The sequence below is a fragment of the Amblyomma maculatum genome, chromosome 5 (assembly GCF_055883805.1).
Source record: "Amblyomma maculatum isolate TAMU_Amacu chromosome 5, ASM5588380v1, whole genome shotgun sequence".
NCBI lineage: Eukaryota > Metazoa > Arthropoda > Arachnida > Ixodida > Ixodidae > Amblyomma > Amblyomma maculatum.
In genome coordinates this window covers 52,938,590-53,010,678 of record NC_139348.1, presented here as the reverse complement: position 1 = coordinate 53,010,678, position 72,089 = coordinate 52,938,590, and the positions used below count along the sequence as shown (strand labels likewise).

The 72,089-nt window shown below is 44.5% G+C and overlaps 1 long non-coding RNA gene across 1 annotated transcript; it reads left to right on the top strand.

Annotated features, from left to right (window-relative positions):
• The first annotated feature begins 35,791 nt into the window (after nt 1-35,791).
• On the top strand, nt 35,792-48,392 carry LOC146188310 (uncharacterized). The gene is made up of 3 exons (XR_014707187.1): nt 35,792-35,833; nt 44,118-44,207; nt 48,339-48,392. It is a non-coding gene; the product is annotated as an uncharacterized LOC146188310 (long non-coding RNA).
• The last annotated feature ends 23,697 nt before the right edge of the window (nt 48,393-72,089 follow it).

Sequence of the window (72,089 nt, the reverse complement as noted above, 5' to 3'; positions counted from 1 at the left end):
AACATCTTTTCATTCTTTTTCCGGTACCGTTTTGTTTGAGGAAGGAAAACATGTTTGAGATCACCATGGTACCCGCATTGGGGGAATTATTGAGCCATGACCTACAACGTAATATGAAACGCCACCCGCCGTAGATGCAAGGCGTCACTTCAACGAAGACATACAAATGTGCCCGCGTGAAATCCTAGGTTCTTAAAGACCCATTTCCATTTCCCTTCTCTCCACAAAATTATAAAAGCGCCGCTTGAGTTGCACCTCCAGCCGACTTGGCCATATGTTATTTTACGGCTCACACAACTCTCCGGGGGACCAGTGTAAAAGATGGCGCATGCGTTTCGGTCAGCCATTCATAGCCACCTCCCATAGGAATTATCGTCGTTAATCGCTCAGAATTCTAAAACCCACAAATCAGAGCTTTTAGTTTATTAGTAGACGATCAAGAGATGCACTGCAACCAGAGGGAATCGACAGTACAATTACGTGAAGGGTTATCATAAATCGGGGATTGTGGAAACTAGTCTTCGCGTCAAGTTGGCTGAATTCCTTCGTGTCTGACAATTGTGCTTGTATGTCTTCCCTACGCGGCATACTCTCAAACTCTTCACACTCTCTTTTATGCAAGCGTTATTCGTTCGGGAATCCATTCAGATTCTTAGATTTCCGTATTATATTTGCCATTCAGTAGATGGCTCACCCAGTTCACCGTTTCGTTGACCTCGATTATGATGCCAGCCTCCACATTTGTTGCAGCTCTTCGCACACTGGTTTCCCCGGCGCCAAGCGTAGAGTAAATGTCGAGCAGCTTTATGGTAAGGACGGAGCTTTCCCGGAGCACCACCTTGTACTGGCGTCGGACGCGGCCTTTGCGCTGAAAAATTGTCACTTTTTATTGAATATACCGGAGCTGATCATTATAGCCAATTATGTTTTCACTGACACCAACCCTATAGCCAATTTCTTTACCTTGAAGGGTAAATAGTGCTTGCTATCTTTTCTTCACAACGAAAAATTTAGTCACAGCATTCGTCGCCAATGGTGATTCGGTGGTTGATAACACCCGACTGCTTAATTTTATCTCCTTTTCAAGGCTGTAGGGTAGATCGGCTGTGACTTGGCGGCGTTTTAGGAATGATGTTTTAAGTCCAAATCATTATTTGGCCTAAGGCTGGCCAGTGTCTCCGGTCACACTTCGGTTACATCTCAGTTGTCAGCAAAACTCATGGGTTCTGTCCAACCTTTAACAATCATTCTTCATCGGGAGTCGAACCCTACGCCTCTGATTACCTTCCGAGTGTGTTAACAGACTATGCCATGTGGCGGCCGCTCTTCGTTGGAGGCAAAAAGCAAGACGCAACCAAGGGCCCTAACCTTGCAAATCTCTAAAGCAAATCTCGGAGTGCAACTAATGGCTCTAACCATGGTAACCGGTCCGGGGCGCATGTTTGAGATTTAAATACTTCAATAAGCTTGAGAATACTTTCACAAACGTACATCAATGCAGGCTGCGCATCCATATCACAGTAAAGCTCGGCCATTCGGCAGCAGCACTTACAATGGAAACCCCATGGGCATAACTAAATCGAAAAGACAACCATCTTCATTGCCTGTAGACTAATATCTAATTGTATACTTGGGGAGCAGTAAGTCTTTCTCAATAGTGCTTTCTAGCACGGCCCAGAAGACAACCCCTTCCCAACAGCGAAAAAATACGTCATCTATTGTTTCAGGTCCTCTAAAGGTGAGGTAGTTTGATCCCCATGGTAGAAAAAAACTTTTTCTTTGAGTCATTTTTAGACCAATTTTAGGTGCGCAGGTTGAAAAAGAAATATTTTGTTGCCGGTGGGATCTGCATCTTATTAATCCTGTTCAAACGAATACTACCTGGACCTCCAGAGTGCCTGGGTTTCAAGGATTACCCAAGCAATGTTAAGTGGCAAACATTGTACACCGACATATGCGACACTTTCCGGAACCCATGAACAGACTAAGCCACGCCGGACACGTAAGAAACATATCTTAGTTCACCTCATCCCGCGCCATATCAAAGCTGTTGCCATGAAGACCGCCACTGATGCCACCGCTGACGTCATGGCACATCCTAGCATGGAAGAGGGTGGCGGCGCGATTACGCCACGGGGACAGAGCGGTGGCATCCTGGTAAAAACCAAGAAAGTTCGTGCGAGTCGAATCCGGCTCAGGCGCTTCCTGTTTCTGTGAAGATGTCACGTGGCCATGAGAATACCACGCGAAAGGAGCGACGCCGTACCGCCAATCCTACACTTGAATGAGCACTGCCACGAAGGCGCGCCAAGGAACGCCAAGGCGAAACCCTTTATACTCTTATCAGTGTGCGTCTGCGCGTCCGTTCTTCCGCAGAAAGTGCCACATACACGAATAAACGTCATAACCCTCTAATGTCTGACTTTATCAAATCATTTAACAGGTGCTAAAGAGTCCGTAAACAGTGAGCCACAGTTCAATAAGGATCGTGCAAAAGACTCTGAACCACCAAGCTATAAATGATTTTACCTTATTGCACTTCAGTGGTCCAAAGTGCTCTCTCGAATTTTGTAGACAGGGTATGGCAGTAGGTTCGCTCGAGATCTCGTAACAACCTTCAGGAAAAGAGCCGCATTGCCAACGTTGGCCTTAGCAATCCAGTGCTGTCAGCTTCCCTCGTCACGGACATCAAATATATCAAAGCAAACATCATAATCCCTCCGCTCATCGACATGCTTTGAGTTCCTGCAGCATGCTGCAAAGTGATGCTTTCCATGGCAGGCTCAAGATCCCCCCAAAGGCACAGAAGTTGTGTGGCTTTTGTTGTCTGCCACGCATGCAGTCTGTGAAGCATATTTTTGGTTTGTAGTCTTTTATTTCATTTGGTCATCGTTACAGAATCGACAGTTATAAACATGTGCTCACACTTCATTCTGAAGAGCTGCTTTGCACATTTCTTCAGCTTTGGCCGGCGTGAGTCAATTACCACGGAGATGGTTTGCCCTAAGAACGTCATTACCAATGCCAATTGCTATATGGTCGTGGATCATGGTGTCTGTTAGCCCTTGAAAATTGCACGCCATACCTATTTTCTCCAGACAGCGAGTACAGCTCGAAGGATTTACCTGCCTCTTGCATTCCGTGCACAAGTATTGTTTGTACACTTCATTCTTTTGGACGTAGGAGAAGGTGGAGGTTTTCTTTTCCTTTCGTATTCGCTGAAAGGGAAACATTTAAGGCATCAGTAAAGAAAAAAGAATTCAAATCTTTACAGCATCGCTAAATGTCTTGTAAACTGGTTATAATATGGTCAGGTTGAGCTTGGGCTTCTGATTAACTAGCTGCGAATTTTCTAAATATAAGCTGGGGTGCCAAAAGTGTCTGTCTACTCGAAGGTACGTCTTTGCAGCTTTCTGAAGCCTTCCGTTTGCTGGGTCTTGTTGAGCTGGGCGGTCGCTTCTGACACCATGCATCTTCACTCTGTTGGCGAAGTACTGACAGGCCGACATCAGCAAGATATTTGCCTGACCCTTTATTCCTTGCTTAGTTATATACTCCTGACCGGCCAGACTTGCGAGGGAAAGCGATAAGGGGGCACGCCTTGTGTCGGACACTAGTGACCCACCTTAGACAGGCGTTGTTTTATTGCCATGTGATACAAATGTCATCCAGATTTCTTTACATAATTTGGGTCATCCTGAATAAGGGAAGTCTGAAATTGTTTAGTACTGATGTATATCTTCAAAGAGCAAAATATACCTCATTGCGATCAGTTCAAGTTTAGTTACATAATAATTTTACATGAATATATGAGTACATTTTACATGAGAATTTTACATGATTTTGGAGGCGATGACAGCAGAACTGACATTTCAAGAGTGCCCATAACAACAAAGACACCCTAGAGAGCTTGCAAAGAGTATTTATCAAGGTTGCTTTTCCGAACTACAGTACTGGTTGACAGTTTTTATTAACTGGTAATATCCCACTCTGCTTCAATTTTTAAGTGTTTTAAATTTTCATTGTGTTATGTGACATGTTGCTTTTAGTTATTGGTCATTTTATGGCTTCCTACCTTACAAATAGTATGCACATTGCAGTGCAGTACATCTGTTCACACCGCACTTGCATAGTTTTCACGGCATGTCGCTAATATTCGATATTGAATAGGGCGCTCCCCTATATTATTCAGGAGTTTGAAAAAATGAAAAAAAAATATTAGCGCCTCTGATACTGCACTAGCCTGGAAAGCTCCGTAACGAAAAAAAGACGAAATTATTAGTTTAACTAAATGTTCTACTGTAACGCGTGATTTGGAGAAAAAACTATAGAAGACACAGGAAGCACAATGGTGAACAAATCATGAAGAAACTTTACCGTCAAACTAAAGGCAATGCGAGATGTGGAGGAACATAGGTGCTTTTAACTATATCGGTGGGGTGTAGTCAGTCCGGGATAAGAAAATTTCCACCACACTCTTTCGATTGGAATCGTTAATTAGCGGTAACAAAGCTGTAAAAAGCAAAATAAAAAAGAATGCTTTACCTCATTATTTTCGCTAAAGTATCATGCGCGATTTCATTAAATAATAACTGAAGTACACTTACATCTATTTCACTAATAATGATAGTGCACTTATTACTGTCACATTATAGGAATAAGGTCACTTCTGCAAGCAATCATTATTATGTGTCAGCTTTGTACAGCAATAAACCAAATAAAAGAACAAAGGAATCTCTCAAGTAAGCAAGCACGGGAGCATATTTCCTACCAATTAGTTCTAGTGACCCTTTTTGGTGCTCCAAATGCCAGCTACAAAGGAAATAAAGAGGTGTCTGTCAAAATGCGAATATATATGTAAGGTGACGTAGATGCACACAAGGAAAGAGTGGATGTATTCTACAGATATTTACAGAGGAGTAACTGACGAACAAATTCAGGCCAGCGGCGCCCAGCACGAACTACACACACTTCGTCGTCTTCACGTTCCACACGTTCTACACCCGAGTACAGCACTTGCTCCTCGTCGTTGCCCTTCACAATATTCAGTGCCGCATTGATAAAAGAGCTTTTTACTTTTAGTACACAGCTGAAACATTTCATCCCATATTGACGTGCTTTATGCGTGCTCAAGTCGGCGTAAGTTGCTGTTAGGTTATGTTGGAATTGGAGCGAAAGTCCAAGTATTGAACTGAACCTTAAAAGATCTCAATCAGTGTTTTGCTGAAACACCTCATGTCTACATTTATAACCTGAAGACATTATCCCAATTTAAATATCTCGGTCTGTATTTCACTAGTGTCATGTCTTGGTACTGTCTTCTCGATTTTGTACTATCAGAGATTGTCGAGTTTTGGGCTTCCTGCGACACAACGCAAAACATTATCCCCGCTAGACGAGGAAACTATTGTTTATGTCCAACGTTCGAACCATACTTGAGTATGCTTGTAGTCTGGGCCCGAAATCAGCAAGTGACTTTCAGAAATTACAAAGCGTTCAGAGTGTGGCGGTCCGTTTCAGTTTTAATAACTATAAAAGGTATTTTAGGTTCCAAATGAGATGGAAACCTTAGGCTGGAACACACTCCAGAAAGGCACAAAAATTCAGCACCCAAAGGGTTCCAAAATATTTTCCATTCAATATTTTCCATTCGAATTGACAGTACTAAATACATATTTAACCCCAATTATGTTTCTTTACGAAGAGCTTATCCATTCCAGATAAAAACATACAAGTGCGGAACTGATCTCGGTTTTATCTGCTTTCCTGTGGCTCCTCTGTGCAGGCGCCGGTTTTGATGCGTGGATGATTTGAGCGCATGTTTTGCAAAGTGTAGGTCATATGAACCATAGTGTCTCTGCTGCGCATAACAATATAGCAAACAGTTAGGTAGGCACCCCTAATTTAGCTAGAACAGATAACGCAGTAAATCTGGCTAGCCCAATTGTCATTGCCTAATCCTTGCTTGCTTCCACTTGCTCCTGCATGCAGCTCTGTGACTACTGGCTGAGCAGTGGGGGCACAATGTTCGGACTGGCCATCTATGATGTCGAGTATGACGCAGAGCCTGGTTCGTGCTACCAGTTCAACCTTACTGGCGGCGCCTTCAGTCGTGTTAAGCTAATCAAAAATATCAACGACTACCACAGGCGCCTCGGGACAGCTATCAAAAATGATAGTCACGAGTGCTTGTTGGCAGCGTATATGTGATATCGGCTGCATTGATCACAGGTATCTTTGATGTCTGTGGGAACGCTAATATTCGTGTTTCTATTGAAATAAACATGACAAATCCGGGCCTTCTTTCGATGCAAAATATTGTTGCATTCACGCAATTATTTCCTCTATTTTGCTATATTTCTAATTATTTTATTACCAGTCCACTCGATTTATATTTTCAAGAACGGATAAAATGGGCATAGGTCGGTAAATCAGACATTGGGCAACAAATTCTACCAACACTTTTTAGATTTGTTATGTCACTAAGGCATATTGCAGGGCGTGTCGAGATACGCAGTATGCACCAAGAGCCGTCTAAAATTAGGGCTTGTTTAGCCCGCGCGTAATTTTAGGACAATTTTTATAACGGCTTAGCCGATATCAGAACAACACCAGGAAAAATTGCTCATTGTTTCATTTCTTAGAAACGGAGTGGTTGATATTGGGAGAGCACGACACAAAACTGTTCACTTAGGACAGTGTTTTAAAACACAAATGCCGAAAAGGTCGAAATGAAGACAAATCGGTCGAAAGTAACCAGTTGATAAAAACGGCTATCCCGATATCAATAAAACACAGGACTGGTTGGTCCTATGAAACCAGGTTCTTGAACAACGACACACCATACATTAGCAGGACATTAGACATCTTAGCACATTTACAAAACAATTTTTTACAAATAAAAAAATACAATTGTTATTCAACATCTCAAGGAGGTTCGGAGCATGAAAAAAAGCTTGAAGAAGGCTAGCCTGAGGCTGCACAGCAGTACATGGCAAGCAAAAAAAATGAATGGTTGGAGAAAACACTTCAAAAGTATGAACATTTTTTAAGCAAAATTTTCAGCTTTATGTTTAAGTGGTAGTTCCATAAAAGAGCGGCAGGTAAAGCGGCACGTGATAGGAGAGCACATACACACACTAAAAACACATCAGCAATACGAGCAAATAAATTTCTCTCTACTGAAAATATCAGTCTAACTTAGTGAAATATACACAATTTCATAAATGCATGTAGCATGATTCAAATACAGTTACAGAAAATCTAATGCACAAAATAACGCCGGTTGTTCTTAAAAAAATCGGCGATATTTATGTTCTGTAGGTATTATTGTGCAGGATCTTCAGTATAGATAGGCTTAGTGTCTACATTTCTGTGCCTCGCGAAATCATTCAACAACATTGGCACTCTAAATCTTAATAAAATTACATCGATATCATCGGTAAGACATTGAAAGCATTACAGGGTTAAACGCTGGCAATGCTTGACAATTGTTGGACAACAGTCTGTGGATGTATTTCCAATATTAGCACTGTTTCTGGTTCTTTCCAGATTCTCTAAACTGCCTTCACACAGATGTGCCTGAAAGAATCGGGTATTGTGGTATCCCAGATAGCACAAGAGCATTGGACCAGGACCGGCTCAGCATTGGAAAACAATTGGCACAAATGTTGTACCTTTATTGGCTTGCGGTCCAACTGCAACCCGAGAAAATATGTAGCCGGGCGAAAACAGATGTATTACCTATATTTAGCCATTGAAAAAGCCAGCATACCAACAATGCACTTTTTTCAGTTTGAAAACAATAAATATATATGTTCTTTTCCACTGGCTGTACTATATTGGTAACCCGACCGTATTTGTCAGCTATCGTAATATTTGCCATCAGATTTTCTTCAGTGGCTTCCTAATATTTTCATGCCCTCAAATTCATTGGCACCGCAATATTCGTAAGCCAAGCCTACCCACTGGCATGCATAATGTTAGTATCGGGATTTATATATTGGTTTCATGATTTGTTTGCCAATGCGCTGCTTGGAGCCATTCACATACATAGAGCTGTTTGTGCAACCCATTGGGAAAATTAACTGTTCTAAAACCACAAATATGCATTGTGAATCAGATTTCTTTATTTGGTAATAAGAGCGCGCATGTGGCCCAGAGGTTTGGGTAAGAATGAGTGCGGAAGTTTCTACCAGTGACAGGCTCACCGGAAAGCCTGGAGCGATGTAGGGGACGCAGCATCTGTATTTAGGTCGCTGGTGAAATTTCCGAAAGATGGCTCTGGTATTGTACAAGAGCATATCAAGGGACTAAATGTGGTCAATTCTGTATGCCGCCTGGTAAAGCTCAACCAGATGTCTCCATCTCCCGCGATCACTTGCTCTGGGAAACCATCTCATCATGAACACCTGTATTTCAGCGATGTCGATGCCGTCCTTGTAATAGATATGACATCTGCGGAAGCCGAGAAAATTAAAACAAATATACTATTAGCGCGGCTCTCCACGCGCAGTAATCGTGTGTCATAGCTCCGTCAGGATGATCTCAGCAGCAGTCTACCTGCCACAACCTTGCAGGTGCTATATATTCAGTTCAGTTCAGTTTAGTCGTTCAGTCGTGTTAGACGCTTCGTGACCCTATGGACCATGTCACGCCACGCTTTCCGGTCTCTCACTATCTTCCTAACATCACATAACTTCATCTGCAGTGCCTCGAGGATGCCATCTAACCAACGCGTTCGCTGCCTACCCCTTCTCCGGCGACCCTCAACCTTTCCCAACATCAAATCTTTCTCCAGCGACTCCTCTCTTCTCATCAGATGACCAAAGTAGCTGAGCTTTAACTTTAAAATTTGACCCTCCAATGAGCAGTCAGGGTTTATGGTCGACAATATCGACTAATTTGATCTTCTGGCAGTCCAAGGAACTCTCAAGAGTCTTCGCCAGCACCACAATTCAAACGCGGCAATTCTTCGGCGGTCAACCTTTTTCACAGTCCAACTCTCACATCCATACATCACAACTGGAAAGACCATAGCACGAGTTATACGGATCTTGGTTGGCAGACTAATGTCTCTGCTCCTTACTAGGCGGTCAAAGCTAACCATTGCTCTCTTTCCCAGAAGCAGGCGTCTCCTAATTTCATGGCTGCAGTCTCCTTCCGAGATAATCTTGGAGCCCAAGAAGAGAAAATCTGTCACAGCTTCAACTTCTTGTCCCTTGATGCTCCAGGACCTGATAGGGCGAGACGCCATGATCTTTGTCTTTTTAATGTTCAGTTTAAGCCCAAACTTCTCACTCTCTTCTTGTACGCGGATCAGAAGTCTCTTGAGTTCCACTTCACTTTCTGCCATTAAAGTGGTATCATCCGCATATCTAAGGTTGTTGATACGTTTTCCAGCAATCTTCACTCCAGCTGAAGACTCGTCCAGACCGGCCTTCCTCATGATGCACTCTGCATATAGGTTAAATAGGCAGGGCGACAGTATGCAGCCTTGCCTCACTCCTTTCTCGATCGGAAACCAATCAGTAAGACCATGCTCAGTTCTGACTGTGGCCTCTTGCCCTTCATACAGGTTCCTGAGGAGACAGATGAGGTGAATTGGAACTCCCATCTCTTGGAGAGCTTGCCACAATCTGCTGTGATCTACGCAGTCAAATGCTTTCGCATAATCAATAAAGCAGAAGTAGATGGGTTTCTGGAACTCTCTTGCTTTTTCCATGATCCAGCGAAGGTTAGCAATTTGGTCTCTAGTTCCTCTGCCCTTTCGAAACCCAGCTTGCACGTCCGGAAGCTCCCGATCCACATACTGCTGCAGCCTACCTTGTAGGATTTTCAACATCACCTTGCTAGCATGCGAAATAAGCGCGATCGTGCGGTAGTTGGAACAATCTTTGGCACTGCCTTTCTTTGGAATGGGGATATAAACTGACCTCCTCCAATCCTGTGGCCACTGCAGGGTTGTCCAAATCTTCTGACATAATGTATGCAGAATTTTAACAGCGTCATGGTTGAGGTTTTGAAGCAACTCAGCTGGAATGTCATCAATTCCGCTAGCTTTGTTCTTAGCAAGGCTGGCTAAGGCCCATTCAACTTCACTCTTCAGGATGCCCGGCTTGAGATCAGTAATCACAACCGTCTTATGTTGGGTTTGCACATTCGGGTCCTTCCTGTACAGTTCTTCTGTGTATTCCTGCCACCTGTTCTTTATCTCTGAGGCTTCAGTGAGGTCCTTGCCTTGTTTGTCCTTTATCACGCCTAGCTTAGCACAGAAGCGTCCTTTGATATCTTTGATTGTCTTATACAGAGCTCCAGTGTTCCTTAATTGGCTGTTGTCTTCAACTGCTTGGCACTGTATGTTCAGGAAGGCATTCTTATCTCTCCTTGCTATTTTCTGAAAATCCGCATTGAGAACCATGTATCTTTCTCTTTCCCCCATAACCTTTGCCATATTCCTTTCCTCAGCTATTTGCAAAGCCTCTTCAGATAACCAGTTTGCTTTCTTGCATTTCTTTTGCTTTGGAACTACCTTAGTAGCAACTTCTTGTATTATATCACGAACATCAGTCCACATCTCTTCGGGCTCTCTGTCTTCCAGATCTAATTCTTGAAATCGATTCCTCACTTCCACAGCATATTCTAATGGAATTTGATCCAGATCAAATTCCATATAATATATGCTTAATCATTTTCGTTTGCAGCAAAGGTTTCAAGTTTATAGTCACACTACTAGAGATTTCTTTTTTTTTTGCGTTTCGACGCTATAAGCCAGCCCTGCATGGAACAATGATCGAGATATAGGAAGCTCGTAGTACAGTAGGCATCCAGGAAAGCTCTTTTCTTGCAAAAACTGGCCTCTTGGGCTGCATATTACTCATGCACGAATTTAGTAAACATGTGACAGGTTACATTCCTGCTTTATGTCTGCTAATCAAAACGCCGAATGCAATCCTACTCGAGAGCGAGGCATTTTAAACGTCGTGCCACCACACACAATGATATGGAACCAAAGGCAGGACACCCTGGTGTAATTTCTTTCAGGTGCATGGCACATTTTGTGTGCAGCAACGGAATGTACGGCCGTGAGACTCAGGAACAGGTCCATGGAGAAATAATTATTACGTAGTTTCAAGAAAAAGAAATACACTGAGACGGCTGGACTGCTAAGAGGCATTGGACACCTGTTATGCCTAAAAGAAAAAAGGGCTAATGGAAAGTACTAAGCGCTGACCAATAAAAAAAGCAAGACTGTCATAAGCTGAAGTGAAGTATGACTAGCTTATATAAAGCATTACCTGCTGCCGCTCCACACAGCTTCCAAGTGCCTAAATTGTAGTCGCTGGAGAGATGGACAGCGTAATTTCAAATGGTGCTGACCCCGAAAGCATAGTTCAAGACCATATTCGCCCCCCCCCCCATTGCAAGCAAAAACAAATAAAACTTTCCTGCAGAAACGGGTCAGTCTCAATATTTCTGGTCGTAAAAAATGTAAGTTGGGACTAACAGCATTCTATGCGTGCATCAAATATTGATTAATCAAGAGTGCGAAGCAGTAACACATCACTGTGTATCCCAGGCAGCATCAACCATCGGCCCAATATTGGGGATTGATTGGGGATTACTGGCCCACAAGTGGCCCAATGATGCCAATGAGCTACCAATAATGCGCCGCCATGCTATAACATAAGTATTATTGTCCCAGTGAACTGCACCCATATCCATTATTGGCAATCAACCGACTAACAGCGGTCAATAATGACCACGCATATTGAACCGCTCGCCATTATTGTATACACATAGAGACAACCTGGTCATTATTGGCCAACCAGCTACAATGGTATGCCAGTATCTTCCACACCATGGTATAACCTGGTAAATATTCTCCGGTCAATAACAACGGCTTCTCAATATTGAATATACCTTGGCATACAGTGGTCAATAATGTCCAAACAACTTTGGCGGCTTCCTAACATTGTAATATCTTGGTTTCTACTGGTCGATATTGTCTAATGAGCCTTGATGGCTGGCCAGCATTGCACATATCATGGCATAGGTTGGGCAATAATGTTTTGCCATTATGGCTGTCTTGTCAACATTGAATATATATTGGCATGCATTGGTCAATATTGTTCTGACAATCATGGTGGCCTGCCAACAATGTATACAGATCGGCTTATAGGGGTCAATATTGTTTGATGGACTGTGATGGCTAACCAGCATTGGACATATCATGGCATAGCTTGGTTAATATTGTCCGGCCATTATGCTTGTCTTAATAACATTGAATATATCTTGGCATGCATTGGTCAATATTGCCGCACCAGCTTTCGTGGCATACCAACATTGCATATATCTTGGTTTATAGTGGTCAATATTGTCTTATGATTAATTGTTATGTAAAATTCTGTATATAATATCTTCGAGACAATTCCTGCAGACTAGAGGGCCGGATGTCGATCACACGTGGACGTAGCTAACACAGTGTTCCAAACTTTAGCCAAGTGTTGAAAAACTGACAACACGTGGAATCTACACTGCAGGAATTTGCGAAGGCGAGATTAATGATGCTGCATACGGTGCATCACGTATCATTATCGTTATCAACTAAACGCAGCGTCATTACCATTGATACTGTCATCATTGTCATTACCACTAATTGCGGCGTCATTCTCGTCGCTATCCTCACGGTAGACAAGAAGAATTATATATGCTGCTTCTTTCGCGGTCCAGGGTTTAGCGCAGTTGGTTAAAGCGCTAGCTAGGCAAGGAGTTCGATACCCGGTGGAGACGACTTGTTTTTCTGATCTCGTCAAACCAGGATGATTGAAAGTGATAGACACATCAGTGCACAGATCCTGAACACATCTCGGCAACAACTCTCGCGCATGAAATTTCGTTCCATGGGCCTATATGTACACATACGAGTGCACAAGCATACACACACTCGAGCACACATCTGACAAGCAAAAGTTTAATAGATGCGTGTCCGCGAAAAAACTCCTGCGCAGTCAAGAAACGCAAGGTACTCAACCGCAAAGAACGTAGCAGAGCGTGTGAGTCGCTTGAACAAACACCAGTGGCTACGTTTGGATACTAAACGCAGAAACGATCGAATATATCCGGTGAGTCCACATCCTGTAAACGTTTGTCTATGATTGGAAACACGCACGCGTAGCATCATTATTTCCGCCTTTTTTACGCGATAGAAAGAAACCCTACATATGTTCAAGCGATAGCAGAGGTGGGAGAGATTGATCGTGCTAGCCAATCAAACACTCACTGCATGATTCGCCATTATGCTAGCTGTTTCCAGCATTCAGCATCAGCACCGACTATACCACGCCTCTGTACTAGCTGTTCTTATAGACAGATATGTTGGGCTGCTTTCAAGGCCTTCGAGTTCTAATATCTACTAAACACAAATCTGCATCTTATTCCTCTACTCTTTAGCGCTCTGCTGTGGGCTTCAGCAACAGACAGATAAAGACTGAACGACTTTAGCCATCGGTGTAGCAGCGCGTAAAATATTTCAGCTCAAAGAAAAATACAAGCAAGATATATTTTACGCTATGTCTAGCTAATTCACTTCACAATAAAATAAATCTGAACTGTAGTGGAATGGTTCGTATTCTAATGCGACGTAAATCGCACACTGCCGAAACGTTGTGTGCATGTGGAAGATAATAAAAAAAATCAACATCATTTCATGTGGCAAGGCAACCGAAAAAAAAATAAAATATTAAAACAATTACCTACAGTGCAATGAATGCGCGCTCATGTGTCGCTAGCATATATGGTAACACAATTGAAATTGCATAATAACGATGCTCTCTATGGAAGTTATTTTTGTTCAAAAGCTGCAATACATGGCTCGCAATGATGCATTTGACTACAGCTTTTGACAGCGTTCTCCTCAGCACTGATCAGAAACTATTCTTCAGGCATTCTATGCCTTATTATCCAACCATATAATCACCGCACCGAAGGCGTTTCCCTCCAGAGAACTAAACGATTCTATCCTATCGTGTAAACCAGGTAGCTAATGCAATTCATATATATTAAAAGTAATGCGAGTGTGGTATTTAGGCAGTTTTGGGGTATTTTAAAAGAACACCACTCTCGAAGAATTTAACACATGATTGAGAATTAGGTTTCTTCTCTGTAATATTCTGCCGCTTTGACAAGCGCAGCTTCCGCGGGCTGAAAGATGATTTTACCGCGCTTCTTTCTGAGGACTACACCTTGTCCCAAGTTCGTAGATATATAGTTTCAATGTTGACCCTTGCTTTCTTTCTAATCTCTCTTTACTGTCAATTTAGTTCTTCAGATCTTAGCTTGTCGAGTATTTTGTATTTCTTGCTGCTTTATATGCCCATGCTTAGTTCTATGCGGATTTTTTCTTGCTCTAAATGTCGACCTGATTTGAAAAAAAATTAATAACATGGGAATTTTAACATTCAAGTACCCGTAGTTTAGTCGTTTTCGCTTTTCTTTTCCTTAATAGGAATACAGCAAGTATACGGACTTCTGCATCGCTCAGTTGCGCGTCATGACGTTTCAAGAGCACTCCGTCATGAACCTGTGTGTCATCTTTAGTAAAAAAGTATGTCCATTTGTTCGAACCGAGAACGATTCCGTGAAAGCTGAAGATTGTTTTACGTATGTGATTATTACTGACACACATAGGTAAAACGCATTTTGCATTACCAAAAAAAATGTAGCGAAATTATCGTGCCACTGAAAACGTTACCGAGCCAACAGTCGAGGCGGCCAAAGAGCTCCGAACGCACTTCTCGTTGTTTTAGGGAAGCCGAAGGCAAAACTCTGCGCCTTCCTCCTCGCAAGCTTGGCGCAAAGTACATATGGTTTCCATTATCTCGTGCTTTCGACGCCTCTCCGCCCGAGGGCCTTGACTAAAGCAATTTTCCAAACCGCTTTCAACTTCACATCTAGTAGCCTTTTCTCCCCGTGAAGCAGTCATCGCAGAAAGGCAGCGACTTTCACTGCCCTTTCTTCCCGGCTAGGCATGCGTTGCTCACAATGCCCCCCACTCTACTCCCCCGCAATCTTCCCTTCCTTCCCGCCTACTTCTTCTTCTAGGATCTGTGGGATATTCTTGAGGGGGGGGGGGGAGGGGGGGTTACTGGACGCAGGTTATGCCGGCCTAATGTCGCGGCGGCACTCTTGGCATCCGGGGGAAGGGGAGATGGGAAGTGGGGAGGGGTGGGAGGGAGCCAACTTTCTTGGCCGGCAGCCTTCTGGGCTCGCGCGGTCCTACGAGACCTCTTTCATTTCTTTCACCGCCTTTCGAGCTTTATGCCTGCTCTTTCGACAGATCTCAAGCAAAAGAGAGAGAGAGTGAAAACACAACGACTCTTCTGCCCCCTTCCAACCGTGCCTCGAAACTCGACACAAGCGGCTGATTCAGAGGCGTCCGGCCGGCCACACAATCCCCACCCGCTCGAGCTGCTCGAGATCCCGCAGCTTTGGACAGCACAACCGAAAAACCAAGCATTATGAAAGTTCCAATTCGTTTTAATGACCATGCCTGAAAGAGGATATCTGTGAGTACCACCAGCATTTTAAGTTGTTTGTACATAACTGAGCTTTCTGAGATTATTTCTTGCTTTGTCTCGTCGTAAGATCGCTACTTTTTCTTACCAGGTGTAATAAAGCATCGGATCACTGGGATGTACTTTGCGTGGCAACATTCATTTTGGGTTGTTGCAACTGAGGCCTGGGAACCTGCGCTAGCCGTACGGTAAGATACCTTTTTTTGCATGATTTGGTGCTGTATGTTGCAAGCCTTGATCATCATGTCAATAACCGATATGCTTGCGAGAACGGAAAGCCATTTATTTCGACCGCACCACGCCAGTCAATTCTGAACTGTATTTTCAGCGCACTATCTTGTATGCATAAACTCTGTTCACAAAGACAAGATTTACGGCGCAGAGGTGGCCAATTTGTATTGCAAAAGAAAAATGTGGCCCTGTAAAACATGATGCGTGTTTTGTGTAATTTTCAGTTTACAACTTCATCGCGCGTGTTGTGTGTCTGAAGTAATCAATTTCTTTTATATACTATATTCAAAACTCATGGTTAAGTTGAGCTTTCTGGAACATGATTTTTAGTTGCAAGCGAATATTTAATATTGTAATTTGCCGTTATGAATGCGCGTTTGGAATTGTCTAAACGACGTGTAGCTTATTCACGTGTTTGATCTTTCTCCTGCACTAATCCCGAGTAGTAGAAGTGTCATAAAATAGTCAGCAGGTGAAGTTTTACTATCAATTGTAGAAAACTAAAAGCGTCCGGAAAGACCTGCCGACGCACTTATTCTTACTGATAAATTTGATTATTTGCGGAAATAATAAAAAAAACTTTTCGTTCAAAAATGCACTTATCCACAATAATAGATTGCTATATCGCGCAGAAAAAAGGGGCTTGCCTGAAACATGACACTTTATCTTCTACGTGCAAGAGCTTCTACTTTCCGCGCGAAGGACTCTATGAAAAAAAAAAAATCTGAAAAGGGGATTCTTACTTACAGTTGCTATCATAGTTCTTATACTTTACACACGTACAAACTTGTTCCCACAACAAACGTGAGGCTAAGCTACGGATTTCTTTATTTTTTCAATTTCAGTATATCATATAAACCCCAAAGCATCTGTGTCGTGCGTTGTTTTGGCTGCAGCTTTGACACATTTTATAATGTTCTGTTTGCAGTAATGATGCGATGTACACTAATTTTAGCAGCCGCGGTCGGAGTGCGACTGCCTTTTTTGCGTCTCTTTTTTCTTTTGTAGTTTCTTTTAGTTCTTGCGGCAATCTATCCTAACGAAAACTATTCAAAGAAAAGCTATTGAATTGAAGCATGCAGTTATGACGACGTCTTTCTTCTACAGGTGTTCGATCACAAAGGCACTACAAGAAGGGGGCAAGCACTGACTACCGTTTAACGAATAGATAATGGCAAATGCATTTTGTTTTATGTTTCCAGCGTCAACAACATATTCACATGGGAAGCCATGCACTGCCACATGTCGCAACCAATGTAACCAAGGTAATATGGCCGGCCTCACCGAGTATGCAGCTTATTTCAACCTGAGTAAACCAGACAACAAAGTTGTCTGAGGGCCAATAGGTGGTGCTTTATTTTCCATTTTTACTCCACGCTCTAGCTGTACTTCCACTTTCCAAAAGTTTCCTCTCTTAATGGGATTTATGAATGTTGCTTTTATTTCCGGGTGCCATCTGCGAAAGGAAATACATTGTTATACATGCTGCTCAAGTCCATATCTTTAAAGGCTGCATGGAGCTGCTGCCCCTACAACCGATCACAAAAGAAGCTGCGATGAACTCAGCGCCTTCCTCCAACCTGGGACCTGAGAACACCTTGCCAAAGGACGCAAAAACAGGGGGAGCACTGAAGTCTAAGAGTTCTGCCTAAATTTTTCGATGCCCTGTAACCCATGCACACCTAATAAATCACCATGCAATGTGCCTTTCAGCTGTATTATTTTCTGTGCATGGATATTCTCAGCATGCTTTATTTCAATAAAAAGCTACATTAAAATATCAGCACTGCATACGTATGGGATGGTTTTGTGGTTGCCTATTAGCCATAGCACGAAATAGCAACTAGCCATAGTACTAATTATTGAAACATTCAGCACTATAATGTGCCGGATTACCAATTGCTCTGGCTGGATGCCAATAATGCAAAACCACTGAGCAAGATTGGATTGGAAATATTGGGTAGCCAATAAATCTGGCTGGATGCCAGTTGTGAATATCCAGTGAATAAGCATGGATACAAGATATTGGATGCCCAGTGAGCTCGGCGGGATAGCCGTGATATAACAATCAGTGAGTGAGCTTGGGTGGACGATATTGAGTAGTCATCGAGTGCCATTATATACCAGTAAACAAGGTAGTATGCCAATACTGGTTTTGATAGGAGAGCCAATCAAATTGGTTGGCATATATCTTGGCTCTTTGAGCGCCCAAATCAGACGCCAATAATGACCAATATTGGGACCAATATATCCCAATGTTGGACCAGTGGCGGTCCATTGATGGCGTGCTGTTTGGGTATGTGTAAGTCCGAGTCTGATTAGAATAGTAAGAGTAATTTTCTGCTGCGAAGCAAGCGTAAAAACAAAAGTCGCACAGAACAGCCGTGAGGCTGGAAAATTCTCGCCATACTATTTTATTCCAGAAAATCATAATGTTCACTCAGTAATATCTGTGTAATTTTGGAGCGAATTGCATCTGTCAAGCACAGAAATTATAACAACAATACTACTGTGTACAGCAAATGGAGACCTAATTTTGGCATCAAAAGGGAAATACTCCGAACTTAAGTCGGCTGAGGCTGACAGAAATGCAACTCGGTCGATCATCGTTAGCGACTACTTTCACGGTAAGGGCGCAAAAAAGAAAAACTGTTTCATGTTAGCTTACGATCACTTGCTTTTGTATGCGGCCCCTCAGGCATAGTGTACAAGAGCGTGTAGCACAAACGTTTAGTAGAAGCAAGTATATAGGAGGGTCTTCCCGGGAAAATTTAGCTATTTCAGCTTGACAGCATATCTACGCGTACATGCAAAAAAAGGTTACGATATGCTCAGGATCTAAAAAAATAATATAGGAACCTGTTTCAAACAGACAAACAGCTTGATGAAAAGCAGAATTAAATAATTAGGAATGAGAGTTTCAGCTGCTGAAATAATAAGCGACCTTTTGGGTAGTCTGGGGGACTAAGCAGGAATAAAGTATTTTGATTGCATTCTGCAACTCGCAAAACTTCAGTGCATAAATGTGCGTACAAAATATAACTTTTAAAACAGAACCAACAAATAAAAATATTTGTTGTGGTTTAACTCTGGTTGACCTTAGTTGAATTCAATAGCAACAACGGAAGCTGCTTTTTCCTGCTACATTATTCCCCTATCACGCCCTATCAGTGTAAGGTGCTACATTATTGAGGACACTTAAGCTCATCCTTTAAGAGTACGACGCGAGAGCGTAAGTTCCCAGTCTCCTTCCTCTTTTTCTTCTTCTTATTCTCCTTTCTTCTTCTTCTCCTACTTTTTCTTCTTCTTTTTCTGTTCCTATTCCGTTTTCTTTGTCTTCTTCTTCCAATTCTTTTTCTTTTTTTCTTTGTCTCCTTCTGCTGCTGCTCCTCCTCCTCGGCTCTTCAAGGTCAAGCGTGCTTCGCCGTGACCAAGCGACGGCTCGAAACCTTGCGCAGTATTGATATCGCAATAATACTCATTTGGCAGCTAGTGCAGATAAGCGTATTGGTGTATAATGTAAAAATTTGGTTGCGCTCAGGGTGGAAAGTCTTGGGTTGAAAAGGCACGTCCCTGTTCCATCGTCAAATTTTTCGTTCGGCCGTGGTGTGCACGAGTGCTGGCACGGGGCATAGAGGGAGCGCACCGCGTGGGAAACGTTCGTAGAAGATAGGGATGAAAGGAGCAAAGAATGCAGCAAGGGACAGTAAACAGTCGAACCAGGCAAGCGCGTTCCGTGAGCAGCAACTTGGACGAAGGAAGAGGGTTTCGAGGAGCCAGTAATGCTGTCAGGTGTCTTCATTGCTTCAACATTCAACACCTTTAGGTTGCAAGAGGGGGGGGGGGGTGAGAAGAAGGAGTTGTCCATCGCGCGTTGGCGTCGAGTGCATTGTTTGCACCCAATCCTTTCCAAGAATTCACAAGACTTTTCATGTCGCTTTCAAGTGCATACGTCTTGGAGGATATAGCCTCTGCTGGAGATGACTAGCACAGAGCGCCCGGAACCAGGCAAGCTTCTTGTTTCAATTATGCGTGATAATAAGAAAATATATTTAGCAGAATATATGGAGACTTTGTGAGGCTGTTATGTCCCCGCTGTAGAGCGCATTCAGGTAACTTAGAAAACTTTGGGCTCAGATATAACTTCCACAAACTTGGGAGGCTTAAATATAAACTAATGGGAAAAACAATTTCCGCTAAGATGTAACTTCTGCGAACTTGTGAAAAATAGGCTAGAGCACGGTTTAGTGTACTTTATCTTTTCATTATACATACACCAATCTGCTAACAAAACACGGGAATAAAATTCTCTGACATAATTCTCGTCAATGGGCGTAACGGTATCTGCACTCTAGTTGAAGAAATGAGCAATAAGAAAATTAGATGCCTATCAATTTAAACAACTTTGCTGTATTTTTATCAGGTGTCCAGCCCAGCTTTATGTATATAGCTAGCAATGTTTATAACCCGTATTGCTAGCAAGCTAAAGAAAAAAGAAAAGCGGGAGATCGCACATCCAAATGTGCCCAGAGAAAACCGGGGCGTCGCTTCTCTTTATGAGATGCAGCTGAAATGCAACTGGTAAATTTTATCAGAGTGACGTGACATGTGAGCCTGTTCGAGACGAACTGGCCGCGTGACTCACGCCGACGTGTTCTCCTACTACATAAATCAAAGCACGGAGATAGTAGTATTTCCTACCTAATTTATTGTCACAAATTTCCAATTATGGTGTTTGTCCTAATCTTGAATAATGTCACTTTCCCATTGTCATTTTTCCGTCTGTTTAAATATGTCCATTGTTAGTTTTTCCGTGTGTAGTACAGCGCCACTCTTGTAACGTGCGTCGTCAAATGCAAGCTGCTGTGGTTTATCCGAATGAAAAATATGCAAATCAATCAGTAAAATAGCTTGGCTCGGCTCATCTACATAGTTTGCAGATTTTTAACAATATATAATCACAAGTGCATCAAAGCTGTCTCGTAGGTTGCGGATAGGCGGACAGGAAGAAAAGTTATTGCTGTTGTCAGCTCCTATTTAAATAAGGCGCAGTAATAAAGCCTCCTATATTATTACTCTGTAAATTTGGAGACGGACACATTTCTAGAGAAATCAAATTTGTAGTATTTTTCTAAACCTCATGTGTTACCAGAGATTCAGCTCTAAATATTCAATTTAGGTTCTGCGTAAGAGTCACGATGGCTGCCTAAACGACATCAGCTGTGATGAGAGGTTTCACGACACTCCCATTGGCATACTAGGCAGGTTTTTACATTTCGGATTTGAAATCCGAAGTGGAAGAAACGTTAGGATGAGAAACTAACCGCGTCAAGGATATTTTTCTTGGACTGATATTGCATGAATGTTCTTGATCCGCTATTGGATATAATGGACGAGAATTATTTATGCGATTTGTGTACGCCTCGTTGCATAGCCTACACACACGACAAGTTGAATGTTCTATTTATTGTTTACCTAAAAGTGTAATGACTAATTTGAAACACTGAAGATCGTAGAAGGAGGCCTCATTCTTAAAAGCCATATCTGAAATAATGGAACAGTGCTCTCGACAAGTGCATGCCAAAATACATGAGATGTCAGTCTAAGTGGAAAATGTTGACCAACGCTCGCTAGCAGTCTGGCTAAATAACCAGGTAATGTTGATCAATATATTGTAAGATGTTCCTCATTTTGGCAGCGCGATCTTAATAAGCGAACAATATTAGCCAGCATATACAAACGTATATCAGATGTTCGCAGTCATACCTAGATGAGCGAACAATATTAGCAAATCTTCGCATTCCAATCTAAACGAGCGACAAAAATTTCCCAACGAACACAAAGGTATATGCAATGTTGGAAGACCGATCAATCTCATGGACGATGTTGCCGGGCTGACACCACATATGCGAATTATCGGCGAGCCAGCCGTATAGCTGGAGAATGTTTACCACTGGTTTCGAGCCATATTACCAATGCCACCAAGCAGTGGCATACCTGGCGCGCTGTTACCAGCTAATAAAATGGCATAACCAATATCAGAAACATGCTGGTAACAATGTGCCGCCCTTGGGCTGTGTTTTGCCAGCACATTTCCAATATCAGGATGGTTAACTGTGCTATCTGGGTTATTTGCAAAGATGGAATTCTCTTTTGGAACGTGCTGCAGACATATACAAATATGTTTCTAGATTCGTCCAGTCTGCAATTTTTTTGTTACTCCACCTAAATACGAGTCCTGGCACATGGCTCTGCTCACTGGACTTCATAGCTCTCGGAAGACTCGCATGTTTAATCGTAACACAGAACCTTAGCACCCCGTAAAATTATTTAAGCCGATTGAAGCATAAACTGAAGAACAAATACAAGAAAGACGATCAACCAGCCGGGCTTTTCCTGTCGACGCGGTGTTTATCTTTGCCAAAATTTTACATCTAAATTTTGCGAAAATAGTGCAGCTCAGCAATGTCTAAGCCTCTTAGACAGGCTGTGTAGCACCCTTTATGTACAGTCGTGAGCATTGCAGGCGGATTTTGCGAAAACGGCATTTCGACGCAAGTTAGCATTAATTATGTTGAATCGAAACACTCACGGTGGTGCTCCAATTTGTCGACATTATGGTACGCTCTTACTCACCCTGTCGCGGCCGCTAATAGCACTTACATGCACTTTTCCTAGTTCCATCCCCGGCATAATGTTGTATGCTAATTTTTCTCATGAGTGTGCATACCAGCAAGTAATTTATACCATATCTGAGAAAAAAGCCACCAAGGAGTAGCTATTAGCGTGATCATGTGGACCGGGTGGAATTTGGTTTGATCTTCGGCTAGCGAAAAAGCCGTTTTGTGTTTTGATTGTTTTTTTTTATGCTCAGTAGGGTTAATTTATTGTTCTGCACATTTTGTCGGCAGAGTCCGCTTGCCTCGCCCGAAGAAAAGACGACTGGCCACACAGACAATTCCGAAAACATTGTCGAGCCTTTACATCAAACCCGTGTACCGAATGCGTTATGAAATTGATGCAGAAAGTTTCAAAAGAACTAACAAAACTTTAGAATTAGAAAACATGCTATTTACTATAAAGCATTTGGTGCCTTAAACTCATATTTAGGTTAAGTTCAATAATATGGATGAAGTTTTTCAGTTAACGGAGTGAAGGCTAATTTTCCCGCGTATCAAACTAAATAAGAGGAATTACGTAGTGTACGGCTTTGTAGAAATACACTCCGGTGCTGAATGTTATCTTGAGATTTGTGTCCATTATATCAGTGTATATTTTCAGGTGGATTCCAGAAGAAAGCGAATGTGGCTTTTTTCAAAATAGAAATTTTCTAAAACTTGTCAACTTTGAAGGCTTAATGCTCACACGAATATGATTTCATTCAATGAGCGGGTGTAGCTTCCATAGAGGGTAGTGCATCGTTTGACAGTGTATGTTCGACCGACACCCTCTTCGTACGAATACATTGATGTAAAAAACAAAAACGCTTGAAAACATTTAACGAACTTAGATTAGGTGGAAGCGTGATCTATATAATAATGCTTATTGAAAATAAATCACTAACCACCCATAGTATTGCACAGATACTGCTGGAAATTAGGTGTATACGTCTTTAACATAGAATTGTATCTGGAAGAGTAAATGTTTAATGTCCATTTTTCCACCATATTGAAGAGGCCACAATAAATTTTCAACTACATTGCACTTCTAGGAGCTCTATTCTTTCTGCGGGTGTATGATTTGGCTGCATAAATTATGTATAAACACAACTGATAATATTCACCTGTGGTCGTAAGTTGGCCTTAGAAATATGCAACAGAATTTTGTGGCGTGGATCTGTCCCATGACACATGTTAGTATTGAGCGACAAGCAAAATTCTGTACAGTGTTACGTGACAGAGTCGTGTCGCGGTTTCTGTCGCACGGAAATATTGATTTTAATGGGTTCTATCGCAAGAAAGGAATCTTTCCTGTTTTTTTTCCGTGCGACATACTTTTTCCTTGTCCTCAGTCGTTCGACGTAGATGACTGTCGCGGGTTGTGTCCCACAACAGATATTTCTGCCATGGGAACAATCGTGCGACAAATTTCTTTTGTGGGATGTTATTGCGCGACAGATTTCTGTCGCTGGATATATGTGTCGTGCGAGAAATTTGTTTCGCAAAATAATTTAACTGAGCGTTCCGGAACAGGCGCTGTCAGTCTCAGGTGTTAATTGTACATTCAGAAGCATTTTACCGTTATGTGCCCAGGTTAACGAAACATTACATTCCCCACCGTTCGAAAATCTCGCACACAGTTAAAATCCACAATTTTATTCTTCTCGCGGCTCGGCTGCAGCTCCTTCTAATTGGTTCAAAGTAAAGAAAAGAAATCTTTATTTCGACTTTCACTACATTGTATATCAGGCCCCTTGTTTGTTATATTAAGAAAGTCGCTATTAATTATTATCACGTGTTTGTATATATATATATATATATCTACGGCACCTTTTCATGAGTCACTGCTCCGCAGAGCGCCGCTGTTTTGTTGGAGGTGACGGTGTACTTGTTCCCACTGAGTTTTCTGCCATATTTTACTTTTACTTCTGTGCCTTGTCGGCATTCGCTTTTGCGCTGATCCTAGCAAGCATTTTTTACTAACAACCGTGAATCCGTCGTCATCTCAAGTGTTTCTGCAGCGTCTTTGTATGCCGTAGGAGGCAGCGGGGAGTATGTCGAACGGTAATCCTTTCTCCACCTCTGTATGCACTCAAGTAGCGCTTCTTTGCAAAGGTCTCCCCGTTGTGACTTCGGTTCTTTATATTTGTCATGAGCAAATCAGTAATGATGAATATTACATAAAGAAGTGCGCTAACGTGACCAAATCAGTAAATGGGATAAAAACATAAACGATACGAAACACAGCGCACACTTCAAACTGAATTTTATACTCAAAGGCGCGCATACTTATGCACACCTTATCGTCACACAAACACACACAAAAACACACAACAAAAAACATTTCATGAAAGCAAGATAGCGAAGAGAAACGTGGGGTTCTGTGCACAGAAGTCGTACTTAGCTACCTTTTAGTCAATAAAAACATTCTTTCTTTTGAAGTTATATCTACCTATGGTTCACTGATATACCCGGCGCCCTCCGTGGCCGAGGCCATGGTAAACGCTTCGTAGATCTCTCTTGTGATGTGTGACCTGAGCAACACTCAAGTACTCTCCAACAAGGGCGTGCATTTGGGTATGGCGCAATGCGCTGCTCAGTTGCCAGGTCCGGTGACAAGAGAGTTGTTATTATTCTGCTCACGCAGCCTCTCAATCATATATCTACCCGTCCGGACTACGTAAGCCGTACCACAAGAAAGTCGTATAATTTATATACCACGCCCTCGGCACACGCCACAAACTTGTTCTGGTGCCTCACAGCGCAAAACCATTCCTTCGGTCCTTCTTTTTTCTTGCAGTTTACCATGGCGCACAGGTTCCCAAGCTTCTGAGGTGCATAAAATTGAAGCGGAACCTCGCCCGTTTCTAATACATTCTTCAGCTTGAGTGACAGCGCATAAATGTAGGGAAAACAATAGGTGTTTTATCCCTTTCCTTCAATTTTGTCGGAAGCCCTTTGACGTCAGTCTTGAAAACCTTATCAGCCAACAACAGCAACACTGGGTTCGAATAGCCCACTAAATTAGGCCGAGCAGCGTGAACATTTACAGCATAGTGTACCTTATGATGGCACGACTTTTTAACGCATGAGCTCTGTTTTGTTCAATCAACTTACAATGTGCTCAATCGAAGGGAAGCAGATCCTTTTCGCTTCTTGTTTTGTGGTACCAGCAGGCAGGTTTGATGCAGCAGTTCATGTGTGAATAAGAGTCCTGGATGAGCTCGCTGAAATTCAACCGCACTTTTTGTCACAACCTCGTCCATTTCCTCGTCACTGCGAAGAAAGACAGTGTCTATGTTATGCGCTGGAGCATCTAGATGGATGTCCATGACTGAAATTAAGATCCTAGGCCCTGGCCACGGCGATCGTCTGCAGTGAAGGCCTCCCAGGCATTGATCCGCTTTATGAAAACCACAGGACTGATCGAAAGGCTATGATATTTGATGTTACGTGATATGACTGTGATGTCATGGGATGTGACATGTCTGTGATGTGACTGTACTGTGTTCACCCATCCCTCCCTGTCGAAAAAAAACCTGCAGAACTGTGCCAAAAATACGACAAAATATCCTGTAGTTCTGTTGTAACCAACGGAGGTTTCTGTAGTTCTGTAGTACTTTTCTGTAGTCCTGTAGTTTTTTTTTGAGCAGAATGTTATATTTGGCAAGTTGGTAGACGTTCATAATTATAAAACAGCGCGAACATTGGTAGATTAGCGCTCGTCCTGTGTCTTTCTCGTTCTTGTCTACCGTTGTTCGCGCTGTTTTAAAATTATGTAGTTTTTCTGTAGTATATTTCTGTTGTCAGTGGTCTGTAGCACCTTTCTCTTGTAACTACGGAAATTTCTGATGTTAATACAGAATGTTCTGTTGTCATCACAGGTTTCCCGTCAAAAACCGCACAGAAATTATGTCGTAACATCAGAAAATTTTCTGTAGTTTTTCCGACTCAGCTCTCTCACCCACAACTTTAACACCCACCTACCCCTCTCCTCCAGTGCAGGGTAGCAAATCAGTTCCTTTACCGGTTAACCTCCATATCTTTCCTCTTCATTTTCCTCCTCCTCGTACATTGCACAGTCCACATCGACACACACAAGAAAATCCTCAACATACGTAAAGCATGCGCTAATGCCTATTTGTCGTATTCCCTTTTGTAACACTCGCTTACAATGCAAGGAAATCAATGAAAGTGAATATTCAGACTCCTATTATATTATTTGTGTCAGAACAAGATTGCTGTACAAGATCTGGAATAAAGCTAGCAAACTGTTTTAATGAAATTTTGTTTCCATGGCGTGAAGCGCACATGATGGTCGATCCTTCAAATACCTTCAATATCAAAACCCCCATCCTGCGTTTGCATCGCCTACAGACAAGCACTAAATTGAACTTTGCTTTTCAGCCCTTCGCAATAGATTGGTCACGTGGTGTAGATGATTTCCAGATATTACCTTTCGAATATGCCCTTGATCTCATCAGTCCTAAATTAGAATGCATTTTGAATAGCTGTCTAGAAAAAGGAGTCTTTCCCAAACGCATGCAAATGGCTTGATTAATTATCCCAAAAGGTGGCGTCAGAAATAACTTTGTAAATTATCGTCCCGCATCTATTTTTCACGTCTTTTCAAAATGCTTAGAGAAATTAACACTTGAACGAATGCCTGACTTTTGTGAAAAACAATAACCTAATAAATTCATTCCAACATAGTTTTGGGAAAGAAAGATCGACCGAGAGCGCCTTTTTTCAAGAGAAGACTAATTTTAGAATCGTTTAAAAAAAGACACCTAATTGTGGCTATATCTATGCATTCTTCTAAAAAATTTGACCGGGTAAATTATGACACCTTGCTAAACAACTCCATATCTATGGTTTTCGGGGTGTTTTCCTACAACTCACATCGTTTTACATGACCTTCCGCTGTCAACAGGTAAATGTAGGTAAACAATTTACTGATTTGAAATCTGTGCAAGCTGGTGTCCCACAAGGCAGCATACCGGGTCCATTGTTCAACCTTCACATAAATGGTATTGTGACATATATGCACTGCATTGCTGGACGTTGAAGAAGACAACGACCAGCAGCAGTGACACAGAAGACAAAGTGGTAGCAACGTTTGGGGCTTGAAGAAGGTTGATGTTGTTATGCTTCTGTGTTTTGTGTGCTGTGCCATCCTGTACTAACCTTTGTGGACTAACCTTGCTACGTATCATCTTGGTGGAGGTGACTAAAGATCCCCGTATGCACACATAAATTCATTTCAGCAGCCGAAAGCTGGATTTACGCAGTGGCCGCCACATACCTGTGTACACAATGTCAATGGCGGCCACTATGACCTCTGAGGCAGCTCCTACCACCGCAACAACAACAGCGCAGCCTCTCGTCCTCACAAATATCCGTTACCCTCCCATCTTCAAAGGCGAAGACAAGACAGATGTTGATGACTGGCTGGATGAATACGAGCGATGCAGCAGGAACAATCACTGGGACGCGACCATCATGCTGGCCAATCTGATATTCTATTTGGCGGGAACCGCTCGCATGTGGTTCAAAATCACGAGAACGAGCTTTTTTCTCTTAATGTTTTGTCTACGTTTTACAATTCTTTCTCATCCCCTCCTTCTTGTCTGTTGTGTCGGCACTTTCTCTATTTTTGTTTTTGTTTGATTATTTTGCTCTTTAATTTAGTGTTTTTTCTCTCTTTGTGAATTTGTAGACCCAAGGATACAATGCCGTAGGAAACTGCAATTCTCTATTATTCACCCGAACTGTCCTGTTTACTATTCTACCTGTCTCCCGTTTTTCTTATGTTTTTGGGTTTTGTACGTCTGCCTCTCTCTCCGTACGTTATTTGTCATTTTGTATGACTGTCGTTTTGCAGCTGTTTCCTTCTTTTCTGGTTCTGGTTCCTGTCTTGTTTCATTTGCAGGTCTGGATGCTACCTTCTGGTTTTTATTTTGATTCTTCTTAAGCCAGCGTGGACCACCTTTCAACATGGACCTCGTTTTTTTTTAAATACCGTTTTTCGCTTTTTTTATTATCTCGAGCTTCTGCTCCCTTTTATTTATTATTAATTGGTTTTAGGCCTGGCAAAGCGTTTGCTGGTCCGGGCTGCCTCTCCTTTTTTTTCAGTTCGAGAGGAGGAATAAAATGATAAAATGGAAAATTCGCGTCCAATCCCCCACGGAGTCCTACTTTGCCTACATCAAGACGTGCTCGCGTTGTGTCGCAAGGCGAACAGCTCCATGCTGGAAAGCGAAAAGGTAGGGCAAATCCTCAAGGGCGTCGCAGATGCGATCAACATCCTCTTCTGCATGGATTGCTCTACTGTTGAGTCGGTGCTTCAAGTCTGCCGAAGATTGGAGCAGGCTAAACAACGACGCCTGCTACATCGCTTTGAGCGCCTTCCAAACACGGCAGCTACAGCATCCTGCGATGATCTGGCTCCTCTGCAACAGCCTTCTCAGTCCATAACCATGACTCGGATCGTCAGGCGAGAACTCGAGGCTCTATCTCCTGCACCACTCCCATCTCCACTGCCCGACACCGTGACCATGATACAGGCTGTTGTCCGCCAGGAACTTGCCAACGTCGGTCTTTCTTCCAACCCCGTACCGTCCTCGTCACCATCGTATCCTGTTTCTGTAGTGGCTGCTGCAACCACTAGCCAAGCTCCCCCACGTCGCTACGTTAGTCGCAATCCTGCAGAGTGGCGCACCTCAGACGACAGGCCAATTTGTTTTATTTGCTGTCGAGCTGGCCACATTTCACGTTATTGCCGCAGTCGCACCTTCCACACCCCTCGTTCTTATTACAACGCTGACCGTCCGTACTACTACGGACCTCGACACTTCCCTGCACAACCTGAACAGCTCCGCCCCGCATATGATGGACCTGGACACTTCCCTCCTCACCCAGATGAACCTCGCACCGAAGCCGTCTCAAGTGTCCGTCACTCCAGCCGATCTCCATCTCCAAGGTCTCGTTGATCCCATTCACCGGTGCATCGTCGCAACTCCTCCCCATCATACGCCGGCACCTACTCGGGAAACTAGCAAGTGCAGCGCCCGGGAGTGACGCTGCATTGACGATCCGGACTGTCAACTCAGAACTGACCCTCGCACCGAGACGTAACCTCATTGACATTTTTGTGGACAGAGTCTCAGTTTCTGCCCTTATTGACACTGGCGCCCACATTTCCGTCGTCAGTTCCTCGCTCAGTCAACGCCTCAACAAAATCTTCACACCGGCTTCCTCATTTACCATTCGTTTTGCTGATGGCAACACAGCTACTGTGATTGGTACGTGTACTCCGAGAATTACCATTGCCGACCGCCATATCCTTGTGCTATTTACAGTCCTCACCAGTTTCCCTCACGACGTTATATTAGGACTCGACTTTTTAACTGCACATTCCGCGCTCATTGACTGTTCTTCTGCACTGCTTCATCTGGACCTGCCACTCTGTCCTGACAAACAGGCCTGTCATACTTCAACGCTCCGTCTCCGCTCCTCTACATTTACTTTCCTGCCACCAGGAACTGCAGAGTATGTGCTCACGTCGCCTTTCCCCTCCGTTCCTGATGGTGACTACGTTGTTTGCCCCATAACCAACGTGACACTGCAGCGTAGAACCGCATTCCCTCATAACATTGTGCACGTAAAAAATAACAACGCTTATATTCCCGTCTTGAACATCGGCCTTTTTGTGCACGTTCTTCCTGAGGGCTTTACTCTCGCCGAACTGACCCCACTGTATGACGTCATAGTGGCCGCTCTTTTACCTGACTCTACTGATAAAGTGTCGACAAGTCCTGCACCGTCCCCACCTCCGGAGGCCCGCATATCAGGAATGGTTGAACCTAACTTGCTCCCTGACCATGCTACAGCACCTACGAGTCTTCTGACTTCGTGCAGCGATATTTTCGTTTTTGGTGAGCGCCCCTTAGGGCAAAGGGCCCTCGTTACACATCGTATCGATACCGGAGACGCCCGCCCAATTGACAGACCTTATCGAGTCGCCATTTCTTAACGTAGCGTCATACCAGATGAAGTGGTCAAGATGTTAGCAAAAACGTTATAGAGCCTTCGAGCAGTCCCTGGGCGTCGTCTGTCGTGCTTGTAAAAAAGAAGGACAATACCTGGACCTGGAGACTCTGCGTTGATACCGACACCTCAACAAAATTACAAAGAAGGACGTTTACCCACTCCCCAGGATAGATGATGCCCTCGACTGCTTGCAAGGTGCCAGCTACTCCTCTTCCATTGATCTTCGTTCCGGTTATTGGCAGATCGCAGTCGACGAACGGGACCGAGAGAAGACCGCCTTCGTCACTCCCGATGGCCTGTATCAATTCAAGGTGATGCCTTTCGGCTTGTGTAATACGCCCGCAACATTCGAGCTCAGCATGGACTCTCTCTTGCGCGGCTTGAAATGGACGACGTGCTTGTTCTATCTCGATGACGTCATTGTATTTCCTTCTACATTTGAGAGCCATCTCTATCACCTTAATGCCATTCTTGGCGTCTTCCGAATAGCTCGCCGAAGAGCTCGCCTTCAGCTGAACTCGAAGAAATGTAGCTTCGGCCGACGTGAACTCAAGGTGCTCGGTTACGTGGTCGACGCCCGTGGAGTTCATCCCGATCCAGACAAAATACGTGCTGTAAGTGCATTTACTGCACCCCGTTGTACCAGTGACGTGCGTAGTTTTCTTGGGCTTTGCCCCTATTTTCAGCGGTTTGTACCCAACTTTGCGGAGACAGCTCGTCCACTCAGCAGTCTTTTGAAGAACGACGGTCCATTTTTCTGGGACCAAGAACAATCCCAAGCGATTTCTGCGCTCATTGCAGCCCTCACCAACCCACCCATCCTGGCACACTTCAATCCCTCGGCACCAACGGAGGTACGCACCGACGCCAGTGGTCACGGTATTGGTGCCATACTCGCCCAACAGCAGATGGGGCGCACTCGCGTCATTGCTTATGCCAGTCGCCTTCTTTCTGCGGCTGAACGGAATTACTCGATCACAGAACGTGAGTGCTTAGCCCTCGTGTAGACCATTACAAAGTTTCGCCCTTACTTGTTTGGCCACCCGTTCTCCGTCATCACCGACCAGCATGCCTTATGCTGGCTTATGACGCTGAAGGACCCTACTGGTCGTCTGGGCCGTTGGGCCCTCCGCCTTCAGGAATATACTTTTTCTGTCCTCCACAAGTCTGGCCGGCTGCACGCTGACGCCGATTGCCTGTCTCGCAACCCGGTAGATCCGCCACCTGTGAGCGAGTGTGACGATGACACGTATGTATTGGCCATCTCTGACCTTTCAAACATTCGCCATGAGCAGCGCTTAGATCCAGAGCTTTGCAGCATTATCAATCGCCTAAGCAATGATCACCTTGATGCTACCCTTGCTCTGTTAGTGCTCCTCAATGGCACCTTATAACGACGGAATATGCGACCAGATGGCACCTAGCATCTGCTCGTAGTAGGTTGCCTCGATGTAGCGCGCCACCGTACAGGGTGGAGACACCGCCTTCGACGGCGCCATGTTGGGGCACGCGCAGATACTGCGGGCTATGGAGCGTCGGCCCGATTTCTTATTCAGCACGCGCTTGCGCTAGCAGGCTCAGCTGTGTAACATTTTTACACACATACTCACAATCCTGAGCGCTTTTTTGCTCGAAAAAAAATTGTGAAAGCAACTACTGCTTGCTAGCATGCGTAGTTCTAAGAGGAAATGATCAAATTGCAGATGGGAAGCATTTACTCTTTCGCCATCTCGCATGTTCAAATGCGGTGATTTTGACGACTGGCTGTTTTATAAAGCAATGCATTTCGTACTGCCGGACATAAACGAGTTTATGACGTGCATAACATTCAGTAACGTCTATTGCTATAGATCAACAACCATGTCTACGTATCTGTCAGCCGCCTATATCGAAAATTATTTGTATCGCAATGGCCCATCGTAAACCGTAGAAAAGACACAGCAAAAAACGATGCGTAAATCAACCTTTGACACGTGTCACACGCTGATGCACACGGCATTTTATTACAAAACAATCCTCATCCAGACTCTGAAGCTGATTTTGGTTGCACACCTAGGAGACATCTTTTAATCAAGGTTGGCGCCAGCGTACAGTTTTGCTGCCGTACCCGCCCTACTGAAAAAGTGTATGCGAAATGTACGAGATTGCTACGATGTGTACGAGAAATGCGGGAGATTTCTAAGAGCTATGCGATTTGTACAAGAATTCTATGAGGTCTCTTAGAGCGTCTACGTTGTCTCGTATAGTTGTACGAGGATTGTACGATGTCTCGTCGGGCGTCTACGGTGTCTCCTAGAGCGTGTACGATGTCTGGTAGGGTTGTACGAGGATTGTAGGATGTCTCGTACAGATGTACGAGGGCTCAAGCAGCTTGTAGAAGATGTCGTACAGTTCACGTAAAACCTCCGCAGACGCCGTACGCGGTCTCTTAGAACTCGTACGCTCAGTTGTAGGAGACATCGTAACGCTCGCTTAAAATCACGATGCTCGTACAGCACCAGCACTCGATTTCGCAGTGCTCATTCAGGGTCCATGCGAGTTCAGTTGGCTCACTAAGCCTCCCCGTAAAAAATAAACCAGTTATAACATGGTTCCATTCGGCCCCACACTTTTGAAATTTGAATTGGTCCCTGGGATTTCAAATGGCACTAATAGTTCTAATTGGATGTTCTAGTTGGTTTGGAAGATATTCATAAGCGTATGTCCTCATCAGTTCAGTTCAGTCGTGTCCGACTCTTCGTGACCCTATGAACCATATCACGCCACGCTTTCCGGTCTCTCACTATCTTCCTAGCATCACATAACTTCATCTGCAGCGCCTCGAGGATGCCATCTAATCATCGCGTTCGCTGCCTACCCCTTCTCCAGTGACCCTCAACCTTTCCCAACATCAAATCTTTCTCCAGCGACTCCTCTCTTCTCATCAGATGACCAAAGTAGCTGAGCTTTAACTTTAGAATTTGAACCTCCAATGAGCAGTCAGGGTTTATGGTCGACAATATCGACTGATTTGATCTTCTGGCCATCCAAGGAACACTCAAGATTCTCCGCCAGCACCACAATTCAAACGAGTCAATTCTTCAGCGGTCAGCCTTCTTCACAGCCCAACTCTCGCATCCATACATCACAACTGGAAAGACCATAGCACGAGTTATACGGATCTTGGTTGGCAGACTAATGTCTCTGCTCTTTACTAGGCAGTCAAGGCTAGCCATGGCTCTCTTTCCCATAAGTAGGCGTCTCCTAATTTCATGGCTGCAGTCTCCTTCCGGGGTTACCTTGGAGCCCAAGAAGAGAAAATCTGTCACAGTTTCCACTTCTTATCCCTCTATGCTCCAGGACTTGATGGGGCAAGACGCCATGATCTTTGTCTTTTTAATGTTCAGTTTAAGTCCAAACTTCTCACTCTCTTCTTGTACGCGCATCAGAAGTCTCTTGAGCTCCACTTCACTTTCTGCCATTTAGTGGTATCATCCGCATGTATGTCCTCATATTTGACAGTTAAATAGAAAAGATCATTAAGAGAATTAAAGTTTGTGTCATAGTTTTACAGTTTATCACCGAGTTAGACAGTTGATACCAATTTCCATCATCTGGTTGGCGAACCATATTTTATTTACATGTTAATTCCTGAATAATCATTGATATATATGCCATATATATATCAAGTTTAATGCTTTCGTATATCTACATGGGCGTGCTGCTTACATTGAATGTAAAATATAGGCAATAGAATACATATTCTTTAATAAATACAGAGTTCAGCATGAACATATCACAAAACAAAAATGTATCTGCAATATATATATTATGGCATGAAAGAAATACGGAAGAAATAAGATGAACTAAGACAAGATTTGAGCATTGTAACTTAATTCATTGAACGCACATCAGTGGCATAACATGCAGAAGATCAATGATTAATTGTAATGATCAGTGCAAAATATAAGAAGAGAAAGTAGTTACACAAAGTTAAAATAATTTTGGAGCTTCAGCTAGTTTACCTCAATAATAGACGTGACAGCATCTTAAACATGAACTGCATTTTCATTCCGCAAATTTTTATATAATTTTTCTCGTTTAAAGTTATCTACTTTTCAAAATTATTACCAATGTAACAGCATTCCCTAAATGCCCCATTAACACACCTTTGACCCTACATGGCTATAGACATTGCATGCAGAGGGCACACATGGGTTCGAGCTTTAGTATCAACGTATTTATTTTGTTAAACTACTATTTTCTCAAATGTCCTCATTAGAAGTGCTTCCTTGATAATTGGCTTCATTTGCACCCTCCCTATTTTGTTAGCTTTATTTCACTGTGAGATGTTTGAAATTCTCACGCGAGGTCGTGTAACTGTGATGTCATGACCAATATGCCGACTAATCAGGATTTTTTTTGGTATTTATTGTGCAGAATCTTTTCAGTCGAATGAGAACTGTTCACTTAAAGTTTAGTAAATGATGTTCCTGCTGCACACCTTGACTAGCACTGCCCTTCGTTCATTGTATCTGCCACTATGCTGTGTGCACAATGTTGATGTGTTGCCGCTGCCATGTATACGATAGTCAAACGGGCAGTCAAAATCACCCTTATATTGTGTTTTGCATATGAATGGAGGTGACGCACTATAACTGCACAGCTTTACCACCGTCAGGCATCACAAGTTTGTATGAAGAATTGGCTTGGAGTTTCATCTGTAGAAGGAAAAGTAAGTGTGATAACAGAAATGTGAAAGCCAACTCCAGTACTGAACTTCACGAACTCATAATCCCTTGCAAAGACCACAGAAAGACAATTCTCAAACGACTGAACAGCACTAACAGATGGGATGGGAGAGAAGATGACAACAATTCTGCTTCTTTCTCTACATCACTCATTTGGCTGATTATAAACAACCGGACTGACTCTCTTTTTCAGCACAAGGATATGCCGAGCAAAAAAGTTGCTACAGCCTTTTGAATTTTGACTTGAAGTCGGCAACTTCCGAAACCGAAACAAGTCGAAATCAGCCGAAGCAGTCGAAGCTGTAGTGCTAGTCATAGCCATTGGTGGCAGCGTCGCGGCGTCGCGCTTTCTTTTGTGCTGCTGGCGGCGTCATGCTCTCGAGATTTGCGAGGCACAAAGCGCAGCAAAATAGCTCGTGCGATGTGCAGAAGCGTCGTCAGGTTCTGTGTAAACCTGTGCAAAAAGTGTGCCGGCGTGCCCAACAGATAGTGCGTCTTCCTTTGTGCGCTTTCACTGGAAACACCACGCTGACGGCGGGACTACTGGAGGGCGGTCACCACCCGGGACACGTTTGGCATCTCAGATGTAAGTAAATTTCCTTCTGTCCTGCACATTCTTCTGAAAACAGCGCAGAACTGGTCATGCATGCCAACACAATGCTAGTTTGTTAGTTCGTAAACAACAAGACGCGTTCATAACAAACGGTTGTTTGGTTTTGACAAAGTAAGGGGGGGGGGGTGTTAATGCGTTTTTAGTGTCTTGGAAAAGAGACAGTGTCATGGGCTGCACGATTGGAGTAGAATATGCCGTACAAATCATCATTCGTAAGCTCATTGCGGGGTGCATGATGCCGGTGCCGTACTGCGATTCAGCCTTCGGCAAGAATTTAGTATGGGCAACTTCGTAAGTGCCTCGACTCGGTCCTTACGTTGTGCTGCAGTTGAAGCTCCGGCGCTTGTGCATTGAATTTACACGCACTGAATAAGCGGTAAAACATACCTGCGTTACGACAGGGCTAGCTCATTATTCAAATGTTCTATAAATATTGCGGATTATGGGATAAGGAGCCGGCGAACACGCGACGGCAGTATGATTCAGCTGTAATCGTACTTTATTTATTTATTTATGGCGCTGAGTTTGCCACACGGCATAAAAGGTGGTGGTATAGCGTCACAGGAATGTGTGGAGTGCAGCCATGTGCAAGAAGTCACACAAACTGCGTGCACAAATGTTGTTTGTTGTCCATAAGTGGAAATGAGAGTGATTAATTGGTGAAAGTCCAGCTTTTTGAAGAATGGTGTTGCGCATATGCGAAGTTCCTGGGCATGTCCATATTAGATGCCGTACAGTGGTGTCGCAAGCCGGTTCTTCGCAGTGTGGGCATTTGTCGGGAACTGGAATAGTAGTACTTTGCCACTGGTATCGAACGGCGGGCGTAAGAGCTACTCCGACCCTCAGCCGTCTCAGAGATACCTCCTCCACCCTTGTTAGATTGGGGGGAAGGGGGTACGTACACGGGGGAATTAGAGCACGTGTACGCTGCCTGAGGGATGCTGATGATGTCAAATGGGTCAGGAGTGGATCCGGTGGCAAGGAATCATGAATAGGTTGTGACACATCATCTGCATGAGGAAGCACATCTGCTGTTATAGTATTCAAATTTTTGTTGTCTTGAACCCAGTGAATGGTTATAGTCACTGGATAACGGTGACAAGCAGCATGTATAGTCTGTGCGACCCTAAGAGTGCCATGGACTTTCTTTAAATGTTTTAAGGCTTCTTTAGAGTGAGTCATTATTTGTACTTTTTTAAACGTAGGGTCGGCAGGTAACGCTTCTATGGCGTTTAAGATAGCTTGCAGTTCGAATGCAAGAGTTGATTTGGCGTCGGTAAGGTAACTTCGGTTGGTGTTCAGGTGAGGGTGGGTTGGGCTTATAAAAGCAACTGAACCACCTGTTGGGGTTACGGCTGCATCTGTGTAAATTATACAGTCATCATGTGTTGCGCAAGACGTTATTGGGAATGATGATGAGAGCTGCGGCTTCTTGGTGAGTAGTGGCTTATTAGAAGTAAGGTGGTAGTAGTCCCATGGAGGTGGTTGGTTCTCTAATTCAAGACGAAGTGAAGCTTTTCTTGCTCTGTTTGTCTGTCTTTGGGCAGTTAATTCTGCCAGCGAGTTAAGGTGGGCGTACTCCTGGAGCAGACGGATAGGAGTTGATCGAGGCAGTCCCGTAATGACTCGCATGGCCTCGTGGTTGAGTGCCTCGAGTGTAGACCATTGCCGTTTTGTCAGTTTCTGAAACTGTGCCTGGTATAGAAGCCGCGGTTGAAAGACAGCACGAACAAGTCGGCGAGCGGTATCTGATCGGGCACCACCAGAACGATTTGCTATTCTTCGAATTAGTCCCAGTGTGTTCATGGCACTTTTGCGTACATCGGATAGCCAAACTGTGCCTTTTCCTGAAGAATGTACATGGAGACCCAACACCGTGGTATGTTTCACTTCAAGGAGGGGTGTATTGTCAATTGTCAACGCGAATGGATTAGCTTTGAAACTTCTGCGGCCGGCCTTATTGCCCACATGGACATAGCATGTTTTAGTGAGGTTGAGGGATAGGCCTGTGTTGTTGAGAAAGTTTTGAAGGATATTTATGGCATTTTGCAGGGAGTCTTGCTGTACATGCACTGAGCGGTTTGTAGACCACATAGTAATGTCATCTGCATAGGCTAGCACTTTAATATTAGGAATTGAGGCAAGTTCATGTATGAGAGGAATAAATGCAATATTAAACAAAGTTGGGGCTAAAACTGAGCCCTGCGGTACTCCACGATTAGAAATGAAATGTCCTGTTGGTTTTCCATTTACATGGATAGCAAACGTTCGGTGGGAGAGGAACGCGTGAATTGCACGACAAAGCTGTAAGGGCATTCCAAGTGATGACATAGTATTGAGGATCGCTGTGTGGAGGATGTTGTCGTAGGCTTTCGCGATATCTGTTGCCACGACTGTGCGGACGAGACGACTGTGAGATGAACAATATATTACTTCATTGGCAAAAAGTTGAAGACCATCTTCAGATCCGTAACCAGGCCGAAAGCCAATCTGTGAAGACGAATATTTGTGATGATGGTCAAGCCACTAGGATATTCGAATGGCAAGTAGCTTTTCGTACAATTTACAGATAGTTGGGGTAAGAGAAATCGGGCGTAGAGCACCAAGGGTTGTAGGTGGTTTTCCGGGCTTTGGTATGGGAACTACTACAGAATGTTTCCAATCTGGTGGCATTTCACTGGAAATCCAGGTTTCATTCAAAATTCTCAGAAGTGAGGTCAATGATTCACCTTCTAGATTGCGGAATAGTGTATAAGGCACACCATCATGACCGGGTGTGGTGTTTGGGCGGATGTCTTCAATCGCAGCGATCAGCACAGCCATGGTGTAAGGGTTCGTGATCTTATCTTCTGGGAGATGGTTGTCGAGACTGAGTGGAACCGGTGCAGGTTGGCAGTCATAATTGGGGAAGAACTGAAGAGCTGCTTGCTTGGCAAATTCTTGCGGTGAAAGACGCAGGGCTATTCGAATACTCTCTGCGTAGTCTTTAACTGATGGTTTTCGTTCCATTGAATGAAACACACGCCATAGGTGGCGGTTTCCGATCGGAGTACTTATGTGAGAACACCAGTCTGTCCAACGTTTGTGTAGAAGGTGCTTAGAATACCGACGGGCTTTAGCGGTTAGTTTATGAAGTTCTGCTAAGGCAATATTATTGGACGGATGCTGACTGACGTATACGTCCATTTGCTTGCGCCGTGCCCAGAGGTTAAGGAGGTGAAGGTCAGGGATTGGTTGGTCTTCATTGATGGTTGAAGACACGGTGTGCTGATTTAGAACTTGCATGAAAGTAGAAAGTGCCGAATCAGGAGTTATTGAGATGAGGCGAGCATCTGTACGTAGAGTATCCTAAGAAGTAATGTGAATTTTGCGGCGAATTTTACGTAGTGTGCTTGAGGTAAAATCGATTAGAATGGGGGAGTGGTCACTGCCCCAGGTGTCTGGTTCGCAATTCCAGCGAGGATTCCCAGGTCCTAGCCACCACGTAAGGTCCGGAGTCGACGCCGGTGCACGCGGGCGGGTACATTTTGTCAAACTGTTGAGAAGTGTAAACGACTGGTCAAAAAATGTGTCGTAAATTTGACGTCCACGCTTAGAGTCTTGTATATAACCCCAGGCTGTGTGCGGTCCATTGAAATCTCCTCCAACGAGTATGGGTACACCTGGGTATGAGGTGCGTAGATGTGTGAGCCATCCAAAGTTGAGTACAGTAGATATCGGTCGTGCGTAAAATGATACTAATATAACTGGAGTACGTTGGGGCTTAGTAATAATGGCGGTCACTTCTTGACGGGTATTGCACCAACGGGATAGGTCTATTGGAGAATGAGGAGTGGATGAATGAACATATATTGCCGCTTTACCGGGAGCAAGACCACTGCGGCGGTCGGGTATCGAGGGGCAGTGATATATGCAGTAACCAGATAGAGGTGGAATAGCGTTATGCTCTTGTAAAAGGAAAGCCCATGCATTAAGTTTTCCTTCTTGAATACGGAGCTTCAATTCAGGTAGTTTGTTAGTGAGACCTCTACAGTTCCATTGCATTATAAGGGATTTATGGTTAGTGGCCATTAGTTTGCAGAACAGATGCTATCATTTCAGGCAGTTTCTGCAGCAGTGTAATCAGTGATGTCATTGAAGTTGTAGCTGCAGATTTTTGAGGTTGGGCATAATTTGACTCAAAATGACTGTACTCATTAGAGCAATGATGTACTTGACGTGTAGGCTCAACAGGCGATTGGTGCAAACGTTGCAGTAAGATTAACCGACGTTTGCAAAGGTGATCAAGCTGTTGGCGAACTTTGGCAATCTCTTCATCTATGACAGAAATATTGTTAGGCATAGGGGAACTAATTGGTGGAAATTCATCTTCCGTTTGACGAAGAGTACGGGAACTGTGCTTCGAAACAGATGCATAAGATGAGCGGATTTGAGAGGGCGGAGGTAAATATGTTGGCGTCAAGTCGGTACCATCCTCCTCTGTGTGGTTTGATAGAGCAGCAAAATGGTTTGAAATCTTGACTGCATCAAAAGTAGGCTTATGCACTACACGACGTTTCTTGCGAGGGCACTTCGGATACGTAATGTCGTGATCGTTTGTTTTACAGAACGGACATGTGAAGGAGGGGAGGCCGTCCGCTGATTGTTTTGGTAAAGTGTCCTCGGATGCAGGGCATACTTTTTTGATGTGGCCTTGTCGTAGGAATCGGTAGCAAAACACTGGGGCAGGCCGGAAAGGCTTCGGATGAACGACCAGCCCGTTGTAGAACAAATGAGTAGGGAGTTCTAAAGGACCCTTCAAAAGTAGAAGAAATGTGCCTCGGTTACCTAGTTGGCGGGCATTTAGCACAGAGTGCGTGTCTGATAAAAGATCCGCCATAACCTCATTTGGAGGTGCCTTAGGATCCAGGTTATAAATGACACATCTTTGCAAGCCAGGTCCAGATGCTAGGTATGCACTGCACAGGTGCACAGGTACATATTGAGAGTCACTGATATCACTGAAATATATATCACTGATATATATTTTATCAATATGACAGATTTTCTCAGCATCGCCAAGGGAGGCTACTTGCACTGTGATTGAATTAGAGGGACGCTGGTAAATAAATCCTCGGTAGCCTGTTGTACCCAGTGCGCGGTCAATAAGCTGTTGCACTGATCTTGAAGAAATTGACGTTATGTCATATTGAAATGTAGGCTTAATATGTACTCGGAAGGAGCAGTCTGCGTCAGGGAGCCCGTATTTCGATGGGGTTCTTGACGAATTATGATCGTCTAAAGAGGGTTTTACCTTCTTTGCAGCTGGTTCTGTTGAATCGGTAAGAGACCGCATAGGAATGGTCACAGGAGTAGGCAAGCTGTTGGAAGCTGAAGTCGGTTGATCCCCTGAAGCTGGACGCGGCGACTTTAGTAGCGATGAAGTAGGTGCTGAGTTGCTTAAGAAACATCCTTAAGGTGGAAGGTTAGGCGACGCAGTAGAGGTGGTGACAACTGCATGCGATCTTTCCATGTCATAGTTATTGTTCATGTCCGTTGGCCAAGTTGAGATAGGCCTGGGCGCCTCACGAAGTGAACGTTGGCATTGTGATCGGTGCACTGGAGGGGTCGTCTTGAGGCTTTCTGAAGCTCCTGGGATCTTTAGGCAGCGTTAACAGCTGACATTATAGGCGGCGAAGTGAACACAGCTTAAAAAGAACAAAAATTGCCATTCGGTAGAGACAGGGCGACGGCCCAATTTCGTCTTCATCGTCGCTGTAATCGTACTTAAAGCACCATTGTCGAGCCTTGGGTGCAAGTAGAAGGTAAAAAAAAAAAAGTTTTTTTAGCTATTTTGAATTTTTTCACCTGTATTGGCTTCACATTTTCTTTTGCATAATTTGTTTTGACTGAAGTAATCCACAAAAACTACAAAGTGCATATAAATGACAGACACCAAACTCAGGCCTTCAGTCCAAAAATAGCAGTAAGGTGTAAAGTTAATTATGCATTCAACAGTACCAATAGTATTGATTTTCTTGTGTAATTATCTACAAGTGAAGCAAAAAAAATCTGAACTAATTGTGCTGAGATGCCCCATCGCCATCTTCCCTGATATGAAACGTGAATCAAAATGTGTGCAGGTTTTTTTGTACTCAGTGTATGAAATTCTTGTAGGTTTTAAATTGAGGAGTGCATGCAGGATTCCCAGCAAAACAAGCCTTTGCTCAAGGTATCATTCCAGTGTGGTGTTTTTGCTTAAATTTACGCATGTTTTGTAGAAACAACTGTAGATGTTGATAAGGAGGTGGTTTCGGGGGGTGGCTGCTCCTGGCCCTACGGTGCTGGGATTGGTAGGTCACCGCAGCTTGCGGCGGGGGCTAGCCTGCCACTGGATTTCTATCTGTTGTAGGCAGTCTTTATACCTACTACCGTTTCAGTGGTGGACGACGGCTGTCGCGACGTGCCTCTCTCTCCCACTTTTTGCTTCTCTATTTTCTCTTCTGTCCGCACGAGGCAGTGGAGGTGGCTCAGCTACAGAGCCAGTAGTAGGCCCGTGCATTTTCGTTATCTTCTTCCTTTAGTCGCAACAGCAAGTGGTGGTGTGTCTGGATCTAGCTCATGAATGGCTACCACATTTATGAATCGTTTGGTGGCCGCATGCACTTCCATACATGGTTTGAACAGTCACGTTACATTCTGCAATTTACTTCTTTTTACTTTTTGAATGGATGTGTTTCCACTTTTGAGTGCGTAGCCTTTCACAATTCATAATTGATCGGGTGAGCGTGTTTTGACATGATAAAAGGTTTGGCAGTTCGATAGCATTGGCCCGTCATGATGCACAAGCAGCAGACTGCTTGCTGCGCTGGTGCCAATATCTTCCTAGATATCACTTGATCATCATGTCAGTGTTGAGATCATTTAATGGAAGTGTGCAGATAGCTATAATCCCACATTTTCTTCACTGGCTTGCAGGCAGGAACTTGTCAGCAAAGCAGCTTTAAAAAGGAAAGCTCACAAAAATTATTTCTCTAATTGGCTATCAAAACTGGAAAAAAATTATTGTATAACTAGACTGCTCACTCACCATGTCAACTTCAGCAAAAAAAAAAAAAGGTTGGATAATAGAGGCAGTTGCACTGCAGTGCTGATAAATATGTTGAAGTTGTTGAAACATAACTTGAGCTTTGAGTGCAAAATGAATCCCAGCTAAATCTGCTAGAGAGCACGTAAAGTTGAAAGATGGAAACATGGCACTTGACTGAATTCTCTTGTGAAAATTTATATATCTGGTCCGACTCTGCACATTCTTCCGAGTTGACGTAATGGGAGCTAGGGATGAACTTTTTCCTTTCTTGGTGCACTGCTTGTGTGTAACCCGAGTTGGGGTGGAACATTGCATGTTCAGAGGGTGGTAGGGAAGCAAACTTGGTGGCACTAGGAAGGCTATGAACAATATGAGGATGATAGGCTGCCTTTAGACTGACTGGCTTGCATTTCTCGGTGTGTTTTGTATGTGCGAATGTTCCATAAGCTGCCACATATGTCTTGGATTTGATGTTGAGGTGACTGGAATGATCAAAAACTGAATGTTATGATCGAAGTCCTCAGAACATGCTGTGATTTTACTCCTGGATTAAGTTGCAGACATTGTTTGCTGGGCATACATACCTTTGAGAGGAAATCCAGTAGATGAAGGTACGGGCAGAGTGCTTGCTTATTATTCCAACCTAACTGCCCAAACAACGTCACCATTTTCTGGAAACAGATTGTTCAAGCTTCCAGCCTTCCGGTTGTTCACTCGTGCAATACAGTGAAGCGCATTTACGCCTTGGCACATGGCAGGCTCAGGGGCTTGTTCATCGCTACTGTACTAAGTTAGACCTCAAGTGGAATCGAAATGCCTTTTTCCATTGCCATGAAGTACGGTTTAAAAGAAGGTTTGATGACGGACATACTGTTTGCTCTGCTAGCAAGTAACGAAGAGTTAGCATAACATTTCATACAAGTTACACTATCTGGCACCTCTTGATGTGTGTTGTGCCTGCTACGTCACTGAATCCTTTGTGTGAGATCGGAGGTCACTGCAGGATCACAGACTTTTATAGTGCTATTTAAATTATGAGCAGATCGAGGTGGTAGATAGTAAAACTCTGTTAATGGTGAATTCCAATAACAGACTGTGGTCACTTACAGAACATTCTTTTCTGCTCATTTTGGACCAACTGTATTCCAAATGTAGATCCGGAATACGGGTTTCATCTTTCAAATGCAGATGAGGAGCGATTGCTGAGCCAAGATCGCTCCATGGAGCAGTCTGGATTGCTCTGCCGAAATCAACAGGACCGGCTGGAAATTTACTTGAGTATGTGTTCAGATGCACCTACCATTTCCAGTAGATTGTCTCTGCTGCGCTGGCTGTGCCCTCTGCAATAATGGACTATTGGTACTTGCCGCTGCTACGAATGCAAATTGCTGTCATGAACTAGTGCTCACTTTTGAGGACAGCAAGTCTGAGAGCAGCAGTATTCTGCAATAATCTTTTTTAAAGACCTCAGCTCAGAGTGCGACTGGAAAACTACGTGCAGAAACAATCTTTGTGTGCTATTTGTGAGCTAGAAGCCATTCCTCAACTCTGAAACAGTGAAAACAGTGATCTGAGCCTTTGTTTTATTTGAGAATAGTGCCAAAGAAATCTTACCATGCTTGCCTGCACTCGACTATCTGAAAGAATGGCATAAACTGTTGAGGTCAACACTATTCTAAGAAGTAGCAGGAGAAATGCAGACCTATTACAGGTATAAAACAGACGGCATGTGTACACGAAGCACAGGCTAGCGCACAGAATGACTGGCAATTCATCTGTCATTCCATGGGCACTACCTACTTGCGCTAGCATGAGTTCCAAACACAGTCGGGACACAATCTGTGCTGGATGCAGGTGCTCTGTTGTGGAGCGGGCAATCCACTTAAGTTCTGGGATCGTAATTCACTATGTGTGGAGGAAAAGCAAGTGAACATCTCTCTGCTGGCATATGTCACATTGCCTGCTGCCATCGCTTTTGGTTTCAATATGTGCTAGTGACAGGAATGCTCACAGCACAAGTGGGAGTGGTGACACTGATCTGCACCATTATGGAAATGCCAAGATGGTAGCATGGGCAAACATCTCTTTGCATCACCACGAAGGTTGCTAAGGCTCAGCTCCATGTATGAGCGAGCGAGTACAGTGCGGGCATATGTCAGACAGCTCGTTAACTATGGGCCTACAGAAACAGCTGCCATACCTTTAATGAGAACTCTCGACTAAAAAGGCACAATTTTACAAAGAGCAAAGTAAATGATGATAATGACTTTTTTTTTATTTAACAAAGCAGGTGGTCAGAGTGCAGAACTCATGCCACGACTGTTAATATGCCTCTACTGCCCCATTTGTAAAGCAAGCAGATTGAAGTTCTCGAATGAGCATGTTTACAGTCGTGAGCAGCTCTGTTAGATGTGTGTCCATAGAGTGGCACATTGTTTCATTGTTTAAAAGAATAATAAACAAAAGGTGGTTTGGAACTTAAAGGGGAAAGAACAGAGAAGCTGGCTGTATTTTTGTTTTGTTTTTTCCTAAAAAAAAAGAAGCTGGCTGTAGATGCAGAAATACTGTGAATGGTGAGAGGTGGACAGGTGCCAAGCAGTCGTGAACTGCACCTGGACTTTGCAAGGAGCCTCATGCTACTCATGAGCCACAGCTTGGCCATACCTAGCTTATATAAGCTTGACTTGTACAAAACATGCCTGCAAATGTAACCCTGCCTCAAGGCTGCCTACACCCTACTGTGGCAGCTTCGGCGTTTAGGAGATTTAACTAGTGAGCTGGGTGACGCGGGCTCGGTCTTAGCTGGGGTGGTTGCATTTCGATGGTGGAAAAATGCTAGGTGCCCATATGCTTTATAGTGTCAGTGCACATTAAAGAAGCGTAGATGGTCGAAATTATCCAGAGCTATCTACAATGGCTGACCCTCGAAGTCAAAGTTTCTTTGGCATGTTGAACCCCATGATCAAATCAAGGCTGCCTACTGTTAGCATTAGTAGAGTACCTTCGCAATGCCACAAAGTCTGCCCCTCACCACACTCCTAAATTTCGTTGTTCGCAACTCTACTCAGGTTACTTAGTTTGATGACCCCTTTTCCTGAAACAGTAGCAGTTGACGAAAAGAAGTGTAAAAGTATATCTCACGCCCATGCACTGAACTCCGAGTAAGGTGCTGATTTGGTCATAATTTTTTTTTCATGAGAATTTGGTCACTGTCATAATATGATCATTGGAAAGTCATATCTCTACTGAAATGTTCATGTGATAATCTGGGTAGCTTTTATAGATGGCTTGGATGATATCATAAGTGCTATGATGGTGAACTGTGCTTAGTGTCTGCAATACCTTCATGGTGAAGATGGTGAATGCAAATTAGACAGATTTTTGCTCTACTTTTGGTTCACCAGTGGGTGCCTAGTGAGTCGTCAGTGCAAGCTATCCATAGGTTCACTTTCTTCATGCAATTTACATAGCTGTGGAGTTCTCATAATAGCAGAAGTATCATATTTATGGGTCACTAACTTTTTTTTTAATGTAAGATAAGTAAATACGCCGTCAGCAACCTTAGAGCGCAGCATGCTCTTTACCTGTATTACCTCTTTATCATGGATAGAGTAATGGTGCTGTACTCCTGTGCTACATTCAATGTTCAATTCTACACGGTAGCACATCACTATACTCAGGGTTAAATGTCTGGCTATGCAGCTGAAGCTAGGCAAGAAAGTGAAGGCAACATACCTCTCTTCCCTTGCCATGTAGAGTGGGTTACTTCAGCGCTAGTGACCTTGCATTAACTCTCCAACTTTCGCCCTTCACTTCAAGCCTGCACATGCCTAGCCCAAATAGTGAGCAAACCACTCTCCTCGGCAAAGAGACTAAAACTTGTCTCCTTTCCTTTCGTACCTTGGCTGCATTGCCCACAAATGTCTCCATGTATAGCAAGATTCAATGCCATATTTCCTCTTACTGTCGGAGCACCCTCTGCTTCTGCTGTACCACCCTTGCAGCAGCCCAGTGTTTTGTTTACCACAGAAATTCATGTCTGTGCAAGCTACACTAGCATGGAGAGGTGCATTTCTGAGCCAACTTTAATGCTTTATGATGATGCTCTCTTTGATCGCCTTTAAGTTGCATCAAACCTGTTCATGTGTGTTGGTCAGTACCAAATGAAGTAAATTTCTTTGACACATACTTTGAGAAGGATGGCAATTTGCATGAGTTGGTAAGGCGTCATCTTGAAAGTAGCAGCACGAAAAAACAAGGATGTGAAAGGAGGCAAGCAGGCAATAACTCGCAACTAAATTTTATTGATGCAAACATGAAATATATAAAGCCAAGCAACGCCGCAAACTGCTCAGTCACTGATAAGCAGACAGCAAAACATCGATCACTAAAATATCCGAACGGTTCCATTTATGTAGATATAGGTAGAGGTACCAACTTGGCTGTGCATTGTAAAGAATGCACTGGTTGCTTTCAGTTTCTTTCAGCTGCGCACATTCTGGCTGTCATCCATTTCAAATCAGCTGGAAAATCATTGAAGCTGAAGGCATTTCACGACTAGGTAATGAATGTGCTAGTGAGCCGTCCATCGTGTTAACATGCAGTGAGTTGGGATATCTAGATTAGGGAAGTGCTCTTAAATTTTAGTGACTCATGTTTTGCTTTCTGCTTATAAGTGATTGAGTGGTTTGCATTGTTGCTTGACTCCTTTATATGTTGCAAGTTAGCGCCTGTCTTGTCTCCTTTCACAGCCTTGTTTTTTCGGGCTGCTTGTTTCAAGATAAAATACAATTTCTGCTACTTAGGTCATAAAATGAATTCTAATGAAGTTCCACATCGCTTAGAAAAGTAGTATTGTAGTTACAGGCATGTATTAAGGCCCTGCACTACAAATTAAGAGGCTCACTTGATATAAAGCATAAAGGGAGAGCTTGTCTGTTCTTGGGCCTAGTGGGCATTAGTGGATTATGGATAGGTTGATGTTAAAATGTACTTGCAGTTAAAATCAAGTAAATGCTTTATTTGTAACCAGGGGCACTGTAATGCCTGACCTGTTCTTTTGCCAGGCTGGCGACGAGATGGAGTGAAAGGATTTATTTCAGTGTTGGTGTGTCTCGGGTCATGTCAACATTGTTTCTTCTCTGGCTTTCTAGGCAGTCGCCCTTCAACGAATTCAATCCTAAAGTGAAAGTTTGAATCCAAAAAAATATTAATCTAGGATTACTTAGCAGGCAGAGGCGAATTCATACAGTGACTTACACTAGCATGCCACGCATCATTTCAAGAAAAAAAAAGTATTGCGGTGTTCCTATTCTATGCCTTTATTTCTTGCTCACAAAGCCTCTGCATGTATGTCTTGCACTATATTACGCTTTAATTTGTTGGTTCATAGTACTTTTTACCTTAGAGCAAGCTCCATGTGGCTTCAAAGCAATGGCTTCTTCAAGCTCTACAATACCCTTTCCAGAATCGCACAGTGCTATGATGGGCAAGTAGGACATTGACGTAAGTGCTGAAGACATTTTTCAGCATGTGTAGTTTCTTATCTGCCTAACCTACTATTGCATTTGTGGCTCCTTATGTTTATTTTGAGGTTCAGGTTTCTTCAGTGTTTTCTTTGATTGCTGCCGTTGCTTACTGGCTATGGTATTTGGCTGCTGAGCCTGAGAATATGGAATGGGGCCTGTCGATACAGGCACAGTGCAAATTTGCCTACATGTTGGACAGTGCCAGTGCACAGTTTAAAGAACTTTTTGTAGAAGAGGGAGGGCTCTGGAAATTAGCCCAGAAGCCCTCTTTCATAATGTCTCTCATAGCTCATGTTCAGCTTTAGGGTAATAAAAGGACATTGAGGACAAGCTGAAGCTGGCTTGTGTTATACATTTCTGCATTCTATTCACTAAAATGCTATTTTGCAGAAAATGCAAGTTTCTTTTTAAGGTAGGAAAAGCCAGAAGTTTTGAAACAAATCTCATTACCAGCTGATTTTATAAGATGTGAGGATAGTACACCTTGAAGTGAAGGCTCATGCACCTTCACTGTGGTTGCTGCAGTTGTTGGGCTAGTTATATTCCTCTGACTGCAAGTTAAATTAGCAGAGTACAGTAGTGGCAATGCAGTCGATATAGGTTTTTAGTAGTCTTGATATTGCACTGCTTTCACATAAGTACTACCATCTTTCATTTGAAAATTATTGATAGTATTCTGAGTAGTGGCAGGCCGGCCACATGTGATCAGAGTTCTTGAGTGCATACTGGTTGCAGATTTTCCCCATACCGCCATGGCTGGGATGCCACGTACCGGGATGCCAGTAGCACTGCAGCAACTGAGAAGGAAGTGGTTGAGCGTTTAATTGGATGGGAAAATTCAGTGTTATCTGTACTTTTAAGTGTTAAGCTGATGTAATTTGTGCATGTGGAATCACGTCAAGCAGTCATTACTTCTCGGCTAGCTGTATTGGCGGCGGAGGTACTACAAACTACTGAGGAAAGTGTTGCTGGCTTCTGTCCTCATTGAAATGGAGCTGCTGATGATAACAAATGTGGCAAGAAACAGGTGGCCTTGCTTCCACCTTGAAATATGTGCCTGTTTGTGAAAAGCATTGTTTTGAGGCTTAAAGGTAACCGATACTATAACCCTTCCATGGAGAGTAGACCAAAGCACATCCTCATGATTTGTGAGTGAGGAGGGCGAACTCGCAAGTTTCAGCAACTGTAAATGGCGGTATGGGGTTGTTCTGGCAGAATACTTCTGCAGTGCTTCTCTCCTCGGCGAAAACCCCTTCACTGTGGCGGTAAAACCTGTTTTGGGGGCAGAAATAGGGTGCTGCCGGGAGACATCTCTTGTGACAATGACCACATCCATTACCTGCTCCACTCTGCCTTGGTTTGCTCTCTCTATTAAATGGATTAAGCGCTTAAGAGCACCTTAACCTTACAGGTACCATTCATAACCCCCCTCCCTTCCCTTCTGGTTTTCAATAGAGAAGGCATGCTCCTCCCAAGATTCGTGCATAACATGAGACTTAATACAGAAATATTCAGCATTGCACCCAACTTCTGCCGCAACGGGGATTGAGAGAATATTTTTGCAGGTCCTCAGTGCACAATCACATAATACTTCATTGACATAGCCTACTATATGTCACCTACACATTACTCGTGGAGTTTGTATTCTTTTTTTTTCTTGAGAGAAAAGCGCTGCTCAGTCAAAAGGCACGATGCGGGGAAATGTAGAGTGAGCACTGATTCTGTGTGTTCGCAATTTTTGCTTAGATTTCGTTCTTTTTCTTCTGGTGGTTTGGCAGGGTTGCTGATATTCGAGCGACACAAGAACTGAGTCATGAGTCTGCTTCTTTGCAGTGGGATCTTGCGTTTGTTTTCCTCATTGTAATGAAAATGTGCAAGGGTACTGACCCTATGTGGGGCTGCGAACATATTTATAGTGCATGAGTTATTTGCACACATGCACACCACACACTTGGAGTTTTGTAGTGGTGAAAAGAAATAGCTGTCAAGACAGAGCATCTTCTAAGGGCACATAAATGTTGATGTTTGAAATTAAGCTGTGAATTTATACAAGATGTGGCTTAGTTATTGAACAAACAATTTTTTAGCACTATAGTTGTTTCATGTAACGGGTTTAACTTAAGGTACAAAGGTGGCCGATTGAGCCCTGTGCTCTAACACACTGTGCACAGAAGCAGTCAAATCTTTAGTCCTCCCTATCTTCTGCTCAGGCCAAAGCAACTCATACCTTGTTGACACAAAAGTGACGTGTCTGTATTATTCCTGCATATCATGCGTGGCGGTTTTTTTTTCCTTTTTCATTCTACTGGGAGGGAGTGAGAAAAGGGCTGCAAGGTCTTTCTCGTCTATGTGGGAAGGACGAAGGGGTACTGGGAGGTTGGCTGTCAAAGTGCTTTAAAACGAGTGACTGCTTCAAGCTGCCCGGGGCGCTCAATAAATTGTGGGTGGGTGGGAAGGGGGAGTGGAGGTAGTGGGAGGGGGGTCTAGCTGTTCTCCGAGCTAAGCGCTCAGCAGCATGTATGCTTCTTTCTTTTTTTTTTTTACTTAGCAGTGCGGAGATGATAAAAAAATGGGGGCGGGGGGGTTTGGCTAAAGCCCCTCAATAAACTAAAAGTAGCGCCATCTCCTCTCTCCTCCTCTGGCGGCACCGCTCCTCCTCTCGCATTTCGACCGTGGCTCCACCTACGGGGTGCGCGACTAGCGCGCGCTCTCTGGAGCAGGCGCCCTTCACAGCCGTCTCGATCAGCGCCGCGCGCGCGCCGATCCAGGCGGCCGTGCGCCGGGTCTCACCAGAGCCTTGCATTTTGTCGCAATGTGTTCAGGTTAAAACATTACTCACTGCTGAAACATAATTACCGAATGTTGACAGGGATTTCCCGCCAGAATAGTTTCAGCTGTGAGTGTCATAGACCACATATACGCGATTTCGGCTTTGGTTCAACTCGCCGTCATCTCCGTGTGTCCGTAGTTAGTCACATTTGGCCACTCAGCGGCATGCTTTATAAAATTTGTAACTAGGCGGCGGACAGGAACAATTTTGGAACAGTCTGTGTATGGTTTCTTTGCAGCGTTGACTGAATTGCGAGCTGCCGATAAACTTGAGAAGTGTGGCAGCAGCTGTCTTCCATGTATTTTCAACTTCAGCTGCAGATCAAATTAACTATAGGCGGCGGAAGCTGCAGTCTGTGTGGAGTCTTTGCAGCTTTTATTGACTTGTGAGCTACCGGTAAACTTGGGGAGGGAGATAGCAGTTATTTTTTTATATATTTGGCGTTGAGACGGTGCCATGTTCAGCTGCCATGGTGTGTCACCATACGTACACGATTTTGGCGTCGATTTAACTCGCCTTCACCTCCTTGAGTCCGTCAGCCGTTGACAAAAGTGCGCAACATGCTAAAAAAAAATTAACTAGGCGGCGGAAGCTGCAGTCTGTGTGGTTTCTTTGCAGGTTTGAATGAATTATAAGCTACCGTGAAACTTGAGAAGCGTGGTAGCAATTTTTTTTATATATTTTGCGCTGAAACGGTTCCGTTTTCAACTGTCAGTGCGTGACACCATTTGTACGCGATGTCTGCGTTGGTTGAACTCGCCTTCACCACCGTGCTTCTATCAGCCGCCGGCCAAAGAGCGCAACATGCTTGAAAAAAAAAAATTAAATAGCCAGCGGGAACGATTTAGTAGCAGTCCGCGTGGCAGCAAAACACACGGCGATATGTGCCGCGGGCGCGCCGCCCGCCCCGCTGGAAAGGAGGAAGCTGCACGCCCAGCAAAAAAAAAAAGCGCACGCGCGCACGTGACAGCGCTCGGCCAATGAGAGGGTCGAACGACGAAGGAGAGCGCAGGAGAGGAGGCGGGCGGCAAATTTCACATGTTGGCGCTACTTTTAGTTTATTGAGGGGCTTTAGGTTTGGCCAGCGCAGGTGGCGCTGTTTCAAACGAGTGACCGCCTGGAGCTGCCCTTGGCAAAGCACAGAGCAGTATGCACGCTTACTCTTTTTTTTCCGTAGCAGTGAGGTGTGCGCTGCGATAGCCTGAGTGGCAGTGGAGGGAGCACTGAAGATTTGGCTGCTTCTGTGCCCGTGCACTGGGGCAGGTTTTGTACCTTAAGTTAAGCCCGCTATGTGATACAAGCCTGAATCACTTTGGGGCATTAAACCCCATAAACCAAACCTTATGTGAAACATCTTGTATACTATTTCATGGCTTAATCCAAACATCAATGTTTATGCACCGTTCAGAAGATACTCTGTCTTGACAGAATAATTTTTTACGCCACTACAAAACTGCATGTGTATGGGCGTGTTCGCAAATAACTCAAGCTCTGGTACTGAATATATGCAGCCCCACATACGGCAAGTACTCTTGCACATATTCATTACACCGCGGAGAGCAAACGCACCATCCCGGTGACATGATGCGAAAAAGCCGACTCAACTCCAGAGTCCCCGCGTCCCTTTGCATACCCATACAAGCTGTACACTAAACTATCGAAAGAAACAGAACGAAAGCAAAAAATTGCAAACGCACAGAATCAGTGCTCACTACATTCCCGCGCATCTCGTCTTGACTGAGCAGTGCGCAACTGTTAAAAAAAATCTAGGAGATACATATATGTGTCGTATAGGCTACGTCATCCATGTGTGACGTGACTGTACACCCAGGCCCTGCAAAAATATTTTCCCACAGGAAGTGCGCTATGCAGGATAGCTGATACTCTTGAGTTTTGCAAAGAGCCTTTGTAGATAATTGTGCCCCCATTTTCACCCTGGTCAGTTCAAGGAGCAAGAGGCACGTAGGAGCACAATTACCTATTATAATCTGCATGATCCTGAATGGGCCAGGGCTCCTGTGCCATTCGCAGGGCAGCGTACAGCTTGTGAGATTGAGTATCGTGACAGGAAATTGGCACTTCACTAAAAATACTTTCAATTGAACTTCTACTCCATGCAGCCCTCAATGCCTGCTTTTCATTTGTTGGCAGTTAGGTGACCTTGAGGGCTCATCGACTGCCACTCAACTTGTAAACACGGGACATTATATAATTTGCTCGCTATTTGTGCTTTGTTCTGCGAGTTTATCCAGCTTTTCACAAAAGTGGATGCAGTGAGTATGCACAGATCTGTTTTGTGAAGCATTGGCTGAGAGACGGCCCAGGTCAACCCTGTTCAACCCAGAACTTCTGGCATATTGTTTCGTGGATATAGCTTTGGCTACCCTCCTGACATCCCAGCTTTTGACACCAAGTATGCATAACCATGGCCTATCACAAACTGCAATGCTGTAATTGATCACCACATACTTCTGTGGTGCTGCACATTTCAAATTGTCACTATATGGGAGCAAGGATTCAGAACCTACTTAATGCAGAGCTATGATACACATTTGAGGACAAAGAGCAAGTTTGCTCTGCATGGTGACTTCCAGAGACAGGGACACACTTGCGGGGAAAGGCATGTTGCGTACATACCTTCCAACCCTTTGATTTTCCAGAAAACCAGATTTTTGACCGAACTTTCTGATTGCACGATCACTGCCCTAAATGTTCCGATAAGGGGCTTCTGCCTGCAAAGAATGGCTTTTGCAAAACCGGCACTGCGGAATCAGCAGCCACGTCTTAATTGCCAGCATCTCCATCAGAAGCCCCACTAGCACCATTGGCATCATTGGCTAAGCAGGAAATCAATCAAAGCAGACTTTAGCTGAGCGAGAGTAGTTGTGGCTGGCCGCACACACAGTTGATGTACTGCGTTTCTTGTAGGCAGCGGTGCACAGCTAATGCAGCCACAATAGATATAGATGCTTTTCTGGCTTCGCTTTCGATCTGAGCTAAGGGCAGCTGCTCGGTGCACTTCACGTTAAAGGGTTTTTCCAAATGTCACGCCATCTGATCCTCCTGTATTGAGCTCAGCCGCATGCCTCATCTTACCAAGCTGCTCTATGCACAACAATGGCGTGATTGCTCTTCTTTCAGAACCATCACAGCCAACAACGGTCGCAGACGACATTACTTGTAAAAGGGCTAGTAATGGTTTTTCATTGAAGACTTACAGCACTCCGATGGTGCTGGGAGAAAACTGTGGTGGTGGGCACGCAGATCAGTTTTGCTTTAGCTATGGAGACATAGCGAGAACACTCGGTGACAGCCTGTAGATATCTCGGCGTACACCTTTAGACATGTATTGCACGCTTGCTTCTGCATGTGTGTATGCTCAGGATGTTTAGATTAGGACTCATCGGACACTGCCTGAGAGTGGCAGCCCCCCCCCCCCCTTTTCGGACATTGAAACATCAAACATGGCCTCTTCATCACCCCCTATTGGGCAGTCTTCCCATTTTTGGTCTTAGCACATACGTATAAAGGAAGCTGGGGGCCCACTAGCAGCGCAGTTGAGCCTTTGGAACAATGAACATTTGTGCTAGAGGCATCAATGGCTTAGTTGTCATATCAGGGTAGTACAGACGTCTTCAGACTCGCGGTGCTGTCTAAGTGGCTGGTTCTCTAGTTTTGTGGAGACACATTCGCGGTAGGCAGAAGGCATGGCTTTTCAAGCACAGTGACCATTGTGGCTTCCAGCTTTGTTTGTAAACCAATCAGGGAGTTCAATTTGTTTGTTTGGGTGCATACGTTGCAAAGCAGCATGCATGTTTTCTCCCCTTGCCCCTGAGCCCTGCAAGGTCAAAGATCAAGTGTAGCCGCAACTTCAAACCAAACCTTAATAAACAAATTTGGTCACTAAATTTCACATTTCTCAATGCATATGTCATGTTCTACATGAACTGTATCACAGTGGCAGTGAGATTTCCTGACATTAGAAGAACGGCTGATTGGGCGAGTTGGTGAACCATGATGGACAGTAATGTATATTGCGCAAAAAGACGAATCCAAGAGTGCACACTTCTACTTCTCGAAGGCCGTTTAAATCTCCAGTTTTGCACTGCTCTCTTGAATTTGTAGTTATTGCAGCTTTTCATGAAGCGGTGTACAAATGTCATTGATCGATAGGTGAAGAAAAGAAGCCAACAGTCGGTGAGGCCAAGGAAAGCACTGGGGATTGTACTTTGTGTGTGTTTTTTTTTTATTTTTTACTTTGCTAATCACACAAATTAGTAATGTAATCTGTTTAGGGGAAAGATAAGCACAGAGTAGAAGGAAAAACAACGTGCCGATGGTGGAGACCGAACCCACGACCTCCGAATATCGCGTCCGGTGCTCTTCCAACTGAGTTACATCGGCCGCTGTTCCACCTGCTACTTTCTTGGGTACTAATGTTGTCTCTATATGAACCTTGAGAGTGTTCACCAGCGCCACCCTCAACCATAGCGGTGGACGTGGACGTGGATATGAGGGTACTCGTCTTTTTTTTTCAATTTTTACTTTGGTAATTACACAAATTAGTAATGTAATTTGTTTAGGGGAAAGATAAACACAAAGTAGAAGGAAAAACAATGTGACGATGGTGGGGACCAAGCACATAAAGTACAATCCCCAGGGCTTTCCTTGGCCTTGCCGACCGTTGGCTTCTTTTCTTCATGTATTATAATGAGTACCCTCATTTCCCCTTCATTTATCTGCTTTTCGCCTACGGGGGTCTCGGTTCTGGAAGTCTTGAAGCCATAGGTAGCATAAGAGGGTTCTAGCACAGCTTTCGCCCTCGCTCTTGATCACATTCTATGTGACGCTGGCGGTAACACAGGACATTCCACGTCCACCGCTATGGTTGAGGGCGGCGCTGGTGAACACTCTCAAGGTTCGTATGGAGACAACATTAATACGTAAGAAAGTAGCAGGTGGAACAGCTGCCGATGTAGCTCAGTTGGAAGAGCACCGGACGCGATATTTGAAGGTAGTGGGTTCGGTCCCCACCATCGGCACATTGTTTTTCCTTCTACTTTGTGTTTAGCTTTCCCCTAAACAGATTACATTACTAATTTGTGTGATTACCGAAGCAAAAATTGAAAAAACAACAACAAAAAAAAACAAAACAAAGTACAATCCCCAGTGCTTTCCTTGGCCTCGCCGACTGTTGGCTTCTTTTCTTCATGTATTATAACGAATACCCTCATTTCCCCTTCATTTATCTGATTGATCGATAGGATATGGTTCGAAGGCCCTTGAAATATCTGTTCGACTGAGGTATTAAATTTTGTGGGGGTCTGATGCTGAACAGTCTGTATGCTCGTGTCAGTTCCTCAGATTTCTGTAGTTCAGAATCGAAACTTTTTGAATTGAATTGTTGTCAAATAATAGTATTGCACCTACTTGTCCCTTTCCCAAAATGTTTGGAAAGACATGAGCTGAATTTTTGGATCTGGGATATAGTCCTGCTTTTTTTGCATTTTGCAGACGTCGCACAGTGAAAACCTGTATCCAAGCCCGAACTCAGCAGGTCAAGAGCAGCAGAACAAGGGAACCTATATCCAAGCTCCAACCTGGTGGAGCGAAAGCAGATGTTTTGTGACCGCAGTGTGTCAGCCATGCTGAGACATGGCATGAATAAAGCCAATCCAGGTGACCACACGTGTCCTTTCCAAGCATGCATGCTTTACACATGAGGCATATCTCATGGAGGGCATTATTTCTGCAAAACATTTTGTCACAACTGCAGCAAACACTGATTGAGGCCTTGCACAAGGCCTAAAGCTGGGATATTAGTATTACACCCAACACAAACATGAGGAGTGGTGTAGCAGCCTTGCAACTATGCAGAGTATCACTATAGCATGGTAGCATTCCTATGTCAATGTCTCTCGTCCTCTAAGATCACACTGCTGTTTTGCATCTTTTGATTCCTGAGTCTCGAACAATCCTCACGATGTGTGCGGGTTGGTAACCACGCACAGGTTTTTGCATGCCGTACCTTTTGAAGCGAAAGCTTGTCTACGCGTATCAGACTGCAGCTTCGCACGGCTTCACATAGCCTAGTTCTGCGCATGCGTGTGACGTCACAGCCAAGGCCAGCTGTGCAGCCTCCTCGCCAAGCTCTGCCAGCATTGCCAAGCAACGCTTAAGAGGTGCGCGACTCCTCCTCCTCAAAAAAAAAAAATTGTCTCCACCAGGAATCTAACCTCCATCCCTTGGATCCCCAGGCAAGCGCTTTACCACTGTGCCACCCCCAGATTGTTAAACGCTGTTCATAACTCTGCTTGTCTACCGTGATCCAATGGCTTGGCGCCACATTTGAATTTATCAAATACTAAAATATAGTTAAGTCAGCCAATTAGGGTGCGGCCGAGATGTATCAAATACATGTCAATTAAACCAGTCAAGCTGACGCCACGCTACCTGAAGTTGAGCCAAAAAAAGGGCATAGGAAGGGATTGGGTGTGCAATTTGAAAGTACCAAAGACTAAAATAGTCAAATCAGTCAATTAGGGTTACGTCAAGGATGTGACACGCAACCGGAAGTAGAGCCGGAAAGGGGCATAGCAGGGTGTTGGCACGCAATTTGAAAGTACCAAAGACTAAAATGGGTAAACAAGAAGTGAATTAAGCAACCAACAGCAGCATCCGTGCTTTCATATTACTCCAATGCAGATTCTGCACTGCTCTAATTTTTTACACACCTGTCATGCAACAGTACTACGATACATATTTTCAAAACATATTGATGCAAATACAAGAATTGTAACGCAGACAGAAGAGTCTCCAAACATAAATTGTGTGACATTACACTCCTGCTACATATTAAGGTTTGCACTTGATCGACGATGTCAAATACATGACAAGAAAGCGCAACTTCCCAATTCAACCTGCAAAGGGGACGGGCAAATCAGGTGGTGATAAACTGATTAAATTTTGGCATGCAGCAGACCTCAAGGAGCAGAAGAAAATAGGACATGAAACATCTGGCCCACAGACCAGTGGCAGCTCTTAACATACAGCTCTGCATATATACGCGTTTAGTTTTGTGATGGGATTACGCAGTCATGCATGTCATGTATGTCGTACACGTCACGTAGGCTGTACGGCCACGTTGGGTGTACGTTCACCTAGGTTGTACGTTCTCCTAGGCTGTACGTTCTCCTAGGCTGTACGTTCACCTAAGCTGTACGTTCACCTAGGCTGTACGTTCACCTAGGCTGTACGTTCACGTTGGTGTACGCAGCAATAATTGCGTACAGCAGTCTTGTACAAATCTCGTACAATTTTTCCAGTAGGGCGTCATTCGATTTTTATGGCTGACTTAGCTAACTCAAGTAAATGCGCAAGCACATCGTCCCAAACCGCTCTAATAGTATCTTCATCAGCTTGGGGTTCCGCGTATTGAACCACTGGAATCGGAACGGTTTCTTCGCTCTAATAGTCTGTTCATCAGCTTTGGGTGTTCCGCGTATTCAACCACTGGAATCGGAACGGTTTGTTCGAAAAGGCATTTAATGGATTTTACTGGACTCTTCAAATACCAGATGTCGTTTTGCTCCGATAAATTATTACATACGATAAAACAATGTCGGGACAGCCGTTGACTTCAGCAGCCGCCGTCCATACACTGTGTTCGCCCTCGAACTGGCGCTGAAATGAGATAGGCGACGAGACAGACATTTTGCGTCTTTTGTAGTGTACACGCAAATGAATGAAATAATGAAAACATTATGGAAGCAATGCGATATTTAAATGTACGATCGCACAATTTTTCCATGGATGCCAAACAAGCGACAACACTAATGCTGGTGTCAGGCGATCAAATTTAGCTTCACCTAAATTTGGGTTAACCTCAGACAAGTACTTGCGGGGACAACAGGGTGTGCACATCGCCTCGCGATGCGTAATTAATTATACAGAGAAGGAAAAGCTGCATTCGTGATGAAAATTTGTACTGCGCAAGCATCTCGCATCCTCACGACCGCTTTCACAAGATGATGCCGCTACACCTTCCAGCTCACGAGAGCACTTTCTTTGCGACTTGTCGAGCTGCCAATCATATATTTAAAACTACTTAATTGTCATGAGAACCCAACTTTTAGTATTATTGCGAATCTCAAAAAACATCGCGAAAAACTGCTCCTGTGTATAATTAAAAAAAATACACAGGTTCGGAGGACCTGTTATCTCTGTTTCGCGAAATGTTGTAATAGCGATAAGTCGCCAAATTCCAGCGCGGTCGACTCACGGGGAGTTTTCATCAATTTTTTTACGACCAAAATATTTGTTACAAATTGCGTTTCACTTCCTACTCCTTCGTGAGGTGACATGCCGTCCGTCGCTCTCCATTGTATTAATTCGCGAGAAGGAGAGAGGGAATATGTAATCTGTGTGAATCTGAAGCGTCGGCGGTTGCCACGAGCTTTCAAGAACGAGTGTGAAGGGGAGCGATCGAAAGGGCGCAATGGTGCATTCTTTGACAAATACCAGGCTCGACCTTCTCCACATGTTCTTGGTGCGGCTATGAACATAGAAAGGCAGATCCTCAACAACAGATATTATTGTGGGACACTACATGAATGATACTAAAGTCGAGTGTCATTCACTGGAAGTTACACTAAATTTTACCGAGTTACTAAAACGTAGCAGACCAAATTGTCCATATATTTAGCTTATAAGCCCTCACGTACGCTGAAAATTTAAAATTTACACTTAAAAACACAGCGCGCTACTCCCGATGCCAGGCAATGCGATGCTTCGACCTGCTTCAACGTTGAAGAAGGCAGACCAAAATCTGTTGCGCACAATGCTAGATTGGGAAGCCAAAAACCGCTCAAAGCTCGTGCTTACAAGCAGATGGGTGAAGCGGTGTGAGATAATGTCATTTCAATCAGAAGTGGGTAACTGCGTTAGACGAGTACAAAAATATCTTGTAAAACGCTTTCGTATAAACAGATACAGACCGCAAGAAAGACGACACGCGCACATACGCAAGCGCTTGTGTGTCATCTTTCTAGCGATCTGTGTCAGCGCTAGACCCTTTTACACAATCGAAATGCACCTATTCGCTCAAAAGAAATTTTATGGATGCATAAAAGCAGCACAGGTATGGTGGCTTACCTCGAAGATCTTCGCGTTGTCATTCGCCGTCCAGTCTTCACGTTTCACTTTCGCCTCCCATACATTTCTCCGTCTCTTATCCCGTAGAAAACGAAAGCATCTGGCTCCTTTTTTTTTTTTGCTGAGCCAGCACACAATGGAACACAGCAGCCTGGCATGGTAGTTTTTGCGACTGAACACAGTACTATCACCAAAAACCCAGCGCACAGCACAGCCGCTTCGGACACTCGGCAGCAACGGCATGAAGCGCCTTGCGTCAAGATGGCGAGCGCGGAGAAAGCGGCGGCGCGGGGCATGCCAAAGGGTGTCACCACCCTGTACGGCGGCGCTGGTATCGAGGCACCCTAGCTCGTAGTTCTCGAACACCTGCGTACCACCGTTCTTCAACAGCTGCACGACGCATCCACAGTGCGTCATCTTGGCGTATCTCGTACTTACGACAGAGTCCGCCGCCGCTTCTTTTAGCCAGGCCTCTATCGCTCTGTTCGTCGTTACGTACCTTCTTGTGACCGGTGTCAGCGACGGAAGAAGCCCTCGGTTATGCCTGCTGGATCCTTGCAGCCAATCGACATCCCAGTAGACCCGTTTTCCCGAGTTGGCATTTATCCCCTCGGGCATTTCCCACATTCTGCGTCGGGAAATAAATGGATTGCGGTGGCCACGGATTATACTACGCCATACGCTGTCACCCGAGCGATACCCACCAGCTGTGCAACTGACGTGGCTGCGTTTCTTCTACACGACGTCATCCTGCTCCATGGTACTCCACGCCAGCTGCTCACTGACCACTGCCTTTGCTTTCTTGCTCGAGTAGTCGGCGAAATTCTTCGGTACTGCTCCATTAGCACTATTTTACCACCGCTTACCAACCACAAACGAAAGGCCTCACCGAACGCCTCAACCGCACGCTCACGGACATGTCTCGGATGATCACCGTGACTGGCATATTACTTTGCAGTTTGTAACGTTCGCGTACAATTCGTCTCGTCACGACACAATGGGCTACTCACCCTTTTATCTTCTATACGGAACCGACCCTCCCCTTCCGTTTGACAGCGTACTGCCTCCCACTGCTAACGCCATTTCCTACGTTCGTGAAACCATCTCCCGAGCTGACGCCGCCCGTGTTACTGCTCGCCGCCGACTGGCCTCCTCCCAAAATTCGAAAAAACGGCGCCATAATTCTTGCCACCGGGATGTCCACTACTCTTCGGGCTCTCTCGTCTTGCTCTGGACTCCCGCTCGTAAAATTGGGCTGTGTGAGAAGCTCTTGCCACGCTACGCAGGACCATACCGTGTTTTACGGCCAGTCACTCCAGTGACATACGAGGTCGCCCTTGTATATCCGCTGCGACAGACCTCTATGCCACGCACCGAGATTGTTCATGTCGCCAGAATGAAGCCGTACTACCCCTGCAGTAGTTCGTCCTAGTGCGCACCGGAACTGTGCTTTTCGTGGGTGGGTGGGGGGGGGGGTAATGTGCATATATGCCCTCCATTGCTGGCGGTTGAAGAAGTCAACGACCAGCAACAGTGACACAAAAGAAGACAAAGTGGTAGCGTTCGTTTGGTGCTAGAAGAAGCTGGACGCTGCTGTGCTTCTGTGTTTTGTGTACTGTGTCATCCTGGATTGACCTTCGTGGACTAACCTTGCCACGTATCAATATTATTAGTTTTAACAAGAAATATACATTTGTAATATATGCAGACGACACGAGTGTTTTCTTTAAAACCGCTCGCGTATCTGATCTTTCCGCACCAGCTAGTCATTGTCTGCATAATCCTAATGAACGGCCAAGCCTTAAATATATGGCAACCAATACCAAAAAAAGAAAAGTTTCACTTTTCAGCCCTAGAAACAAACCTTTTGAACACCCACACCTTTCGTTCCATGAAACCTTTTGAACACCCAGACTTATCGCTCCGTCTCAGCTCAACAAAAATTGAACTTGTTTTCGAAGTAAAAAGGCCTTGGAGTGTATCTCAATGAACATTTATTTTGGAATAAACATATAGAAACCGCCTGAAACAAACTATCTAAGGTAGTCTGTATATTATCGAGATTTTGTTACTATTCCCGCATTGTGAGAAAGGAAATATTTAGAACACATTAATTTCTTCCGTCATTAGTTATTATTTGGTGTTGGGAACAAGCACGGTTTTCAAATATTAGTGAACTCTATAAATAACAAAAACGAGGCCTCAGAATAATCGTTCTTGATACCCGCGATGAACCGACAGCTTCCATATTTCATGCACTGAGTATAACTCCATTGTTAGGACCTGGCGGATGCGCCCTCGAGCGGATGGGCGCAGCGCCGAAATAGTGACCGTACAGCAGCCTTTAACCATTGCGCCACCACGGCCGGGAGCGGAAATTTATTTATAAAATACTGAACATTTGGCCATGCGACTTTGCACAGTTATTAGATGCTTTCACAGGGCTAGGAAAAAGAGCATAGGTTACAAACCCGGGTCAGGCTTTATTCAGAGCAATATACATATTGTCACGTGCTTCGGGGCGTCAGGAAAGGAAGAAGAGGCTAGAGAGAAGACGAAGAAATGGAAGACACAGTGGTGTGTGCTGGTGCTCCTTGCGTGACTCGCAGCGCTTTAGACTACCAATAAACACCCCCGTTACGTACTGAGTACGTAACAGTTGTGGTGGAGTTTGCGGTGTAGATCAACACGGATCCCCGTTGTCTTCGACGAAGCCGCCGGCTCGCTGGTTAATTGAGCCCTACCATCTAACTGGCTCTTGAGCCCTACCATCTAACTGGCTCAAGACGGCGACGCTGACCGAACAACACCTGCGGTGAGCAACTGGCAGCATTACCGCGAGCCGCGCGCATTTGGTAGAAAACCTGACGAGGACGTTGACGAGTGGCTAACCAACTACGAGCGGGTGAGCCGGTACAATCGTTGGGACGCGACCGTTAAACTAGCGAACGTAGTGTTCTTCTTGGAAGGCACTGCCCTAGTTTGGTTTGATATAATCATGAAGACTCGCTTACAAGCTGGGATTGTTTCACAGAAGAGATAAAGGACTGCTTTGGCGACGGATCCGCGAAGAAGAAACGCGCAGAACAAACGTTGATGCAGCGGGCCGAGGTACCTGGCGAGACATGCACCGCATATATCGAGGATATTGTGAAATTGTGCAAGGTGGTAAACCCTCGGATGTCCGAGGAAGACAAAGTGGGGCACTTGCTTAAAGGCATCGCTGTAGATGTCTATAATTTTCTTATCAGCAAAAACAATTTGAACTCTACAGCTGACTTCATCAGGCACTGCCGCACTTTCGAAACCTTGAAGTTCCGCCGTATCACTCCTAAATTTGGGCGACTGGCCAACGTCACATCTGTTGCGAGCGTTGATGTCAGTGCTCCGGAGTCCATGGCTGATCTGATACGCCGGATTGTGCGGGAAGAATTGTTGCGTGACAAAGACTCTGCGTGCCGGGACGAACACCAGTATGACGGTTGCGCGCTGCAAGCAGAACCCGCGACCCCATCAAGTTCCTGGATGCCGGCTTTAAATGCATCACGCTTTGGCGGGGGCAGACAACAGAACGATTTAAGCACTTCTCAGCCACGAATGGGACGAAGAACCACCTACACACACCAGGTGGTTCGTCAGCAATACCGTCCCGATTACTACCGCCAACCAGAACCAGTTTCCGCCCGCATTTACTCGGACCGGTGGCGCCAGCAACCCGTGTGTTATAGCTGTGGCATGACCGGACACATCTCCCGGTATTGCCGTCGGCGGGGCCTACTACCACAAGATCATAGACCGCTGCCCAACGTTTCTAATCATTTCGACACTGAATTTCATCCGACACAGACTCTGGATACATACCGTACGGCACAGATGCGAAACGGATCGCCTGCTTCGAACCGCAGCTTGACGCCGCCAACCCAAAGACAGCGACAATCTCCGTCTCCTCGGCGCCGTTCTTCCCCTTCGGGAAACTAGAAGACGCGGCCGATGGGGGTGAGGTCGCCGGAAAATCAACGTTTCCAATACCTCTGCCTGTGTTTATGTTAAAGAACAAACTCGAAGTATCCATTGACGGCATCCCCACCATGGCACTAATTGACACTGGCGCAACAGTCTCTGTTATGAGTTTAGCATTCAAGAATCGATTAGGACATAAAGTGATGTTTAGCGTGAATCAAGCTGTGGTATTCCGTGGGGTTGGCGGTGAATCATTGGTGCCTTTGGGTGTGTGCTATGCGAAAGTTGTGATTGGTGGCCAAGCGTTCCGAACCGAATTCACAGTGTTGCCTCGTTCCACGCATGAAGTAATTCTAGGTATAGACTTTTTGCAACAGTGTGGTGCAACGTTAGACTGCAGTAGTGGACAGATCTCGCTTAATGCAGCGTTGATGTCGGCCCTTGTAGTAACCTCGTCGCTCGATTTAGGAGCGGTTTCTGTGTCTGAAGATACAGTTGTACCTGCGAGGTCCGGAGAATTCATTCAAGTTATCTCATCTACGAATTTGAGCGAGAATTTCGACGCCATAGTGGAACCTACAACGCTGGCCTGCGCAAAGAAGAGTGTCTTGGTGCCTCGTTGCATAGTTTCAGTCACCAGAGGCCACACCTTGCTGTGGACTGTAAACTATTCAGACGAGCCAGCCGTCTTGCCTCGTGGCATGAGGCTCGCTCATTACGAGGAAGGTGTGTCGAATTACGTGGCGGCACTAAGTACCCTACTGGAAAAATTGTACGAGATTTGTACAAGACTGCTGTACGCAATTATTGCTGCGTACACCAACGTGAACGTACAGCCTAGGAGAACGTACAGCCTAGGTGAACGTACACCCAACGTGGCCGTACAGCCTACGTGAAATGTACGACATACATGACTGCGTAATCCCATCACAAAACTAAACGCGTATATATGCAGAGCTTTATGTTAAGAGCTGCCACTGCTCTGTGAGCCAGATGTTTCATGTCCTATTTTCTTCTGCTCCTTGAGGTCTGCTGCATGCCAAAATTTAATCAGTTTATCACCACCTGATTTGCCCGTCCCCTTCGCAGGTTGAATTGGGAAGTTGCGCTTTCTTGTCTTGTATTTGACATCGTCGATCAAGTGCAAACCTTAATATGTAGCAGGAGTGTAATGTCGCACAATTTATGTTTGGAGACTCTTCAGTCTGCGTTACAATTCTTGTGTTTGCATCAATATGTTTTGAAAATATGTATCATAGTACTGTTGCACGACAGGTGTGTAAAAAATTAGAGCAGTGCAGAATCTGCATTGGAGTAATATGAAAGCACGGATGCTGCTGTTGGTTGCTTAATTCACTTCTTGTTTACCCATTTTAGTCTTTGGTACTTTCAAATTGCGTGCCAACACCCTCCTATGCCCCTTTCCTGCTCTACTCCCGGTTACGTGTCAGTTCCTTGACGTCACCCTAATTGACTGATTTGACTATTTTAGTCTTTGGTACTTTCAAATTGCACGCCCAATCCCTTCCTACGCCCTTTTTTTGGCTCGACTTCAGGTAGCGTGACGTCAGCTTAACTGGTTTAATTAACATGTACTTGATACATCTCGGCTGCACCCTAATTGACTGACTTAACTATATTTTAGTATTTGATACATTCAAATGTGGCGCCAAGCCATTGGATCACTGTAGACAAGCGGAGTTATGAACAGCGTTTAACGATCTGGGGGTGGCACAGTGGTAAAGCGCTTGGCTGGGGATCCAAGGGATGGAGGTTAGATTCCTGGTGGAGACAATTTTTTTTTTTTTGAGGAGGAGTCGCACACCTCTTAAGCGTTGCTAGGTAATGCTGGCAGAGCTGGGTGAGGAGGCTGCACAGCTGGCCTTGGCTGTGATGTCACATGCATGTGCAGAACTAGGCTATGTGAAGCCACGCGAAGCTGCAGTCTGATACGCGTAGAGAAGCTTTTGCTTCAAAAGGTACGGCATGCAAAAACCTGTGCGTGGTTACCGACCCGCACACAGCGTGAGGATTGTTCGAGACTCAGGACTCAAAAGATGCAAAACAGCAGTGTGATCTTAGAGGACGAGACATTGACATAGGAATGCTACCATGCTATAATGATACTCTGCATAGTTGCAAGGCTCCTACACCACTCCTCATGCTTGTGTTGCGCATAATACTAATATCCCAGCTTTAGGCCTTGTGCAAGGCCTCAATCAGTGTTTGCTGCAGTTGTGACAAAATGTTTTGCAGAAATGATGCCCTCCATGAGATATGCCTCATGTGTAGAGCATGCATGCTTGGAAAAGACACATGTGGTCACCTGGATCGGCTTTATTCATGCCATGTCTCAGCATGGCTGACACACCGCGGTCACAAAACATCTGCTCTCTGTCCACCAGGTTGGAGCTTGGATATAGGTTCCCTTGTTTTGCTGCTCTTGACCTGTTGGGTTCGGGCTTGGATACAGGTTTTCACTGTGCGACGCCTGCAAAATGCAAAAAAAAACAGGACTATATCCCAGATCCAAAAATTCAGCTCATGTCTTTCCAAACATTTTGGGAAAGGGACAAGTAGGTGCTATACTATTATTTGACAACAATTCAATTCAAAAAGTTTCGATTCTGAACTACAGAAATTTGAGGAACAGACACGAGCATACAGACTGTTCAGCATCAGACCCCCACAAAATTTAATACCTCAGTCGAACAGATATTTCAAGGGCCTTCGAACCATATCCTATTGATCAATCAGATAAATGAAGGGGAAATGAGGGTATTCATTATAATACATGAAGAAAAGAAGCCAACAGTCGGCGAGGCCAAGGAAAGCACTAGGGATTGTACTTTGTTTTGTTTTTTTAATTTTTGCTTCGGTAATCACACAAATTAGTAATGTAATCTGTTTAGGGGAAAGATAAACACAAAGTAGAAGGAAAAACAATGTGCCGATGGTGGGGACCGAACCCACGACTTTCAAATATCGCGTCCGGTGCTCTTCCAACTGAGCTACATCGGCCGCTGTTCCACCTGCTACTTTCTTACGTATTAATGTTGTCTCTATACGAACCTTGAGAGTGTTCACCAGCGCCGCCCTCAACAATAGCGGTGGACGTGGAATGTCCTGCGTTACCGCCAGCGTCACATAGAATGTGATCAAGAGCGAGGGCGAAAGCTGTGCTAGAACCCTCTTATGCTACCTATGGCTTCAAGACTTCCAGAACCGAGACCCCCGTAGGCTACAAGCAGATAAATGAAGGGGAAATGAGGGTACTTGTTATAATACATGAAGAAAAGTAGCCAACAGTCGGCGAGGCCAAGGAAAGCACTGGGGATTGTACTTTGTGGGTTTGGTCCCCACCATCGTCACGTTGTTTTTCCTTTTACTTTAAACACCTTTGTGTTTATCTTTCCCCTAAACAGATTACATTACTAATTTTTGTAATTACCAAAGTAAAAATAAAAAAAAGACGAGTACCCTCATCTCCACGTCCACGTCCACCGCTATGGTGTAGGGTGGTGCTGGTGGACACTCTCAAGGTTCATATAGAGTCAACATTAATACCCAAGAACGTAGCAGGTGGAACAGCGGCCGATGTAGCTCAGTTGGAAGAGCACCGGACGCGATAATCGGAGGTCGTGGGTTCGGTCCCCACCATCGGCACGTTGTTTTTCCTTCTACTTTGTGCTTATCTTTCCCCTAAACAGATTACATTACTAATTTGTGCGAGTACCAAAGTAAAAATTAAAAAAAAAACACAAACTACAATCCCCAGTGCTTTCCTTGGCCTCGCCGACTGTTGGCTTCTTTTCTTCACCTATCGATCAATGACAATGACATTTGTACACCGCTTCATGAAAAGCTACAATAACTACAAAGTCAAGAGAGCAGTGTAAAGCTGGAGATTTAAACGGCCTTCGAGAAGTAGAAGTGTGCACTCTTGGATATGGCTCAGCATACACGGCTAAAGAATAAAACAAAACCTAAAAGATTATGCAATCCTACATATACGATCATATGAAGATGCACCTCGACTCAACCTTCTGCCTCTGCTCCAGAGTCAAGGAAACAGCTGTTCCTCTACTCAAGGCTTGGTTAGAATTCATGACGACCTCCGAGCGTTCATTTCAACAAAGTGTTATTGAGAAATACCATGTGGAAAGAATGCATGGAGACCTTGACTGAAACCTTTACTCCCAGCGACCCTCGAGGCATTTGTTTTTAGATATGAAGCTTTACTTTAATCGCTCCTCGAGTGCAGGAGAAAACTAAAGTTTTCGCACAAATTTCAAAGTGGCAATGACACTAATATAGGGCCACTTCGACCTCCACTTGCAAACATGAGGCATTGTAGCGTTCACACGCTGTGTGAACTTCATTCTACTGCATACAAAGCCTGTCATTAAAGCGGGTACAATCAGATTCACAGACCACTCTTTGAAGCATTGGCTCTGTGGGAACCTCAATCTGACTCGAAAATACTGAAACACTGTTTCAAGTACGACCAAGACAAGTCTCCCGAAGTCCATGCAGCTAACAATGAGCACGGATAGCTGTTGTCAGGTGCAGCTTTTAATGCTGTAGTTGATCACCGCATTATACTGCTGAGGTATAGGCATATTTCAAGTTGTCACCGGATGCCTCAGCAACATTTCAGAGCATGCCGAGTGCCAAATTGCAGCAAGCATTTGACGGCTAATAGGAAACAAAACATATGCAGGGGTTTCTATGAACCACTGTGAACAGTGGTGCAATTGTAGGGAATGGCATATTGTAAATAGGAAGAGGGAGGTACCGGAGGTGCAGTTGTGCCATGGAACACCTGTGCTGCACACATCGATGGCTTGCTGATTGCCTCGGTGCATAATGTCTTTAGACGCACGGTGCTGTGGGGAGGGGGGGTCAATTCTGTCTTCAGAGTGGTGGCTCAGGGATATTCGCAGTCAAGTACATTTACAATTACAGCTCCTAGCTTGCTTGGAAAGAAGCGGCATTTGATTCTGGAAAGTCAAATTTGTTGGCCGGGGTGCATGCGCTGCAACATGCTTCTTTGCACCTTACATGTGCTCAATGCTCACCGCCGAGCACTCCGAGTGCAAACACGCAACTAGGTCACTAGATTTCACAGCAATTCTAGCAGTTCTCAATGCCTAAATCCTGTTCTACACAGGCTTTATGTCAATGACAGAAAATGTTGCCAGACGTGAATTGTTTTCAGCCATTTTTCACAGCTGCCTTGTTCATGCAGTTTGCAAAACATATTTTTGTTCTGTTGTGGCCAAAGAAAGACACAAACGCAGGCAGCCAGGAACGTGAGTTTTATTCACGAATGCCTTTGCTTATATAGCCCTTGTCTTGCGCATGCGCCTAAACTGACATCTGCTATTGCGCAAAACAAGGGCTATATAGGCCGAGGCGTTGGTGAATAAAATTCACTTCCATTCCCGGCTGCCTGCGTTCGTGTCTTTCATCGGCCACAACAGAGCAGTTTTACTAGGCTGGGACTTTTTTTTATGCAATAAAGCAACTCAGGCTGTGAGAGACGCTGTAGTGGAGTGCTCCAGAAATTTCAATCACCTGGGATTCTTTAATGTGCACTGATGTTGCATAGCAAACGGGTGCCTTACTTTTCGTCGCCACCAAAAAGCGGCTGCCGCAACCTATTAGGCTGCGACTCATGAGGCAGCTTGTTGATGTTGTTCAGAAGGACTTGACATTAGAAAATGACCAGGCTACACGTAGTGGCATGAACTTTCCAGGGCAAATTTTGGCATTTGTCTTGTCCCTGTATGCCATGTGTGCTGCCTAGAGTGGAGGGATATTTCTAGAGGATACAAAGTCATAGAAAATGCTAAAAAGCATTCAAGAATCTCAACTGAACCTTGAGTAGAGAAGACTGTTTTCTTCACTTTATAGAGCTGAGGTAGTGTCAAGTCGAGACATGTTTGTGAATTCGACCCCAAGAGCAAAATTTGAATTAAAAACTATTCCACAGGCATAACAGACTCATGCCCTAATGTCAAGTCCTCTGAACGCTCAGAAGCAACCTCAATATTCACAGGCTAGCAGAACATGTTTCCCAGGATGCATGAAAAGGCAGCTGTGAAAAACAGCTGAAAACACTTTAATGTCAGGCAATCTCACTGCCGCTGTGATACAGTTCATGTAGAACAGGAAATATGCATTCACAAATGTGAAATTTAGTGACCAAATTTGTTTATTAAGGTTTGGTTTGAAGTTGCTGCTACACTTGCTCTTTGACCTTGCATGGCTCAGGGGCAAGGGAAGAAAACATGCATGCTGCTTTGCAACGTATGCACCCAAACAAACAAATTGAACTCCCAGATTGGTTTACAAACGAAGCTGGGAGCCACAATAGTCACTGTGCTTGAAAAGCCATGCCTTCTGCCTACCGTGAATGTGTCTCCACAACACGAGTGAACCAGCCACTTAGACAGCACCACGAGTCTGAAGACGTCTGTACTACCCTGATATGACAACTAAGCCATTGATGCCTCTAGCACAAATGTTCACATTGTTCCAAAGGCTCAACTGCGCTGCTAGTGGGCCCCCAGCTTCCTTTATACGTATGAGCTAAGACCAAAAATGGGAAGACTGCTCAACAGGGGGTGATGAAGAGGCCATGTTTGATGTTTCAATGTCTGAAAGAGGGGGGGGGGCTGCCACTTTCAGGCAGTGTCCGATGAGTCCTAATCTAAACACCCTGAGCATACACACATGCAGCAGCAAGCGTGCAATACATGTCTAAAGGTGTACGCCGAGATTCTACAGGCCGTCACCGAGTGTTCTCGCTATGTCTCCATAGCTAAAGCAAAACTGATCTGCGTGCCCACCACCACAGTTTTCTCTCAGCACCATCGGAGTGCTGTAAGTCTTTAATGCAAAACCATTACTAGCCCTTTTACACAGAATGTCGTCTGCGACCGTTGTTGGCTGTGATGGTTCTGAAAGAAGAGCAATCACGCCATTGTTGTGCATAGAGCAGCTTGGTAAGATGAGGCATGCGGCTGAGCTCAGTACAGGAGGATCAGATGGTGTGACATTTGGAAAAACCCTTCAACGTGAAGTGCACCGAGCAGCTGCCCTTAGCTCAGATCGAAAGCGAAGCCAGCAAAGCATCTATATCTACTGTGGCTGCATTAGCTGCGCACCGCTGCCTACAAGGAACGCAGTACACCAACTGTGTGTGCGGCCAGCCACACCCACTCTCGCTCAGCTAAAGTCTGCTTTGATTGATTTCCTGCTTAGCCAATGATGCCAATGGTGCTAGTGGGGCTTCTGATGGAGATGCTGGCAATTAAGACGTGGCTGCTGATTCCGCAGTGCCGGTTTTGCAAAAGCCATTCTTTGCAGGCAGAAGCCCCTTATCGGAACATTTAGGGCAGTGATCGTGCAATCAGAAAGTTCGGTCAAAAATATGGTTTTCTGGAAAATCAAAGGGTTGGAAGGTATGTACGCAACATGTCTTTCCCCGCAAGTGTGTCCCTGTCTCTGGAAGTCACCATGCAGAGCAAACTTGCTCTTTGTCCTCAAATGTGTATCATAGCTCTGCATTAAGTAGGTTCTGAATCATTGCTCCCATATAGTGACAATTTGAAATGCGCAGCACCCCAGAGGTATGTGATGATCAATTACAGCATTGCAGTTTGTGGTAGGCCATGGTTA